Raw genomic sequence first — 59,197 nt, 5'->3', positions numbered from 1 at the left:
TAATGTTCTAGAAGACAAGATCTTACGAGATCACTTTCCTACTTGGAAACATATTCTTATTTAGGAAGATATTCTTGAATAGGACTCCTCTTGAATAAAGAATCTTTTTCGTATTCAAACTCTTACAACTAAATATGAATCTCTTTCCTATTCCAAATCAAAAAGGTATTCAACATGCTCACTATATAAAGGATATATGGTATTGCTTATAATAAAATCACATTTAATCTGCAGATACTCCCTTAATCACAATACTAACTTAAGAATTAAAGAGTCAATAGGACCACCACCGTCTGATTGACCATCCGTTGAGAAGGGAGACTCTACCATTTTCCAGGTTCTATCTTTAAATTCTTTTTATAATTTATACACAGTTTTAATAACAAATACAATTCTAACGAAAAATAAATCTAAACATTTAATAAAAATTTCAATTTATCTATTTTTTTAATTGCATTATTTATAATCAATTTTAGTTTATTTTAATTAAAGCCTATTGAAATAAAATAAATTTAAATATTTGTATAAATTTAGTTACGATTAAAATAAAATAAATTAAAATTGAGTTTAATTGATAAAATTAAAAAAGTTACACATAATAGAGATTCTCTTTAAACAAATAGTCACTATATCATTTTTTAAATAAAACAAATCAGCTTAAAGTTGAAAATTTAATTGGTATTTCGATTTGTAAAAATATGAAAGTTTATATCTGATATTATCCAAAATAAAAATTCATATTAGTAATATACAAAATATGTTAAAGTTGGTGATTTTCTGCGTAATTAAGCCTAAAACAAATGAACCAAATTAATATGATTTTATCTACATTTAACTTTAAATTTTAATATTTTATATATAAAAGTACTTTATAATTTAATAAAAATTAAAATTAAAATTTAATTGAATTTTGATAGTACTTGATATTAGGTTGGTTTCTGTCAATTTTGATAATTTTACTCATTTTGATAATTGTACTTCAAAACCGGGAAAATATGAAAAAAATTATTATACGCAAACGTTGCGTCATGTCATTCATATAATAAACCAATTGTGCTTCAGTTATGTGAAATAAATAATAATTAAAAAATTAAAAAAAATTCTTATCCCAAATATTCGTTGATTTATTTAAATATAATATGTCACAACTAATATATGGGATAAACGGTCCAAAATAGTCGTGAGTAAAAATCGAACCAAACCAAAATTTATTGTTTGGTGCAGTTTTTCGGTCAAAATGGTTTGAATCGGTGTTATATATGAGAAAGTATGGAGTTTGGTGTTTGGTTTGGTTTGTAACTTTCATAAATCAAATCGGCTAAAAAACCGAACCAACCGAAAATAATTTATTTGTAGTTTAAATTTATAGGCTCTACTTTAACTTTGTATTAAAATCTATGGGTTTATTTTAATTTTTTGTTAAAAAATATGGGCTTTACTTTAACTTTTTTATATAATTTTAAAAATTCAAACCAATAAAATTATGGAGACCGAACCGACTGAAATTTTTCCGTTAAAAAAAAATTAGTGTTTGGTTAAATAAAAAACGGTTTAGAATGAGATTTTTTCAAATTGAAAATCAAAAAAACCAAAAAAAAATTAACCGAAGCGACCGATTCGAACCCGTAGACATAGGGAAGAGGTGAATAGTTGAAGGCAGAAGGTCATATTATAGAATTCTGGACCATTTTGAATAGAGTCACTGACATTATCAATAAAAATCCTATTTAAAATTAATAAAGCTGATTATTACTATTAAATATGGAATCACAAATATTTATGTTTCCTCACCAAACAGTATCTTTGACTGATGATGACCACTCTCTTTATTTAATTTTATTTTCTTCTAATCACATTAATTAATCGTCAAACACTCTGCGAGGAGTTGTACTAATAACAATTAAATGATCATTTTTGTCAACTTTTAAATTGATGGCAAAGTTAGAGGCGTGATTATCGCATGTAATTTATGGCTAACTCTCAAGAATTTTTTTATCCTACTGAGATTTTAATAATATCCTTGGCAGGATTTTAAATTCGTTATAATAATGAAATTATTGAGAGAAAAGATACAAAAATAACCCAAAAGCTATCATTGAAGAGTAAAAATGACCAAAATGATTTTTAGCCGTAAAAATAATTTTAACGTCTTGAAAATTGAGATTTATACTTTTTTATTAGACAACGTTAAATTCCATCCTGACACATAGGTCATTTTGGTGCCTTTAAATTGTTAGGATTAATATTGCGCTTCAATTGCAATATTAGGATCATTTCTTACTCTTATTGTTATTTTTTTGAACTCCTATTGTTATTTTTTGACACGCATTAATTAAAAATACAAAAAGAATCCTAATATTGTCACTTAAACGCAAAATGACCCTATTAATTCCGAAGGCACAAAAACAACCTTATGTGTAATGGCAAAATTTAATATTGTCTGATTTAATTTCAAATTTTTAGGATGTTATGGTCATTTTTGCGCTTAGAAAATCTTTAGGATTATTTTTGTAATTTTTTTCAATTATAAATCATAGAAATTTACCAACGAGCTCCATAATTCTTTCCACAAATGCTTCCCTCCATAATTTGTAGCATAAGCGCTGAATAATTAAATATCGAGATCGTGAGTTCCACAAGTGCTCCCCTCCGTAATTACCAACAAAAATAAATCATAAAAATTTGACTAAGGAGTGAGTAGATAGTATAGTTTTGTTTCTATTTTATTAATATTTATTAATTTAATAAAATTAAGAAATAGTGTCCATTCAACGGTTGATGATGAAGGTGGAAGTAAAATGAAGAGAAAAAAGAAGAATAAAATCCAAGTAGAAGATTCAAACATAAGTCAATATTTGAGGAAAATCTGAACCACTTCAATGAACAAGTCAGAATATTTTACTACTAACTTCTCTGTCACTCTGTATGACAAACGTATGATTATGGTTTGAAAGGACATTACATGTACTTCCAATTTTCTGTCTTTTTTTTTTGAGTTCGTAAATTCAAGATTCTTCTTTTTTTCATTTTAAATTATAATCTTGCAATTCAAAATTGCATGATTTCTCCACTTGCACATGAACTTGGAGATTGGATAATAATCCCCTTTTAAACTTTTAATTATTTCAGCTAACATCCGACGAAAAAAATGATCATTGGTATTGAACATGTAATTTTTAATCTGTTACTCGCTCTTTAAATAATATTTTAAATGATTACTTTTAAAAGAAAAACTTAAAAATAGTTTATATATTGTAAATAATTAGAGAAGATGAAAGCAATTGTAGAATTGAATAATAATGATTCTATATTTTTGATTTGTTGTTTACATATGTATATATATACAGTCTAAAATAGTCCTAATCAAAATAGGATGTCTAATCATAATCAAATTTGGAAGTCTAATCATAATCAGATTGGGATTCTGACTATCCTGTTACTTGCGCATCCAATACTCCCCCTCAAGTTGGAGCATGAGGATCAATCATGCCCAATTTGGATAATAACGTAGTAAACTGAACCCTTCCAAGAGCCTTCGTGAAGAGATCAGCTGGTTGGTCAGCGGAAGCAATATGACGGGTAAGAACATTGCCAGCCTGTACTTGATCGCGAACCAAATGACAATCGATCTCGATATGCTTAGTGCGCTCATGAAATACAGGATTGGCAGCGATATGTAAAGCGGCCTGATTGTCGCAGAAAAGATGCATTGGCTGGGAATGCGCAACTCCAAGAGAAAGAAGCATAGACTTTAGCCAGATGAGCTCACAGCATGTAGAGGCCATAGAACGATACTCAGCCTCAGCAGACGACCGAGAAATAGTTACCTGCTTTTTAGTCTTCCAAGAAATAGGTGATACACCCAACTGAATGAAGAAACCGGTGATAGACCGTCGAGTAGTAGGACAGGCAGCCCAGTCGGAATCACAAAAAGCACGCAACTGTAAAGAGCTTGAAGCAAAAAGGAGTAGGCCCTTGCCCGGACTCCCCTTTATATAGTGTAATAAACGAAGAGCAGCTTGCCAATGATCACGAGTAGGTGTTTGCATAAATTGTGCTAGCATATGCACAGAGTAGGAGATCTCGGGTCGAGTAATAGTAAGATATATGAACCGGCCAATAAGACGCCGATATTGATCCGGTTTATCGAGCAACTCAGCGGTAGAAGACGCAAGATGATGATTTTGATCCATGGGAAAAGCGGTCGGCTTAGCTCCCAAAAGACCGGACTCGGAAAGAATATCCAACGCATACTTTCGCTGAGAAAGAAAAAAGACCCTTGTCGCTTCGAGCTATCTCAATACCTAAAAAATACTTCAAAGCCCCCAAATCCTTCATATGGAAGCAAGAACTTAAGTAAATCTTAAAACGAGCTATAGTAGCAGAGTCATTACCGGCAATGATGAGATCATCAACATAGACTAGAACATGAATACATGTCTGATGTCGAAAATAAGAGAACAATGAGTAATCAGCATAGCTCTATTTGAAGCCATAATGGCGCAAAGCAGAGGCCAATTTTGCAAACCAATTACGCGGAGCTTGCCGTAGTCCATAGAGAGACTTGCGAAGACGACAAACATGACCAGGAGGGACACCGAGAAGACCCAAAGGTGGATTCATATACACCTCCTCATCTAAGTCGCCATGAAGGAAAGCGTTATGGACGTCCATTTGATGAAGCTCCCACTGCCGAACGGATGCGACGGATAGAAACACACGTACTGAGGCCATGCGAGCAACAGGGGCAAACGTCTCATTAAAATCAACGCCCTCCACTTGGCGATTACCGAGCACAACAAGTCGCGCCTTATATCGTTCAATAGTCCCGTTTGAGTTGTACTTAATACGATAGACCCATTTGGATCCAATTGGATGTTTCCCGGGTGGTAAAGGAGTAAGTGTCCATGTGTGATTAGCGGAAAGAGCATTGAGTTCTGCACTCATTGCATCCCGCCAATGTTGATGATTAATGGCCTGCCTGAAATGAGCCGGTTCATCCCCGGCGGTAACAGCTGCAAGAAAACCACTATGGGAAGCAGAAAATTTTGCACAAGAAACAAAATTTTCGATAGGAAACCGAGTACCTGAGGTATGTGAAGAGGACATGGGTATTGATGAAGTGCCGACGGAGTCTATATGGCGAGTAGTGCGACAAACATAGTCGTTTAGATGAGACGGTGGCCGGCGAATACGATCGCTGCGCGAAATAGAAGTTGGCGCAATTTCTGTTTGCGGAGAAACTTGCGGAGCAATGGGTGGTAGGATCACCTCTGCTGGAGGTATAGCAGCGATTTCTGAACTCCCCCTGTCGGGTTGTTCATCTGACGGTGAAGTGTCATCAAAGACAGCCGGAGATCGGTCTTGCAGTTGACCTGACGCCGAGGTATTTCCAAGAGAGAAAGGAAAATGTGATTCGTAGAATACTACATCTCGGCTTGCAAATATAACCTGAGTCTCTAGATCATATAATAACCACCCTTTCTTACCCTGCGGATAGCCGACAAATATACACTTCCGACTTCGACTGCTAAACTTGTCACCATGTTTCGGAACTTGCGCAGCAAAGCAAAGAGACCCGAAGACACGTAGAGAATCATAGGAGGGAGCACGGCCATAAAGTAATTCATATGGCGTTCGGCCCTCAATAGCAGAAGAAGGAGTGCGATTGATAAGGAACGCAGCTGTAGAGACGCACTCACCCCAGTAATATATACAAAACAGTAATATATAATAAAAAACGAAAATTTAAAAGAGGTGTGAGGTGATTTTGGTTAAAAATAACCAAAATCACCTCCCTAAAATAGTAAGATATGTGCGGAGATCAAGGATCAATTTTGCTCTGATACCATGTAAATAATTAGAGAAGATGAAAGCAATTGTAGAATTGAATAATAATGATTCTATATTTTTGATTTGTTGTTTACATATGTATATATATACAGTCTAAAATAGTCCTAATCAAAATAGGATGTCTAATCATAATCAAATTTGGAAGTCTAATCATAATCAGATTGGGATTCTGACTATCCTGTTACTTGCGCATCCAATATATATCAATTAAAATAGAAGAGATTCGGGCGTATGAGTGTCATTGGTGGTCGTGTTTGTATCATGTCGATCCACTTCATTGACATGATTATATCAATATAAACACGATCCATTTAACTAATCATGTAAACATTCTCAACCCTCGACGATACAAATTTAAAAGGAATAACACAACACTACACAATGAACAAATTAAGACAAACAAATAATACAATTAACACAATACGACATGACTAACCTAATCAATTGAATCTATAAAATATTTAAAACATATAAAATATGATTTTATTATCAAATTGTCGACTCATATAATAAATTTTTGATATAATTAATTTATTTATATATTATACAATTAAATTTATTTCTCAATATATTACTCGTACAATTTTTCTTTCATTTACACAATTAAAAAAGCATGTTAGAAAAGTTTACTCATAGCTTTTAGTATTTTACTCATACAATTTTTCTTTCAAATTTAAACTCTAAAATAAAATGTCGATTTAGGATAAGTGTAAAAATAATGGCAGAATCAAAAACTAAGAAAAGCCAAAAAAACATCATTTACACTATCAAAAAATGCATGTTAGTAAATATTGAAAGATAATTTAAGCTAATCGGTGATTAATGATAAGAAAGAATATCGCTCGCTTTCTCCCCCGTTTCCACCCGTGCAAAGGATGATCACTTATGATAAAAAAATGGGGAACAAATTTCCATTTCACATTCACAACAAACACTTCATTCATTATAAATGAAAACGTTTAAAACACTACGAAATAATTTCTAACATTTTCTCTTTAAGCCAAATGTTTAAAACGTTATGAAACAAATTTTAACGCTGAGTAACCATTCCAAACAGATAAAGATCTGTAATCAAATACTACTATAAAGTTAGCTAATAAAGAAGTGAAAAAATTATAAAGTAATGGGTGAATTAAATAGTAGCATCAATGAAAAAATTGAACAACATAAAAAGAAAAATACAGTCAAATGCAGAAAAACAAGCAGTCAAAGAGGAAAATTCCATAACAAAAAGGCCTTTAGTTACTGATGTGATAATTAAAGGGAAGAAAGATCAGAGGCTATAAATAAACAGTGCTATAATTAAAAATTCCATTATTACTTTAGATTAGCTTAATTGATAAAGAGATAATGACAACAATTAATTGCCCAAAAGTGAACAGTTTACTATACAGAGCAAAGTTCCATCATTTCTCTACCCTTCAAAAGCCTGCTCTTTCAATTATTCCCCATAATTTTACCCTTTTGTCTTTATTAGAATTTTACAAGTTTTGGAAATTTCCAAGACCATGTTACTCTTTTGTGTTAGTTACAAAAACACCCTTCCAAAACATTAAGTTTTTGCATCAGTTCGGTCACTAAACTAAATCGAAATAAATTAACTAACATTGATATTTATTTTGTTTCTTATTGAATCATAACTAAAATTAAAATTGAAATAATATACTTTGTTAGATCGATTATTCAATTAATCAAATAACTAAATTTTATTAATATAAATTATTAAAAAAGTTAAATTTACATTAGTTTCTCATTACATATAAATTTAGATAATAATCAACCACGACACCTTATTTTAGGACCTCCTATCACAAAATTTGTTAAAAACAAATGTCACTAAATCCCTTAAATTATACTGATTGGGCCAGTAAACTCCTTATACCCCAAAAATGACTAAAATAGCCCTAAAATTATTACTTAAGTTTAAAAAAAACAGACTCAATCAAACCCATTCAAATTAACTCAATCAAATACACCCACCCAGCCCCCTAACCGGTACCCCACCCACCGCCGCCGTAAACTTTCTCTCCCGTCAGAAACATATGCCGCCGCCAGAAAACAGACCCAGACGGGTTTGTTTATCGACAAATAGACTCGTCGATAAACAGACCAATCGGGACCTATTCATCGTCGATGAACATATTATGGGTTTGTTCATCGTTAGGCAGGGGGTATTCAGGCGAACCCAGAGGGGTTCGCCTGAAAACGAACCTCGCCCGAGAAGACGAAAGGCTCATCTCATTCGTCTTCTCATATAAAAAAAATATTTTTTTATTTCAATTACTTATTTAATTCTTGGTTGGAATTTCTTTTTTGGCCGGAGATTGCAGAAGTGGTTCCCGACGAGTGGGTCTGTCTCGATTTTAGGTTTGATTTTGTTGGATTGGATTGGATTAGAATTTATTATTATTATTGCTACATATTTTAGGGGCATTTTAGTCATTTTTTAGGCAAAAAGAATTTGCTAATCCAATTAGTATAACTTAAGGGGTTTAGTGGCATTTTTTTTTCTTAGAGAATTTTGTGATAGGAGGCCTAAAATAAGGTGACATGGCTGATTATTAGCTTATAAAGTTAGAAGACAAACTTGTATTAAAATCACCGACTTAAACGTTTTTGAATAAAAATAAAAAAAATATTATGTGTATATAATTTACTTTGGTCGGCTTCATTAATTTATAAATTTCAAACTAAAAATGAAAACGAATCGATTTAACCATAGTTTTTTTCCAATTTTTAACAATGTCAATCAAAAAATAACCAAAATTTTACCCCATCTGGTCTAGGCTTAATACATAGTTTGACCCCTGAACTTGTACCCTTTTACCCATCTAACCTCCAAACTTAACGTCTCACCTATTGAACCCTTGAACTTGTTAAATAACCCGATTTGACCCCCGAACTTGATAAATACGTAAACATTGAACCCCTCCGTACACAATTTCTTCTAGAACGTTTCAAGTGACAGGTGGACATAAAGGGTTCAATATTTGCATATTTATCAAGTTCAGGGGTCAAATCGGATTATTTAATAAGTTCATAGGTTCAATAGGTGAGGCGTTAAGTTTAGGGGTTAGATGGGTAAAAGGGTACAAGTTCAGAGGTCAAACTATATATTAAGCCATCTGGTCTATCTGTCGCTTTAAACTATTTCACATACATTAAAAAAATAAATATATTTAATTTATATACACTTTTACTAAATCATCTATACTAGTATTACTATTTTTGTGTTTGATTAGTCTTTTTAGTCTCACTAAATTATCTATTAATAGAGATAAAAATAGTAATAAATATTCTCTTGATATTTTAAAATAATAAACATTATGATTTTTTTTTTCAATATAACAAAAATTATGGATAAAAAATATTAATTTCATTTTATTAAATTAAATTTGAAACACTTATATTTAAAAAAAATTCAAAAATTAAACCCGACAATCTAAAATGGAAACGATTATTTGCACTAATATGCGTTGGATCGAAAAGACTAATTTGATTTAGTTGGTTAATTTGGTCATCCCAAATACATCACCCTCATATACTCATAAGGTACATTTAATTCGCACTTTAACAAAGCTGATTACGCCGTACCCCCCGATTACTTCCATACTCAATTATTACTCACCAATAATTGTAAAATAGGGACTAAAAACACAAATACACAAACAATAAGCACCAAACCGTATATTATGCGAAAGTCAAAATATCGGAAACTAATCGGTAGTCAAAGTATTATTCTCCAAAAAAATCGCCGACCACCATGAAATTGTGGACCCAGAAGGTGACGTGGCTAGATCAGAGTGGGGTAATCAGTGAATAGAAAGAAAAAAATAAAATGAAAAGCTTATTATAAAAATAAAATCTCTCTCTTATAAATTTATAAACAGTATACAGACACAGAAGCACAGTTGAGTTTTTTGCTCACACCTGTGAGTCGTGACCTGTCCTTACAGAGTAGCTTCCTTTCATTACAGAAACTAAACTGTTTATTTAAGTGAAACAAACAGAAAAAAAGATTAGAAAAGGAAATTTTTAAGATCTGTCTAGTGATTATGGAGTATGAAAGAATACATAAAGTGCAGGTAAATGATTATATTTTTGTATTTTTAAACTCTTTTTAAAGTACCCAGTTTATATTTTTGATTGTTCTTGATGTTTTGGTAAGCTTCAGAGTAATGGGTACTCTGTTTTTTTGAAATTTTTTGAGTTTTTTTTGGTGCTCAAATTGCTAATTTGGTGTTCAAAGTTGATTTTTTCTTTTTATATTTTTCAAAGTATGATGTATGATTTGAAGTTGGAGACTTTTGTGGGGTTTGTTTGATGTCATTGTGTTGAAATGTCTAAATTTTTAGAGCTACTTTTATGAGACTTTTTGGGTGTAATTGGTTTCTAATTCTTGGATTTAAAAATTGCAGAGTGGCATAATATCTCCCACAAAGCTGAGGATGAAGCTGATGGGAGCTCATTATGGTAGGAAGAAGGATGGATCAAACAGTAATTCTTCAAGAACATCTCCTTCTAAGCTTGAAGATTCTGAGTTTTTTAAAAATAGCTTATTAGCCTCCAATGATGAGGAAGGTTTGTATTTATCATTAGTTTTTGCCTTTAATTTAAATGCTATTTTTTTTACATTGTGCATTTGGTTCAGATGAATTTCATAGAATTTTATGAAATTTATTTGTAAATATAGTTGTGTTTGGTTTAATTTAATTTTTGTTTTGTTTTTACCTATTGTTTAGAATTTATAGAATTGATCGTGTTTATGTAAAATGATAATCACTAAAAAAAACAATATTTCTGACTTTTTACATGTATGCCCCGACCTTTTAAAATGTCAATTTTGACCGATACATTTCAATTATAGCTTGCTTACTAAAAATTTTTCAAGAAATGCCAATTTTTTTTACTTTTTTTTAATATATGATCAAAACTTTTTAATTTTTGTCAATTGTAGCCTAATTTTGATAGGTATTTTTCGATTGGAAAAGGTTAAATTTGGTCATAAATGAAAAAAATCAAAAGGTTTGGTATTTTGGAGTGATTAAGCCTAGAGTCGAACCAAACAAGGGGTAAGTGTTTCGGTAGGTTTAGAACTTCCGGTGACTTAGATGATGCATTCTGTTGCATGAACTTCTGAGTATTAACATTGAATTTATGTTCTTTAAGTGTTTGGAAGTTGGGGTGCCTTAAATTATGCACACTGTTGCATGAATTTTGAGATTTTACGTCGAATTTTGTATACAGTTGGAGCTCCCAGCTTAGAACTTCCACCCATGGGTGATGCTTTGGTTGACTCCAGTCAAATTGAACCGACGTCTTCCCAGCTGAAGGAGACCTTCCCAAAGGAAAACGGCAACATTGGTCGTTTTAAGCTGCAGCAATTACATAAGGCTGAAAGTGCTAATTCAAGTGCAGTTCACCCTATGAGGTCACTAGAAGATGAGAACCTTGATTATGATAGTAATGCAAGTTCGTCGAGTTTTGAGTTTCATAAGGAGCGATCTGCACATAATCAATTTACGAGATCATTTTCTAGGCCTATGTCGTCTAAGTGGAACGATGCGGAAAAATGGATTATAAATAAACAGAATGTGCATCCTAATTTTTCTAAGAAGAATGGTTTTCAGAACCAAGGTAATCGGATTCAAGGATTGAGTTTGGCAAGGGTTGCTCCGGAATCAGCGAATCATGATCTTAAGCTATCACTTAGTAGAATGGTAGACACTAAACGCGTCGATTCCTGTCAGCCTGCTTCACAAATGGCATTGGAGAAGTTTTCTTTTAATCCCCCTGAAGATGTTCTCACCAATCAATGCACTCACAGTAAGGATTTGACTGAAGTGGACGGAAAAGAACTAGCTATAAGAAATTCGGCAGAAGATGCAACAGGTATAAATTTGTGTTTTGTCGTATTTCAGTTTACGTGTAAGCTGAGAATGCAATGCTTTACTTTTGTAGCTTATGTAGGAAGGATTCAGTTCGAACAACACTTGTTTTATTGACCGAAGGATCGCAAAGTTCTTTTGTAAATTTACCGTCTTCTAGGAGATATCCATTTCTTCGCTAATAACTCGGAAAGCACTCAGATTCTGTGACTTGTCATGACATTTATGTTGTTTTGTCAGCCATTTAATCCCATTTATCCAAATACTGAAGAAAGAAAACTCGGTCCTGTTCTATGCGAACACAATATTGTTTATTTGAGCGCTTTCACATTTAATCATCAGATATTTATGCAGCTCCAAATGAAACATTTCGGAGTCTAGGCGGCTTACCCATGGAACTCATATGATTAGCTTAGTCACTGAAAATGCTAGTTGTCGGTCGGGGTTTTGGGGGAGCTAATTTAGTCTTTTAGATTACGATCTGAAGTATTTGCTATGATTCACATTGTTGCTACCTGCCTAATGGCATGAATTATGACATGGCTTTTTCAGATCATCCAGTGATAAGATCTGTGTGCATGAGAGACATGGGCACGGAAATGACCCCTATTCCGAGTCAAGAGCCTTCCAGGACGGCTACACCCGTCGGTGCAACAACTCCGCTCCGGAGCCCAAATTCTTCAATTCCATCAACTCCCCGTGGAGGGGCGCCGACGTCAACACCCATGGAGTTTGGCACGGATGATGACACGCAAAATAATTATCGCGAAAATGGCAAAAAGGAGTTGACGGAGGAAGACATGAAACTAAAGACAAGAAGAGAGATTGTAGCCCTTGGAGTCCGGCTTGGCAAGATGAATATTGCTGCTTGGGCGAGTAAAGAAGATCAGGACAAGAATACATCATCAGATGAAAAGACTAACGCAGAGGAGCTCGATCGTATTGAATTTGAGAAGCGTGCAGCTGCATGGGAAGAAGCGGAAAAATCTAAACACGCAGCAAGGTTCCTTCCCTGACCCTAACACTGTTTTACTATTGAGCTAAGTTTGAATCAATATATTTTGTTTAGTGTTGCTTATTGACATTTGAAACTTGCAGATATAAACGTGAAGAAATCAAAATTCAAGCATGGGAAAGTCAGCAGAAAGCTAAACTAGAAGCAGAGATGAGGAGAATAGAGGTAACCAGTTATTCTTTCATGTTAAAGCGCTCTGCGGCTAACATTTTTAGTTCCATCTCCATTTTCATTTAATCGAATAAGCGAACAGAAACTGAAACGAGAAACACCGAAACTGATAACTATATGTTACAATCATACAATTTTAGTGTTTCAAAAGCGTTTTTGAAAACGTAAATGAAACAATGAAATATAGGACTCGATAAGTTTCCGAACAATATAGATAAGCGGTAAGGTATTATGAACATTTGTCAATACTGTTATGTAGAGAGCAAATTTTAACAGCTATATGCAAATTCTATCTTTTCAGTCGCGAGTAGAACAAATGCGAGCCCAAGCTAAAGCAGCGATGGTAAAGAAGATTGCTATGGCTAGGCAAGGATCGGACGAAAAAAGAGCAGCAGCAGAATGCAGGAAAAATAGAGATGCAGAAAGAACGGCAGCTGAAGCAGAATATATTCGACAAACAGGACGAATGCCATCGTCGAATTACATGTGTTGCGGTTGGTTGTGATCATAATGAAAAAACAGAAAATATTGAAGTAGAAGGAAGTTGTTCATCTTCTCATCGAAGCATTCTTGTAGGTTGTTTTCGAGTTTCGTAATCCGAGTGTTTGTTCCCTTGTAACTGATAGAATGATCTAAAATTGCAAATCAAATTTGTGAGAGAAGCTGGCTGATAAGAGAATATAATCCGATGAATTAGTGAATAAAACTAAGCTTGATATGTAATGAACCTCAAGATTTCAGCTCAAGACCAGTCTAACAGTTAAATCTAACAGTTAAAGCAATGGCGGATCCAAAAATTGTTTATAAGATGGGTAATATTCTACTGAAAGTTTGTAAGATAGGAAAAATTTACAAAATATAAATTTTAAGGTGGCCAATGTTTATTATTTTAAGGTAAAAGAACTATAGTATTAGATTATATATTCATATTTTTTTAAAGATAAAAAATATTAAGGTGGTCAATTGCCCACCATAAGGTCTTCCTAGGCCCACCCGTGAGATAAAGCAGTGTTTTAAAAACCGAAGGAGGCCGAACCGGTGAGGCCACCGGTTTCCGGTTTAACCGGTTCAATAACTGGTTTAACCGGTTTAATAAATTTAAAAAAATTCAAGTTCACCGGGTTTTACCGGTCCACTCCGGTTTAACACCCGATTTTTTACTGGTTCAATCCGGTTCAACACACGGTTTTTTACCGGTTCAGTCCGGTTCGATCCGGTCCAACCTGGTCTAACCAAAAGATCCGGTTTTTTACCTTTTCAGACCGGACTATTGACCAGTTCACGGTTCAACCGGTCCGACCGGCCGGTCCGGTCCGGTTTTTAAAACACTGAGATAAAGTATAATTAATGAAGTTAGCTTGAAATGGAAGCAATGCAAGATAAGCTTATTAAATAGTTAATAATTTACTTTTATTTTCATAAGTAAGATATGTATATCAGGCAGCATGTTGTCTTTTTATATCAGGTCATCAGATTTAATTTTTTAAATTATCACGAATTTTTTACAAATATAATTGTTTCATATTCAATTTGATGAGATTTTGATGAATTTTTTTTTAAAAAAGCTAAGAGATAATTTGTGTGTAGGCAGGCCTAATGGGAGGCATCAGCATCATCATAGTCTCTTGGGCTTTTTTTTAATATTCATATTTTATGAAAAAATTCTCAAAAATACTGCTTAACTTTATAATTTACAAAACTTAGACTAAAAACTTGAGAAAAAATTATTTTTGTTAAAATTATCTATATCTATATTCTATATCTATATATTATATAATTGAGAGGACCAACGGAGACTTCTCATTGATTCTCACCAAATAGAGCATTTTCATAGTCTCCAATTTTTTCAAACTACTTTAATTTTCATTATTAGATAATTAGTATTAATTTTTGATTTAAAAGATAATATATCTAATAAATTAGAGAACATGTAATTCTATTGCTATAAAAACTCTTTCAGACTTCTACTTCTATATGTAGGTATTTGAGGTTTAGGTATTCATGTGTCCAATGGGTTCCTTCTCATAATAATTAGTGTGAAATAAATAATGCATTCAGTTTCCAATTTGGATTGTTTAGTTCCTCATTTGACATTGTTTAATGGTGGATTGTGTTCTCATCGTTTGAAACAACTTCAAAAAGGTGATAGGCGTGGTAATCTGTTTAGTTAACATTTAAATGTTTTTAATTTTTATTTTTACTTTGTTCTAGGTTTTTACTTTTGTTTTCTATGTTTCTATTTGAGAGGATCCGCATAGGTAAAGGTTGTTTATTGGATGATTTTGGTGGGGTTTAATTCAGATTGAAATACAAGGTTTGTGTTGTTATTTATGTTGATGTATTGGATTATAACATTTTTCTGTATGTGTAATATTTAGTATATTGTTGTGATTGAGAATATGTATTGCTAACAAAAACTAGAAAAAGATGGTTTGTTCCTTTTTTATGTTTAATTACAATAAATCAACTTTATTGATTAATTTTGGTTACATGATATGATTAATTAATACTTGATAAAATTTATTACATTTTGATTTTTAATTACATGATTAAAAAGAATAATATTACCGCCATGTAAAACGATGAGAAAGATGCGTTGATTAGAAGAATATGCAAATATATATATAACTAACTTTTAAATTGTTAGCTTTTATTTCACTTTACTCCTTAATAAATATTTTACATTTAAAAATATTTTTTATTTTTTTATTTATTTAAGTGGTCTTTTGTTGAAGAATTAAAAAAATTGATCTAGCCTAATTTATTTGGATAATAGTTCTGGATATAACTATACCATTGTGAAGATAATGGAGAACCTACCAAACAACATGGTGATATATTTATATAAATATTTTTACTTTTTATTCCATTAAATTTATAATGAGAGAAATTTTTACCTAGACTCAATCGAAAGCCCTACCATATTTTATGGAAATAGAAAAAAAGGTATTGATGAGATAAAGATAAAAAAACCGACATAAGAAACTTATAAAAATATAAAATAGAAAAACGTATTGTAGAGATTCAATACTTTAAAACAATTAGTTATTTGTATAGATTTTTTTATTCTATTAGTTCATAAATTATGAAATATTAAATTGTAATTATTTACATGAATTTCTTATTAAAATAATTAGATACCGCGCAAATGCGCGGATATACGACTAGTATCTATATATTATATAATTGAGAGGACCAACGGAGCCCTCTCATTGATTCTCACCAAATAAAGCATTGTGATAGTCTCCAATTTATTTAAACTACTTATTTTACTATAATTGATTTAATTGATTTTTAATCTAAACAGACTTCTTATTCAATACAAATTGTCTATTTATTAGTTTCAACATGAATTTTACTCGCCTCCAGTTATTTACAATTCTATCAAACACTCTAACCTCACATTATTCTGTTGTATAACAATTGAATATCAAAATAAAGAGAATAAAAGCTCATCAGTAGGTTATATAAATAAAAATAAATAAGATAATCAGTTTAATTAACTGAGAATATACAAAGCCTATAAATTAACAAATTAAACATGAAACCCATTCATATAGAAGTAGAATTAAATAAGTGTAAATAACCTTTTATAGTGAATATATAAGAGAAGAAATGGAAAAGTTACCTAAAAAAAAGAGAAAGCTATGGATATATATAGTGGTGATTTAGGGATAATCAATCTTTTAATATTAATACATATGAAATTGATTTAATACACATTAATAGCATAAATTCTATTTAATTATTATTTGAAAAATTTAAACTTTGAACTTCTTTATAAATTCACATGTAATATTAAAAAAAATTATAATGATATGCAACTAATATATGAGAGCCAAAAAAAAAATTGTTCTATTTATTATTGAAATTTATATTTTTAGAATTCGTACAAAGACTTCAGTTATAAAGGATAAATAGGTATGCAGTCTTTTCCTATGCGATTATCGAAGATAAAAATAAACATTTATTTTGTGAAAAATTGTAAAATATCAAATCATGCAAGCAGCTTTGACGAATATCATAAAATAGTTGAAATCATGGTACCCCATTAACAATTTACTATAAGAATCAATAATATTATCAGATTTTGACAAAAAAAAATACATTGATTTTGTTAACATTGTTTTATTAATAAAATTATTAATAAAATGAAATATTAATTTAATTCCGCGCAAATGTGCGGGTTACGACTAGTATATATTATATAATTGAGAGGACCAACGGAGCTCTCTCACTGATTCTCACCAAATAGAGCATTCTCACGAGTTCCCATCTTTTAAAAAATACTAAATTTATTTTTATTTTTAATTAAAATTTAACTCAAACAATTACAATCTATTTGGACTTCTAAAGTAGATGAAATACCAATTCTATTCTACTTAGATCTATTTAATTTACTTTTATTTTTTTATTAAAATTTAATTAAAAAAATTACAATCTAATTGGACTTCTAAACTATGTGAAATACGAATTGTATTCTACTATCAATTTATCGAAAATTGAAAAACTCAAAATCAATCAAGGCGATGAAATTAATTTGAGAAAAAGAAAAAAAATTACAGCAAAATTTATGCACACCAAGTGATCTAAATTAAATTGTTTTATTCATGTAAAATTGTTCTCTTCATACCGTGACAGTCACATTGAAAAACCAGGTACTTACCACTGATATTGTGATTTGTTAGCTACTTGATATGGAAGATTAGTTTATTACCTCTCATATAAATTATAATATTCAGTTTTTTCTTTGATTTTCTCTTACTGTCAGAGTATCAAACAAAGAAAAAGTAAAGAATATTGTTTTTGGATTTCTTTTTTATTTTTTATTTGTATATGAAAACATGAATCTTTTTCATACGGGTTTTTGATTTTAGAGATGGATTTTGAATATTAGTATAAAAAAGTATTATCTTTTTTTTTTCAAAGTGATTAATTGGGGCCGAGTTACCTGTTAAAGGGATATGCGAGCAATGGTAATCATCAAACAGTCAAATATGTAATTAGAAAATCAAATATTGAAGAGATGTAAATAAATATTCAGTCAATGATACAATATGTGTATTTTTAATTTTCTGGTTTTTTTAATGTTTGTTTACCATTGTTTTTTGGAATAATGGTATGCGTGCTGGCTCCTGCAAACGTACTTAAATAACTCCAGCGGAATTTTTTGATTCTAATGAAATTGTTCTATTATATTATCAGAAACATGTCAATTTATATTAAGAAAAGTTTTATTTCTAATAAGTTAATATATTAAACCATGTATGTTTTCTGCAATGCTTGCATAATATGGAAATTATGCGTGTATTTTCTATAGCCATGATAGTTATCCTACCCTACTTTTTCTTGCCGATCAATTAGTTTATGTAGTATTTTCACATAACGTTTTATTTGCTTTGTAGTTAATATATTATTAGTTGAAATCTAATTTATAAATAAACTGATATACATTAAATTTGTATTTTATAAGTATGTTTGTAAAATTTTAGTTGCGCTATGTCCTTTTTTTGTATTTATATAATTGAAAGAATCAACAGAATCCTTTTTTTATTTTTATCAAATAGAGTATTCTCATAAATTTTATTTTATTTAAATTTTATATTTTAATTATTTTTTTATTTAAATATTTAAATATACTAAACAATCTATTTTTAATGAGATTCAAATGGATTTGAGGATAATTTATAAAAGCAATATCTCAATCTTTACTTTATAATTATCTAAAACAAAGTTTGAGAATTGAGATAATAACCAAAGAGTTGCAGAAAGCAAAAAAAATTATAACTATTATACAACTGTATATTAACTGTTAATCTTTACAAACCATTTATTTTATTGAAAATAATTTTTAAAAAATAAAACTAAGTTAAATTTTTGGCAAGCTCATATTTTGTACTATAAAATATTTATTTAATTTTTATCACATTAATATTATAGTTTATTTGCTTTTTACCCAATGTAAAAGTTATTATTGAAAAGAGAGTTTTAAATAATTTATTACTAAAATTAAAGTAGATTATTATTTTATTAGTTATATGAATTTTTTTTCATATTTTTATGTATTTTTTAATAAATATTTATTTGATTCCGCGTAAATACGCGGGACTTACGACTAGTCTATATATTATATAATTGAGAGGACCAACGGAGCTCTCTCATTGATTCTCACCAAATAGAGCATTCTCATAGTTTCCAACCTTATTAAACTACTTCAATTATATTTAATTTTTAAATTAGAAACTGAAACTAATTGATAAGTCACATTAGTTTCCACTTTTTTTAAAATACTTATTTGAATTAAATTTATTGTGACTTTTAACATCCTAATCAATGTAAACCACATGATTTATCAATATAAATACAACATATATTCATTTTCTTTTCCCGGGTGTGATTTCTAGCAACTAGGGTTTTATTTTTGCTCAAAATTAAAAGTTTAGCATCGAGTTGGAGGGTTTTATTTTTGCTCAAAATTAAAAGTTTAGCATCGAGTTGGACTATGATTATATAAGTTTTTGGAGTGTCGATTGTTGAAGAAGACGGTCATATAGAGAGTAAAGAAATAAAAGACAAGAAACAAAACTATTGATTAAGAGAAAAAGAAAATATGTGAGCTTTAAATTGAAACAGAGATACAAATGTATGGCGGAGTTTATTATTTTTTTTTGCTGGTTATTTGAATTGGGTATTCTGTAGTATGTATAGTAATACATAGTACTGTTTCTTGGTGGAAGATTATTGAAAATTGTACATATTATTTTGTATATGAACTATAATTTGAATGAGGAGTTAGGTTTTTATTATTTTTAATGGACTTTTAATAGACATGCTTATTTTTATTGTTAATGGTTCATCCTAAACTATGTTTGTAGTACTTAATTTTCATAAGCTACGTCTCTTTTATACATTTAGTGTTATTATTTATTTTAATTTTATTATTTAAAGAATTTACACTGAGTCGAAATCAAATGATCATAACTCAGCACATCCATACCTGAATTCCCCCTAGAATAACAGCTTATATTATCACTTCTTGAGTTGCAACTTGGTATATGCAACTGGCTTACACAATTATTTGATTAACTTCTTTACTAAATACTAACGCATAGAAATTTCTAATCTCATTTATTTTTTCCTTCTATTTTGTTTCTCTTTTTCTATTGTTTTTTACTTGGCACTAATTTAGAAAATTGTCTAATTTCTTAAGTATATTTTGTATTTTTGATATTTGAAAATTTATTTGCAGGGATAGCTTTATAATTTTGGTATATTGTTTTTTGGTTGATGTGTCTTTAAATCACTTGGTGAGCTTCATCAATCTTTATGTCCCGAAAAAAATAAAATATAGTAGGAATTAAAGTCTGCGACAAGTAATAAGTAACTTCAATTTTCTTCACCCTTAAAATTTTATTGCGTTATTATTTATTTTATTTTATTTAAAAATATTATATTTATATCAATTTTATCATATTATCTATAAACATTCAGAAATATTGTATTCGACCATTTTAATAATGTTATCATTGAATGGTGATTGTGTAATACATTAACATTTGTAAGAGTTGTAGGAACTGTTATACTCTAATTTTATATACATCAACAACTATAATGAGCAAAGTTATTGAGAAAAACTTAAACTCTGTAGGTCAACAACAGTAGTTATCTTAACACATTAATTATACAAAAAAAAATTAAAAAGTTACTAAAAATGTAGCACTGTTGAGGAAAAAAATGATGAATGCTTAGAGAAAGGGCTAATGTCATAAAAATTCACCAACACTAATGGAGCTGTGACATCTCAGCACCGTGCATGAATATGAGAAAAAGTGGTAGTTCGTGTATGAAAATGAGAAAATTTAAACTGCGTGATTAAAATGAGAAAACACATAAAATTCGTGATTTCTATTGTTTATATTAACATTACATTAAGAAAATTTATATTGTTTTACACACAATTTAAGAAGATATAAATTCATTTTTAGTTCCTCTTTTATGTTTTATAATGGTTTTATAATTCTATTTAAGTATTAATTATTCTATAAATTGTATTTAACCTTTAAGATAAAAAAAAATAGACAAATTTAAAAAAATTTAGTTGAACTTTATAAATAGAATAAAGAGAATTATTCTTGAAAGTCTTTGGAGCTAAGCATGAAATATTTACAAAATTATGAGCTAATGTAAATATAAATTAAATAAATTTTATAATATTAAAAAGTTAAAATAAAAAATTATGAATATTTGATATTTTAAAATAATTAATTATTATAATTAATATAAAAAAATTAGTTTACTTAGTTTTATTAGTTTATAGACTACTCATTGATTCTCAAGATTTGATTGAGAGGACCAACGGAGCCCTCTCATTGATTCTCACCAAATAAAGCATTCTGATAGTCTCCAATTTATTTGAACTACTTATTTTTACTTTAATTGATTTAATTAGTTTTTAATCCCATTTTTTTAAAAACTCTTGTATTTAATTAATTTTATAGATCACTTTCACTTTACATTAACATTCTAACGCGAGTAAACTTCTATTACCAACATACGGCAAATTCTCTGCCTCATTCAATGTTCATCTTCAAGCAAAACGAACGAACAATTCTATGTGACGTCATTCCACCATAAAGCAAAAAAAACATCAAACACATTCTAGACCAAGAAGACTAAATTATGGAGCTGTTTGTATCATTGTATAATGCATTGGGGATAAGTGTGCAAGAAGATTAAAGGCAAGAAAACTAATTTTATTTTGGATTCAGGTGTTTGTTACTTTATTAGTTAATCATTGTGTTCTCACCTTATTTTTTTTTATCGTTGTGTTTTTAATATTTTTTTTAGTTAAATTTGATTAAAATAGTAATTAACCCATATAACTATGAATTTCTTCATGAAAGCTGAACGGAAAGTAAGTAGGGCATCAAAAAAAATTGTTTGATTGCTGGAGAGTATGAGAATAAACAAAGAAAAGAAATACTGAAATATGGCCGCTAAGATCAAGGGTAGAAGTTTATGCTTTCCCAAAAAATTAAATACCAAGTTTACTAATCACTGAACGTTGTAATGACAAATCATTTATGCATAAATTAATTATAAACCATAGACTATAGACTATAGACATGATTTTTGTAAACCAAAATACCAGTAGTTTTAAAAACATGAGAGGTATATAATTTCAAGTTCTGTTTGAGCTAGAGAAATGAGTTGCTGCAAAGCAAATTAAACAAATGAGATATAGTGTATCTGTCTGCCTGTGCCTGCTTCACTGACATGATTTTTCCTTGCATATTAATGCTATTTTTCTGTCCTCTTTTACAATCTAGAGGATTGTGGCCAATATTCGAACAAATATTGCAAAAAGAGAGCAATTTTCTGGAATTAGGGTGTCACGACCCAATTTCATGAATCGTGACCGGCGCTAGGGTGTGGGTATGGTTGTACCAAAACCCGTAGCAAGCCTCGCGGAAATCAAATAAATATTTAAACCTGCAGAAATTGCTCGGGGGCAACCGAGACTCCAACCTAGGTCTAGCAATTTATATTACAGTTCTAATATAAATAACTTAAATATCTTAAATGTTCTACAGCATGCCTTATATATAATAATATCGTAATCCAGAGTAATCATGCCAAATATAAATAATCGAATATATCGACAATCCCAAGGTATAATATCAAATGTAATAAATAAACTAATTCTACTGCGGTCTAAGAGTTTGAAAACAGAAACTAGTTTAATAACATAAAAACCTCCGAAGAATCAAAAGAATCGGAGTGGACCAGCTTTCAAATTATAAACCTGGAAAATTTGGGAAAACAACGGGGTCAGATATACTGAGATGAGTTCGCAATACTATTTACATTTATTAAGTTTAAAACCCTTAAATCAAAACAGTTTATACTAATATAGTATGATTACGGAATAACAGTATTGAAATGATCCCAGCGTAAGTATGACATAGCATACTGAAAAATAAACCCAGAGTGGACGGGAACAAATCCTCGTCAAATTACCAGCGTAAGCAAGACCATAGTCTGCCGATCCCAGAGTATATACTGGTGCACACAGTCTCGATACAAGCCTATCGAGTAGCTCGTTTCAATCCAGATCCATAATCGCTTAAAACAGTTCAAAAACATTTATAATACTAAAATAAAATGCGGTACTTAATAAAGCGGTAAATAGCACTACAAACTCACTGCTTGCTTATCCACGTGATCTTGGCAAACAGCTAACCTTGCGTAGACTCCGAAGCACGAGCAGTCGACGGGTCTAAAATAATAAATAGGTTAATATCCGTACGACCCCTAACTCTAAGATCACTAGACACCACGTAGGACTAGCACAATTAAATAACCAGATAAATCACAGAGAAACACAATTCTCAAATAAAATGTAATGCCGGAATTAATTCAAGACTATTGAGTTCGCCTTAAATCCAATCCGAAAATATTATTAAAATAATATTTAATTGATAAATAAAATCAATTCCTCAAATAGTGGGTTAGCCGAGTTTTTCAAAATTACCAAGCTAAACCCACATGTCGGTGACCCAAGTCCAAACCGACCCAACTAATATTCCAGAGTTTATAAACCACAGTTTATAATTAATATTAAATAAAATATTAATTAATATCAAAATAGAACTCAATAGCTTGAAACTCAAGTAATTAAATATTACCGGCAATTATCTCAATTAATTAAATAACAACCAAAGCTAAAATATAAATTTAATTCCAAAGACATTCTAAGCCAAAAATATCAATTTAATAATTAATAATAATTATTAGTTTAATTTTTAAATATTCAAATATTATTTTTATGCCTTAGGAATAGTATAATTAATTTGACAAACTTTCGAATTAAATAAAATCCCCAAAAATAACTTTGATACAATAAATATATTTATATTCAATTATAAATCATAGTTTATAATTATAGAAACAACTTTGATAAAATAATAATCAACATTTAAAACGGAACTCATTAGTTCTAACTTCAAGTAACTCAAGTTACTCCAAAATACTTAACTAAAATAAGTTAAAAAAAAGGACGTTTTAAAAGTTAAAACGTAACTTTAGCCAAAATGGCGCAACAAGCCATAATTCTCGAAAACGATAATTACCTAAGTAAGTATCCGATGTAAAAGATTAATTAAATGACATCTTAATAAATAATAATCAATTAAAATCGAATCAATAAACTTATTTTATTTAAAATAATACTAACTAATTACTAAATTAGAAATCAAAACGACATTCAAAAGTTTAGTTTTAATCGTTAATTAAAATTAATCAAAAAGAATCAACCAATCAAAATATACCAAACCAATTATAAAGAATAAATCAATTTAAGGGACCTTAAAGGGATTTAACCCAACACAATCATTAAACATGAATTGAATAAATTACACCCACTTTTACCTGCTAGTGAAAAACCCATATCATTAACGAGACCAAAGCCCAAACAATTTGAACATAATTACCCGCCCAAAGCATCATCTTCCTAACTTGAATTTGATAAGAAAATAACACAGCAACTTCAATATCATAATAACAAATTTCAAGATTCTTTATCAAACAAACCGTGGTAACCAAAACAAGACTAACCAAGATTATAAATAATATATTAATAACTAGAACAAGAACATAGAACCAAAACAATAACAGCCATAATATTGACAACCAAAACTTAATAAACACATGAAAAATAACTAAAAATAAAAAATGTAAACAGCCCCTTATCTTAATGATTCAATAGCGGATAATCGAGCAAAAACGATACAATAAGAGTCGAACACAAAGATCCAACGCAACACCATAACAATCAAATTAATGACCACAATAATCGGTATAAAACAGCAGCTCATAATCATCAATGGCAATCAGAATATAATGAATAAATTTGGCAGCCACAGATCGATCAAGAACATCGAATCGTTACAACGTTAAACAGAAGATATATGAACGTACCAAACGAAGAAAAACGGATCACAATACCCCGCAGCCCCGGAAGGAAGCAGAATGATGAAGAACACAACCTCACTAAGACGCGTGATTCGAAAGCGATGGAAGAGATGAAGAAAAGAATGTTCAGAGTGTAAAATATGTCCAGAGGTCGGCTAGGGTTAATGTGAAAATAAAAAGGGAACAAATGGGTACGCAACAGACATATTTATAGGCCAGAAAAAGAAGTAGAGTAACGTTGTACGTTACTGCCCAAAAATAGCAAAAGCAAGAACGTGGTTCAGCCACTTTGGTTGAACCACAACCCAAAAAGACCCACAACCAAATCCAATCTCGAACCGAACCACGAATCGAACCACAATCCAACCAAAAATTATTCAAACCATGAATCGTCTCACGAATCCATAAGCGATCCGAATTTAATATCGGACACTCATAAAAATAAATTTAAATTTTTTACGGGGCATTACATTCTCCCCAACTTATTAAAAATTCGTCCTCGAATTTATCACCACCAAAATAATATAAAAATCAATTATAGCACGTATAAAATCACACATAACTCAAAATACGGAGCAACGTATACTCAACGAAACGAAAGAAAACAATTACGCATCAAAATTTTGATTCCCAAAATTACTCACGACCGAGTAACAACTCAACGAAAACAAAATAAAAACCGCAATCTCAAAAGATTCGAACAAAACTCTCACCAAAAGATAATTCTATCATAATGAAAACTGAGAAGAGTCAAAGCGAAAAGAAACATAATTTAGATGAAACCACGTTGAAAGATATATGGGGTGTTACATCTCCCCAACTTAAAGATACACGACCTCAAATTTAAAACTAATTTAAAAGAAATCGAAAGATCACCACACGCATACGTGAATTTTTTTTAACAATCTGGTACCTCAAACGACTCTCTAAACACCACGCGTGAACGAATTAAAAATTTATTTTTCATTCGGGAATAATGAATACACTATACGAGGAAAAATTTCAAAAAAACAAGCTCAAGTCTCAAAGACTACCAAAGCAATACCACAAGTGTAAGAACAATCCCAAATTCAAATCGTAATCTAACTAAACCAAACTCCAATGCTACAAACCGAAAATCTACAGACACTCTCAACTGAAGACAATCTTACATTCATTAACACCTACGCACTGTATCACCTATAGTGGTCACAACACCAAATACCTCATATGAAAAACTTAAAACGCCCGCTAGCCAAAACGCAAGCAAATCAAAATGTCGTTCTGGTTATATATGCCCTCACAATCTAACGGCTGAAAACTAAACACCGCTAAAATCGTTTCGGTTCCACCAACTAAGATCAGTTCGACAATACCATCAATTTTTTCTTTGAACCAAGACGTAAGAGAACATAGCAAATTCTAAAAACTATAAAACTTAAACCTCTCACAACAATTTTTTTTCAATCATTATAACCTCGAATCGTGCAGAAGATCAATTAGATCAGATCGCAATCAATCGGTTTATTGGTTCTGCTCATAACAAAAATTTTATAGAAAAATGCTTTTCACAACCACAAAATATATAATAATACAATCCGTCTTTAATTTGAAATTACTAATATTATCAGTTTAATTTTATTTTCAACTAAAAATAATTAACTCGTTGAAAATTCTTCTAGTAAACGCATCCACAAAATAAAACAGTCTCATTTCAAAATCATAACAAAACTTTACTTTCACTATAAAATTCACGATTTTATAAAAGCGTTCACTTAGAAATTTCTTTTTTTTTTTTGAGAAATTTTTTAGAAAAAAAAAAAAAAAAAAAAAATTTAAATCCACTTTTAGTCAAACTTGACAAAATTTCACCTCTTTCTCAAACTAATTTTTTTTTTTTTTTTTGCAAATAAAAATCCCTTCGTTTACGAAATATTCCGATACTAGTACCAAAACTTTTTAAATAGAAATCGAATTTGTAAAAGTAAAATTTCTTTTTAATCTTTCAGTGTAAATGAACATGTAGAGCATAACCAATTTTCTTAAAACTAAAATCCTCAAATTAAATACTCTAAGCTGACACAATTCTTTACTTCAAACTTACTATTGATATTTTTCCACACTTACCACAACTAAACCTCGAGTATAACCTTATAACCATGGCTCTCCCTAAAAAAAATGGATACTCCAACAATATAAAATAAATCCTTATATTACAATTCCTCTTAAATTACCACCGTCATCATAGAGTATTTGTCTAGTTTCCAACCAAATAAAAATTTCAAAATCGTTTGAAATTTAATAACTTTTTTTTAAACACTATTTTCACAATATAACTCGCGAGTTTTTTTTTTTCAAAACATTTTTTTTCTTGAAAAGTTTTACTGATAAAATTTATTTTACATAATTGTGCGCCAGGGTGATGACAGCTCTCATCTCCAAGGAGTTGCATTCAACCCTAATCATCTAATGCCGTGATGAATGTACTAAATGCATGTATTATTTATCTCTCTTTTAATTAGTGATCATATTTAATGCTCAATGCAGTATCCTATTCGTGGCATTCCAAATGCATGTTCATGACATGTCTGGGCACAATTACGTGATAAAAATATTTCAATTACTTTAACAAGTTAACATTTGAAATCAATTTTCCTTTGAAACATTCTCTAGACATTACACTCTATGAGAGGTGCACTCGTCCATCTTGACATATTTGTCCATCTCTATTATTTTAGTCCACCAATTTGCATCGTCATTAACGAAATAACCCAAAATCAACAACAAAACTAAAATTTTCCTAACAATGAATACCCCCTCAAATCGAATTGAAAATTTTCCAAAGGCATTAAAGCAACACGGCCGCCTTCACAGCTCCATTATGAGGTTTGGTATTTCACTGATCCCTCTAAAGAAAACACCAGTGTATTACTACACTGATCAACCCCGATTCACAATATGCCATATCTAATATTAGAATGCTAACAGCCGAAACTTCGACAATACAATTTATCATAAATGAGCCTAACATAAAACGCATAACGCTCGAAAAATCACGCACGAGGAAAATACTCACGAGAAAAATTATTCCACCGGGGCTGAGTTATATAACTCAACCTGCCTTCCTCTGACCAGGACAATTTCGGAATTCGAATCTGTAAACAGCTCTTGAGAATCGCTCCTCAAATTTCTTGATGACAAAATTAATAACTTCGATTTCCAGAGTCCAAACATTCAATCCAGCTAAACCAATTAGAACATCTAAACTAATCGCAGGGTCAAAACAAAGGTTCGAAATGCACATCGATACCAATGTCAAGTTAAGCCAAAGAAAAACTAGCGAGAAGTGTCCTCACGTGATACTTCACACAATGAGACGAACGAGCACAAAACTACCATGGCATAACTTAACGAGAACAAAAAAATAACGACATAATAATATAGGTCAAGAATTGTTCACACATCCGAAAAACATTTAAGCATTTTGCAGTAAAACAATTACTCATTAAGATATATAACCAATATAAATTTCAAAGGATTGAGCATAGAACATCTTATGTGATCAACGAATTCCCACTGACATGGCAGTAACTTAAATAGCCCAACAATGATTAAATCATGTAATAACATTTTCAAAACGTCAATTCAGAATAAAACGAATTGTGATATTGATCAAAAGTACGCATTAAAACCAATTTCCAAAGATAGTATTTACAAAACAGGTTTCAAGTTTATGTCGAGGCCCACAGTATTAAAATTCATTTTCTGGAAAACCTCTTTTATAAAACATCAGATATAATTGTTCCCAAACGCCTCAAATTAAAATCGTCGAGTTAGCCGAGTGATTACCACTTCCAAACTCAACTCCCAATTTGGGTGACCCAAGTCAAACCCCTAATAACCAATTGTAAAAGTATACAAATATTCTCAAGTCCGGAAAACGCATTTCAAAACAAATCTTAGTATTTTCAAAATAAGAAGCTCAACGTCACCCAATAACAACATCAGACTCATCGCCCAAGTGAAAACAATTATATATTTTTTTTAACAACCTTATCAAAAACACAAGTTTTAGTCAAAACTGGTAAATCGAGCATAAGGCCAACAACACCAAAGTGTTGACAACCAAATATGGTAAAAATTACAAAAGTAATATAAAATTACCAAAACTGTAACACCTTTCAAAATTTTTTTTTTTTCAAAACAATCATTTTGAAAACACCAAGTTAGACGTAACATTTTAATTTTAAGACTTCGAGAATTTCATTTTATTTCAAAGAACAAACCCCTTTTCCATCCTTAGTCAAATATAATTTTTTTTTTGCAAGATACTGAAAATAATATTTTAGGGTGTCGTGTCCAGACTACCCATTTGACTTTTTACGTCAAAACACTAGTTATGAAAAGGTAGTTTAAAATCAAACGTGGCCAACAACGAAATTCACAAAAAAAAAAAATTCGGTCAAAAATCATTTAAACTCAAAACAGTGTCAAATCCTGACAAATATCGTTTTTTTTTTTTTTAAATAAAGGCTCTCGTCCAAAACCAGAAGTACTCACAAAATAATTTAATCGTCCACAACATCCTTAAAGCATAACAGCCAACATATATCACCCAAGTGAAGAGAAACATCATTACGATAAGGCAATTAACATCATACCCAAGTATGACATAAAGAATATTACCGTTGCAAGATTTCCCGAGAAATCAAAAGCAGTTTAAAATCATCCAAGTGAAAATAACATCAATAAAATAAAGGGTTAATTCCTAAAAAAATCACGAACTTTACACGAAATTTCATTTTAATCATGAACTTTAAAAGTTGTCATTTAAAGGCACGAACTTTCATTTTGTTTCAAATCTATCGCCAAAGTAAAATCCGATGTATTTTATCGAATCAAAAATTCCTAATCCTATATACTCTAACTAAAAGATAATAAGATTTAATGTCGATTTATAATTTAGGTCTTTCATTAATGGTTTATTGAAGAATTTAGTCAAAAAAAAAACACTGAAATGATAGATTTGAAACAAAATGAAAGTTCGTGCCTTTAAATGGCAACTTTTAAAGATTATGATTAAAATGAAACTTCGAGTAAAGTTCGTGATTTTTTTAGGAATTAACCCTAAAATAAAATAAAAGCATCAAATCAAAGCATAAATGCCGACTGACACGACGCAATCCTATCGGTGTAGGCAGAAAGTTTTAAAATCAAAAGATGACGTTTCAAAGACAAGACATGAACCTAATTCCGCAGTAGTCCCTATGACTCAATAATAACTTAACATAGTAAACACATAGCATGAAAATGGCCTTGGTTTGAAACCAAAGCTCTGATACCAACTTTGTCACGACCCAATTTCATGAATCGTGACCGGCGCTAGGGTGTGGGTATGGTTGTACCAAAACCCGTAGCAAGCCTCGCGGAAATCAAATAAATATTTAAACCTGCAGAAATTGCTCGGGGGCAACCGAGACTCCAACCTAGGTCTAGCAATTTATATTACAGTTCTAATATAAATAACTTAAATATCTTAAATGTTCTACAGCATGCCTTATATATAATAATATCGTAATCCAGAGTAATCATGCCAAATATAAATAATCGAATATATCGACAATCCCAAGGTATAATATCAAATGTAATAAATAAACTAATTCTACTGCGGTCTAAGAGTTTGAAAACAGAAACTAGTTTAATAACATAAAAACCTCCGAAGAATCAAAAGAATCGGAGTGGACCAGCTTTCAAATTATAAACCTGGAAAATTTGGGAAAACAACGGGGTCAGATATACTGAGATGAGTTCGCAATACTATTTACATTTATTAAGTTTAAAACCCTTAAATCAAAACAGTTTATACTAATATAGTATGATTACGGAATAACAGTATTGAAATGATCCCAGCGTAAGTATGACATAGCATACTGAAAAATAAACCCAGAGTGGACGGGAACAAATCCTCGTCAAATTACCAGCGTAAGCAAGACCATAGTCTGCCGATCCCAGAGTATATACTGGTGCACACAGTCTCGATACAAGCCTATCGAGTAGCTCGTTTCAATCCAGATCCATAATCGCTTAAAACAGTTCAAAAACATTTATAATACTAAAATAAAATGCGGTACTTAATAAAGCGGTAAATAGCACTACAAACTCACTGCTTGCTTATCCACGTGATCTTGGCAAACAGCTAACCTTGCGTAGACTCCGAAGCACGAGCAGTCGACGGGTCTAAAATAATAAATAGGTTAATATCCGTACGACCCCTAACTCTAAGATCACTAGACACCACGTAGGACTAGCACAATTAAATAACCAGATAAATCACAGAGAAACACAATTCTCAAATAAAATGTAATGCCGGAATTAATTCAAGACTATTGAGTTCGCCTTAAATCCAATCCGAAAATATTATTAAAATAATATTTAATTGATAAATAAAATCAATTCCTCAAATAGTGGGTTAGCCGAGTTTTTCAAAATTACCAAGCTAAACCCACATGTCGGTGACCCAAGTCCAAACCGACCCAACTAATATTCCAGAGTTTATAAACCACAGTTTATAATTAATATTAAATAAAATATTAATTAATATCAAAATAGAACTCAATAGCTTGAAACTCAAGTAATTAAATATTACCGGCAATTATCTCAATTAATTAAATAACAACCAAAGCTAAAATATAAATTTAATTCCAAAGACATTCTAAGCCAAAAATATCAATTTAATAATTAATAATAATTATTAATTTAATTTTTAAATATTCAAATATTATTTTTATGCCTTAGGAATAGTATAATTAATTTGACAAACTTTCGAATTAAATAAAATCCCCAAAAATAACTTTGATACAATAAATATATTTATATTCAATTATAAATCATAGTTTATAATTATAGAAACAACTTTGATAAAATAATAATCAACATTTAAAACGGAACTCATTAGTTCTAACTTCAAGTAACTCAAGTTACTCCAAAATACTTAACTAAAATAAGTTAAAAAAAAGGACGTTTTAAAAGTTAAAACGTAACTTTAGCCAAAATGGCGCAACAAGCCATAATTCTCGAAAACGATAATTACCTAAGTAAGTATCCGATGTAAAAGATTAATTAAATGACATCTTAATAAATAATAATCAATTAAAATCGAATCAATAAACTTATTTTATTTAAAATAATACTAACTAATTACTAAATTAGAAATCAAAACGACATTCGAAAGTTTAGTTTTAATCGTTAATTAAAATTAATCAAAAAGAATCAACCAATCAAAATATACCAAACCAATTATAAAGAATAAATCAATTTAAGGGACCTTAAAGGGATTTAACCCAACACAATCATTAAACATGAATTGAATAAATTACACCCACTTTTACCTGCTAGTGAAAAACCCATATCATTAACGAGACCAAAGCCCAAACAATTTGAACATAATTACCCGCCCAAAGCATCATCTTCCTAACTTGAATTTGATAAGAAAATAACACAGCAACTTCAATATCATAATAACAAATTTCAAGATTCTTTATCAAACAAACCGTGGTAACCAAAACAAGACTAACCAAGATTATAAATAATATATTAATAACTAGAACAAGAACATAGAACCAAAACAATAACAGCCATAATATTGACAACCAAAACTTAATAAACACATGAAAAATAACTAAAAATAAAAAATGTAAACAGCCCCTTATCTTAATGATTCAATAGCGGATAATCGAGCAAAAACGATACAATAAGAGTCGAACACAAAGATCCAACGCAACACCATAACAATCAAATTAATGACCACAATAATCGGTATAAAACAGCAGCTCATAATCATCAATGGCAATCAGAATATAATGAATAAATTTGGCAGCCACAGATCGATCAAGAACATCGAATCGTTACAACGTTAAACAGAAGATATATGAACGTACCAAACGAAGAAAAACGGATCACAATACCCCGCAGCCCCGGAAGGAAGCAGAATGATGAAGAACACAACCTCACTAAGACGCGTGATTCGAAAGCGATGGAAGAGATGAAGAAAAGAATGTTCAGAGTGTAAAATATGTCCAGAGGTCGGCTAGGGTTAATGTGAAAATAAAAAGGGAACAAATGGGTACGCAACAGACATATTTATAGGCCAGAAAAAGAAGTAGAGTAACGTTGTACGTTACTGCCCAAAAATAGCAAAAGCAAGAACGTGGTTCAGCCACTTTGGTTGAACCACAACCCAAAAAGACCCACAACCAAATCCAATCTCGAACCGAACCACGAATCGAACCACAATCCAACCAAAAATTATTCAAACCATGAATCGTCTCACGAATCCATAAGCGATCCGAATTTAATATCGGACACTCATAAAAATAAATTTAAATTTTTTACGGGGCATTACATAGGGAGTGACTAGACTGAATTTTTTGATATTTGTTGGTTAATTTTGTTGCTTGGTATGTTTCAGCAGAAGTAATAGAGCATGCATATCATAATGACTAGCGAAAGCAAATTGGATTGTTAATTTTATGTTTCAAACCCTTTCACTTTCAAGTTCACATTAAAATGTAAAATGGTTAAATCATAAACGTGCGTATTATGACATTAAATTATCATATCATATTGGTAGTTCGAAGTTGTACCGCTATATTGTGAACAATTAACTGAAATTAGAAAACACAGTTGAGATTCCCATATTTTTTTCTAGGTATGATTGGTTCCCTAATATGTGGTGAGTGTTTCATCTTCTGGGTTTGTTTATTACTACATATATATATTTGTTATTTATCATTTAGTTGATGTTTGTAATTAGGGAAAACCAAGTTGGTGTTTATAACTGCTAATATTTGTTTCATTTTCTATTCTTGCATAGAACGGAATAGTTAAGACCATATTGTTACCGTACATATTTTGTTACTTGGTACAATTATCGTGATTGTTTTGCTGCTGGACTCTACTCTATTGAGCCATGTTCATGTCAAGATTGTTTTAACAAACCTGCTCATTTAGACACTATTTTGGATATTCAGAAACATATTGAATCTCACAATCTTCTTGCATTTTCTCCAAAGTGTTGATTATGTCTCACAAAATTATAAAGAAGATATTATTTTAATTAGTTGTAATTTAATTTTTATTAGTTGTAACTTCACTCACAATTAATTTGATAAAATCATATTTGGAAGTAGCTTTTTTTAGTTGTACTTTATAATTCTAATTCAATGTCACCTAATACTTTGATTTCCAGGTACCAATCTAAACGTTTAAATGTTTCATTTTTTGGGGATTCGATCATTTACAGCCATCTTATACTTTAATCTTTACGTAACTAATTTGATATTTTAAGCGTTTTATTTTCTGAGTTTTAGTTTTTCTATGAAATTTTATTATGTTTACATCTAAACATTCTCTGGCATTTTGTAAATTTCCAGGTACCTGATCTAAACGTTTGAGCATTTCATAATATGTGGATTCGAATCATTTACGAACACCTTATACTTTATTTGTTAGGTAACTAATTTGATCTTATAAGTGTTTCATCTTTTGAGTTTGATTTCTTCATGCACAAATAGTGGGAGTTCCATTTTCTACTTTCCACCTTATATTATAATTATCAGGTAACTAATCTGATCTTTAAAGTTTTAAGCTTTTCTAATTCTTTTTATGTTACATCTACAACATTCTCGATCACTTTTGTACCAATCTGGTCTATTCTTTTAATATGGCATCAATAAAAAAAATTATAGCAATAATCATAATGCATATAGATGAGAATTAATTAATTTTAATTATACAATTTATAACATAATACATAAGTGAATTCTTAGTAATTATACAATTTATGACGCCTTTAAAGTATTGAATTGCTTCATTACAGCGACAAGGTTATGTTGAACCAATAAAACAAATAAAAATAAAACTTATTACGTATGTGATAATTTGGTGGGAGCAGTATTAATAGTATGTATAAACCATAGAAAGCTAATAAGCAAATAATGAAATTAGCCAAAAAAAATATTAAGCCAATGGCATTTGAATTTTTATTTTGGAAATCAGCTTTAAAAGGATTCATATATCGTCTCATTAACTTTTAAGATTGCAGATATTTATAATTTGTCGATTTCATTTTTTATGTTGATTTTTATATGTGCAATTGTTTGTAGATAAAGAACTTGCAAGAAAAGCAAGAACGGATTGGGAAAAAATTTGATAAGAAAACAAGGTGCATTGCGAATAAATATTACATATAACTTATTGAACTATATTTTTATTTAAAATTTATATGTAATTATATGTTATAAAATTTATTTTATGAATTATTTATCTTACTTTTTGAATTTAATTATATTTTAAATTATATTTAAATTTGATTCCGCGCAAATGCGCGGGCTTACGACTAGTACTTATATAATTGAGAGGACCAACTGAGGCCTTTCATTGATTCCTATAAAATAGAGCACTCTCATTAATTCTCACCAAATAGAGCATTCTCATAAGTTCCCAATTTTTTAAATCACTTATTTTAATTATATTTATTTTAATGAGTGTTCTAATCTATATTAACTTCTAATCTATACACTATTTAGTATTCTAATCTATATTAACTTCTAATTTTTGCAAATCATTTCGTTATTAAAAATTAATCATTAAAAAATAAAATTAATAGTCACCAATTTTAATTTTACAAAAGAAAATTATAATTATTTTGAGAAGTTAAACTTCTTAATTTAAATTCACTTCCTCCATCGAAAAAAAAAAAAGACAAACCAGGAAAAACTATAATAGCAATCGTATTATTTACAAAAAGACTTATGTGAGGGTAAAACCATGTCTTTTGGCTTTTTTCTGGGCAAGACCATGTCTTCAAAATGAACTTCGTATTAGAAAAATTAATCAGTATTAAAGATCTCATCGAAAATTTACAGCAGTTTGCCAAACAAAAGCTAATAGAAAAAAAAGTAGAGGAATTATTGGCATAACATCTACGATTGGATCCAAAAAGGCGTAAGCTTTGGGCAATTTTGTGAAGAAAAAATTGCTTGAAAAAAGGGCAAAATTAAGACAGATACAAATTAAACTTAGAATTCCTGCCGTCGGTTAGAGCGGCTAGACCGCTGGGGGAAGGAAAGATTCAAACCAGGACCGGAAAAGGTCAAACTCTGGGCGGCCCGGTGAATCTTTCCTAAACAAGCACCTGGTGCTCACATTTTTATTCAATTATTGAATTATAATTCTCTTTTAGTTGAATGTAATTATGATTTGTTAATTAAACTATATCTGTTATAATCTCAAGCCACATAATACAAATTATTGATTAATAGGTATATTAATTTTATTTAAATTCAATTACAAGTCAGATTATAATTTCAATCATAAAACAATTTCAATAATTATATTTTGAAAGAACTTTATTTTTTTTTAAATACCTAATAAAAATAAAAATATATAAAATTATAGTAGACAGTTTATATGGACAACACAATCGAATATAATCAGAATATTATTTAAAATATGCTTGAAATTTAATATATAAAATTTATCTTCTTTTTTTTGTAATTTTGTTAACGGCTATATGATTAAAAACTGCAAAATCAAAACCGTTGTACACGATTCATACATTTAATGGTTAATCGTTTGAAATTTTAGATTTAGTTTTTAAATTTTAAAATTCATACTACTATTGACAGATTATAAATTATCCTTATGAACTGGTTCATGCTCACCTCTAATAATATCGTATGACTGTTTATTTTTTGAGTTAAAAGAACAAGATACCTTTGACTTGATGTTGTTGAAAAATTAATATTAATGCTGAATATAACTAATATCTCAATGAAAATCGAGATAACTAAAATCGGAATTGCAAGAATAAAAAGAGACTTAATCAAACTGGAACCGGCCGAGTTCGAACCGGCCAAGAACCATCATTTAGACGGGTCTGAGCCGGTTTCATTTTTTCTTGAACCGTGATTTGGCGATTTCGAACCGGAACCGGCCGGTTATGGACCGTGGCCAACTCTAAATGTGCGTAGAATTTCAATTTGGGTGGGTATTATTCTTAATCTAAGTGCTATGGTGTAATATCCCGTATTTTTCTTTTTATTACTATTAAAATATTTTTAATTTTTAATTGTAATTTTTGCATGTTCGTCGATCTTTAGGTAATTTATTATTATTAAATATTTTTATTTAATTTTATTTAATTCGGTCGTGGTTCCTTTCGGGCTTGATTTGTATTATTAAATTTAAATACAGCCCATGCATGCCATGCATTTTCATTAATTGATTTCCACATATATGTGGCCCATATATACTTAGCCCATTCATACAAAAGAAAATTTGTTTTTTTTTAATTTGTTAGCAGTAGCATTGCTGCGACAATTTTCTTATCAATTCTTTATAATTAGGTTCTTTAAAACAATTTTTAATTTACTGCTATCACTTTCATTAAACCCTAGCCGTCCTCAAGCCCCAATTATATACTAAAATTATTCATCTTTCATTCCTCTCCATTGCTGAAATTGGTAAGTCTTCTCACGTGTTCATATTCATGGTTTTAGTTCTATAAACGTCCTTATCAATTCTTGATCCGTTCTCATTCGTTTTAGCATCAAATCGAGATCCGTTTGTTTGATGTCGTAGCTAACTCAATCCTCTTCGATTCTACGCTCGAAACTCGTTATCGGTATGTTAAATTTTCCCTATTTGGCGCCGCTGCGATTCATCGTTTTAATATTTGTTAACTGCGTTGCTATGTTGTTGCTGCCGGTTTCTTTGCACATTTATTGATGTGATTATTATGTATATTACTAAGGTCTTATTCATGTGAGAGGTTATTGTGAATTGAATTTCAAAAATATTGAGATCCATTCCTTTATTCATGTTTGTGTGTTCGGATTCATTGCTTAATTTTGTTGGACAGTTACTTTTTTTATTGTTCATGCCATGATTCTTGATTCATCATCACAAGTTGATGGGAATTGATGAGTCTGCTATATGAATGTTAGGTTGATTATTGAGTTGCTATACATGTGTATTTTAATTGTTCATTGTTGACGCATACTGTTAGTTATGGGTATTCATGATTAAAATTGCCCATTTTCTTTAAGATAGTTGATTATTCAAAGGGATTTTAATATGTCAAATCTGAGATTTCTTTTTTAGTTAATGCGAATTTTAAAACTGAATCTTCCATAATTGTTTGATTTCTAAATTTTGTTAAATTGAAGAAGATGAAGAATGTGCATGATTGGTCCCAAAATAACTTGCTTTAAACCAATTGATTCTCAAGTAAAATTTTATCTATCTTATAATTGATTTAGATTTTAATCAACGGATTTAACTTCGACTTATAGTTTAACGATTTAATAATATTATTATTTATGATTTTAAATTACTTGGACATCATTGTTTTAAATCTATAAACAATATTAATTTTATTATAATTTAAATGATTATAATTTAAATTATTTATTTTGATTATTATAAATGGAAATTTGACATTTATTATTAATCCTATAATTTATAAATTCTCGGTTAATATTTTTATTTTTGGCTTAGTGTGCCAATTTGGTTAAATTTATAATTTAGCCTTTTATTTATTTACTGATTTATTTAATGAGATATTTTGCCGGTAAACTTGGGTTTCAAGCTATTGAGTTCTATTTTAATGTCGATTAATATTTTAGTAAATATTAAATTATAAACTGTGGTTTATAACTCTGGTTTTATGGTTGGGTCGGGTTAGACTTGGGTCGCCCGACATGTGGGATTAGCTTGGTAGTTTTAAGAAACTCGGCTACCCACTATTTGAGGAAAGGATTTTATTTATTAATTAAATATTATTTAATTAATATTTTCGGGTGATTTTTAAATGTGAACTCAACAGGCTTGATTTATTTACGGCAATATAATTTAATCGTGATTATGTTTCTTTGTGACTTATCTGGCTTATTATATGTGTTAGTCCTACGTGACGTCTAGTATTCTTAGAGTTAGGGGTTGGAGCAATTTTAACGTATGATTTATTTTTAGACTCTTCGACTACTCGCGCTCCGGAGTCGAACCAGGGTTAGCTGTTTGCCAAGATCACGTGGATAAGCAAGCAGTGAGTTTGTAGTGCTATTTACCGCTTTATTAAGTACCGCAATTTATTTTAAAATTATAAATGCTTTTGAATTGTTTTAAGCGATTATGGATCTGGATTGAAACGAGCTACTCGATAGGCTTGTATCGAGACTGTGTGCACCGGTAAGTACTCTGGGAATCGGCAGACTAATGTCTTGCTCACGCTGGTATATATATATATATATATATATGACGAGGATTTGTTCCCGTCCACTCTGGGTTTATCAGTATGCTATGTCATACTTACGCTGGGATCATTTCAATACTGTATTCCATAATCATATTATATTAGTATAAAATGTTTTGATTTAAGGGTTTTAAACTTAATAAATGTAAATAGTATTGCGAACTCATCTCAGTATATCTGACCCCGTTGTTTTCCCAAATTTTCCAGGTTTATGATTTGAAAGCTGGTCCACTCCGATTCTTTTGATTCTTCGGAGGTTTTTATGTTATTTAACTAGTTACTGTTTTCGAACTCTTAGACCGCAGTAGAACTAGTTATTATATATTACAATTGATATTACACTTTGGGATTATCGATTTGTTCGATTATTTATTATTGGCATGATTACCATGGATTATATTATTGTTAAATAAGGCTAGCTGTTGAGCATTCCAGATATTTAAGTTATTTATATTAGAACTGTAATATAAATTGCTAGACTTAGGTTGAAGTCTCGGTTGCCCCCGAGCAGTTTTCTGCAAGTTTAAATGTTTAATTGTTTTCCGCAAGGCTTGCTACGGGTTTTGGTGCAACCATACCCATACCCTAGCGCCGGTCGCGATCCATGAAATTGGGTCGTGACATATGGATATCCTTTAAACCATATGTTGCATGTTTAAAAAACTACCTTTGACATTAATAGAATAATTACTAATAATACTAAAACTAAAAATGATAAATTTCATTTTTTCAATTTAATTTCTAAAATAACATAGTAAATAGTAGCTTTAGCTATTTTTGTGCAATGTGAGTAGAATTTCAATTTGGGTGGGTATAATCCTTAATCTAAGTGATATGATATCCTTTAAACCATATGTTGCATGTTTAAAAAAATTACATTTGATATTAATAGAACAATTACTAATAATACTAAAATTAAAATTGATAACTTTTATTTTTCAATTTAATTTCTAAAAAAACATAGTAGCGTTATCTATTTTTGTACAATGTTTATGTGGGTAGAATTTCAATTTGAGTGGGTATTGTCCTTAATCTAAGTGTTATGGATATCCTTTAAACCATATGTTTCATGTTTAAAAAATTACGTTTGATATTAATAGAATACTTACTAATAATATTAACTAAAAATGATAAATTTCATTTTTTCAATTTAATTTCTAAAAGAACATAGTATATAGTAGCATTTTCTATTTTTGTGCAACGTGGGTAGAATTTCAATTTGGGTGGGTATAATCCTTAATCTAAATATGTGGGTATCCTTTAAACCATATGTTGCATGTTTAAAAAATTACGTTTGATATTAATAGAACAATTAATTACTAATTGATGGATATCGAATTCTACTATAAGTAGTATGGAGCCGAGTCGCAGGAGATCTACTCTTAGACGATATAGAATTGTCGTCCAAAGGGTTAAACCAGACAAAACCGGTGACTGAATCCATGAGATCCGCCTCGACTATAATACAATCTCTATCCGCAAGGATAAATACCGAATCCCTGGGGACTCGAATAAAGCGCGTCGACCATAGGATTCAGACAGATTGCCAGATCTACTGAATATTCTCGAGTATCTTACCTATTTGGACACAAACTTCAACTTAGGAAGATAACTCTAACTTAGGAAGACGAGACTATTTAGGAAGACGTTACTAAATGGGACAAATGTCTGAATAAGGAATATCACTCCTAATCAGGGTCAATACCTAAAAAGTAGGATTCACCTTCCTATTACAACTCTACAAAGTATACAATCGTCTACCATAAAAGGAGTTTGAGATATGTCTAAACACATAACATACAATAAATAAAAATATTCTCTTTTAAACTTAAACTGACTTAAGCATCAGAGAGCTAATCGGACAAATCATCTGATTAGCCATCTACACTGTTTTGCAGGATTAAAGCCGCCGAGATGCCGAAATCCATCACTAATAATACTAAAACTAAAAATGATAAATTTCATTTTTCAATTTTAATTTCAAAAAGAACATAATAGCGTTATCTATTTTTGTGCAATGTGGGTAGAACTGGCTATCGGCCGGGTCAGCCCGTGAACCGGCCTAGAATCGGCCCTGTCAAACCCGGACCGAAATCGGTCAAACCCGAAACCGGATTAAAATCGGCTCGGAACCATCGAAAGACCGGTTCCGGGCAGGTTCCAAATATTTTGAACCGTGAACCGGCGGTTCTGGGTCGGAATTGGCGGTTCAAGGGATGAACTCGTCGATAAAAATTATTTAATTTTAATATATTTGTATATCATATTATATTATATTATATTTTATATTTTTATAGTTATATTATATTATATTATAAATTTTATTTTATTTTTAAAATTATACTTGTTAGCTTTTGGTAATTAAGTTTTAATTTTACTTTCAATTTTTTTCTGAACCGCCCAGAACTCGGAACCGGAACTGGCCAGATCCGAACCGGCCCGGAACCGTCACTTAGACGGGCTTGGGCCGGTTCCATTTTCTTTTGAACCGGAACCGGCGGGTTATGAACCGTGGCCGGCTCTAAATGTGGGTAGAATTTCAATTTGGGTGGGTATTATCCTTAATCTAAGTGCTATGAGTATCATTTAAACCATACGTTGCATGTTTAAAAATTACGTTTGATATTAATAGAATAATTACTAATAATACTAAAACTAAAAATGATAAATTTTATTTTTTCAATTTAATTTCTAAAATAACATAGTAAATAGTAGCGATATCTATTTTTGTGTAATATGTGGGTAGAATTTCAATTTGGGTAGGTATAATCCTTAATCTAAGTGATATGGGGTATCCTTTAACCTATATGTTGCATGTTTAAAAAATTACGTTTGATATTAATAGAATAATTACTAATAATACTAAAACTAAAAATGATAAATTTTATTTTTCAATTTAATTGCTAAAAGAACATAGTAGTGTTATCTATTTTTATGGAATGTTGGTAGAATTTCAATTTGGGTGGGTATAATCCTTAATCTAAATGATATGGGTATTCTTTAAACCATATATTGCATGTTTAAAAAATTACGTTTATTGATAGAACAATTACTAATAATACTAAAACTAAAAATGATAAATTTCATTTTTCAATTTAATTTCTAAAAGAACATAGTAACATTATCTATTTTTGTGCAATGTGGGTAGAGCTGGTCATGGGCGGGTTAGCCCGTGAACCAGCCTGGTCAAACCCGGCCCGGAACCGGTCAAATCCGAAACCGGATTAAAACCGGTCCGGAACCGTCGAAAGACCTGTTTCGGGCCGATTCTAAATTTTTTGACTAGTGAAGCGGCGGTTCCGGGTCGGAAGCAGCGTTCAAAGGTCGAACTCGTCGATAAAAATTATTTAATTTTGATATATTTGTATATTATATTATATTTTATATTTTTATTGTTATAATATATTATATATTTTATTTTATTTTAAAATTATACTTGTTAGCTTTTGGTAATTAATTTTTAATTTTACTTTCAATTTTTTTCCGAACCGCCCCGAACTCGGAACTGGAATCGGCCGGGTTCGAACCGGCCCGGAACCATCACTTAGACAGGTCTGGACCAGTTTTATTTTTTCTTGAACCGCGACCTGGCAGTCCGAACCAAAACCGGCGGATTACAAACCGTGGCCAGCTCTAAATGTGGGTAGAATTAATTTGGGTGGGTGTTATCCTTAATATAAGTGTTATGGATATACTTTAAAACATATGTTGCATGTTTAAAAATTATGTTTGATATTAATAGAATAATTACTAATAATACTAAAACTAAAAATGATAAATTTCATTTTTTTCAATTTAATTTCTAAATAACATAGTAACTAATAGCGTTATCTCTTTTTATGCAATGTGGGTAGAATTTCAATTTGGATGGGTATAATTCTTCATATAAATGATATAGGTATATTTTAAACTAATTGTTGTATGTTTAAAAAATTATGTTTGATATTAATAAAACAATTACTAATAATATTAAAACTAAAAATGATAAATTTCAATTTAATTTCTAAAAGAACATGGTAGTGTTATCTATTTTTGTGCAATGTTTATGTGGATAGAATTTCAATTTGGGTAGGTATTATCTTTAATCTAAATGCTATGGATATACTTTAAACCATATGTTGCATGTTTAAAAAATTACGTTTGATATTAATAGAATAATTACTAATAATACTAAAACTAAAAATGATAAATTTCATTTATTTCAATTTAATTTCTAAAAGAATATAGTAAATAGTAGCGTTATCTATTTTTATGCAATGTGGGTAGAATTTTAATATGGGTGGGTATAATCCTTAATCTAAGTGATATAGGTATCCTTTAAACCATATGTTGCATGTTTAAAAAATTATGTTTGATATTAATAGAACAATTACTAATAATACTAAACTTAAAAATGATTAATTTAATTTTTTAATTTAATTTTTAAAAGAACATAGTAGCGTTATCTATTTTTGCAATGTGGGTAGAGCTAGCCATGGGCGGGTCAGCCCGTGAACCGGCCCGGGACCGGTCAATCCCGGAACCGGACTAAAATCGGCCCGGAACCGTCGAAAGACCGGTTTCGAGCCGGTTCCAATTTTTTTGAACTGTGAACCGGCGGTTCAAGGATCGAACCCGTCGATAAAAATTATTTCACTTTATTAAATTTGTATATTATATTTTATTATAATTCATTGTATTTTTATATTTTTATTGTTATATTATATTATATATTTCATTTATTTTAAAATTATACTTGTTAGCTTTTGGTAATTAAATTTTAATTTTACTTTCAATTTTTTCCGAACCGCCCCGAACTCGGAACTGGAACTGGCCTAGTCCGAACCGGCCCGGAACCGTCATTTAGACGGATCTGTGCCGGTTCTATTTTTTCTTGAACCATGACAGGGCGGTTCAGAACCGGAACCGGCGGATTATGAACCGTGGCAAGCTTTAGTCCCCATTCAGTGGGGATCCCCATCCTCGTCCACATGAGGATCTGAAGTGTGTGTGTGTGTGTGTGTGTGTGTATGTGTGTATCATCACTAATTTTTATATATAATTTATATACTTTTATTCAATTTAATTTTTATTAACATAAATTTTAGTAATAAAATTTAATATCACATATATTTATATATTGAGTGACAAATAAACAAATAATAACATAGGCCTATTAGTTTAGCGTTTAGTTGTAACTTTTTTAAATTTAAAAATCAAAATGTCTTTTCATGCTTTAAAATAAAAATTAATACTAGTATTTTCACAATTAAAAATGTATATTCTTTTCAAATTGTTAGGATAATTTTTAATAACATTGATATTATTATAACACTTAATCTTCAATCTAAAAACAAAAAAAAATGTTATTTTAAAAAATTAAACAGAGATGAGAATATCCATAGATATGGAAACCCCGTGAAAACAGAGATGGAAATAGATTTATTTCCATTAACTAAACGGGAATAAAGACGGAAATTTCCATGAAAGCGGGAATGGAGATGGGATTCCCAGAGAAGCGGGAATGGGGATCGCTTCCCCTTTCCGACCCCGCCCGATTGCAATTCCTATATGCCTATCTGAATAATTTATCCATGATAAGAGATAAAGTTGATTTATATGATTCTTTAACTAATAAATAGTCAAAATGTTTGAATGTTGCGTGTTGGAAATACGTTTCCATAGTGGTGGTTTCAAATCAAACTAGTTGCCGTTGTCATTTCAAAAAATCATATCAAGTAAAGAAGCAAAAGTATATATGAATCAGATTCAGCCACATTTCTACAATTGCAGACATAAAATTAGCACATGTAGGGGAACAAACAGCCGAGCGCTTTAAAACCGAACCGAATATAATCAAAATAAATTAATTTAATCATTTCGTTCAACAACTAAACGAACCGAATCAATAATTTTTACCAACATAAGTATAACTAAAATTTTGAAAATACAAAACGTACGATACGAATCGGTTGATTAATTCAACAAATTTGATTAAATCGATGCAAATATAAAAAGTAATAATAAAAACTATTTAATTACATTCGGTTTCCAGTCGCATGTTGGTATAGTCAATAATTTACAAATTGAATAAAAAGTTGAAAATATGATGCAATGAAAAAGGTCCTTTTAGAAGGGGTTGTTGGGTAGGCAGCCCTACATTTTATTGGCACTAATGTTATAATGGTGGAGGTGATAATGCTATATATTGTCACCATTCCATAAGTGCCCTACAACATGCCCTTTCAATTCCTTTTCTTCATGAAAAACAGTGACACCTGAACCTTCAATCTTTCTCTTTCACTCCTTCAATTCCATCCTTGCAAACTATATATAGAAACTGATAAGATTTCACTACAAGATTATCAACACAACAAGGATGCACGTGCTTCTCACGTTCCATCTACCGACATTTTTTTGTCCCACTGCCCTTAAGTTTAAGGGCATATTTTGACATCATATAATAATTCAACATGTGTAGGTTTTTTCCCTTTTCAATAATGCATTTATGTTAGAAAAAATTACCCTCTATACCTTACTTTTTGGAACTTCTACAAAAACTACTCTTTTTACCTCTAATCTACCAATAAATTACCACTAATCTACTAATAAACTACCAAAAAAGAGTTTTTGCAAAAATTTCAAAAGGTAAGGTATTTATAAAAAGAACCTTTTATGTTATTATTCATATTTTAACTAAAAAATGCCATTCCGTGACGATTCCTATATTAATTTGAAAATGAAGGTTGTTTTCGCCCCCTCTAACTTGGCATGAAAAATCAAAAATCAAAAAGAATTTAAGTTTGTAATTCCAACAAATAATTCACATATTATCAATTTTGAATCGATATCCGACGCAAGAGTTAATGGTAAAATATGTTGATTGACGGAAAAGCGACAAGTTATGAGTTTTTATCCAAAAACAAAAAACTTAAGATTTTTGATATTTTGTGCCAAGTTGGCACGGAGAAATAAACCTATTGTGCACTCTCACATTCTATATTGCATAAAAATGAAAAAACATTGAAACAGGAAAAGACGCTTCTACCTAGTGTATTCTAACACGTAATATATTGCATGAAAACATAAATGCTGAAACGAGAAAGGAAAACAATATTTTTCACAAGGATAGGTTAAAAATGTAAAGTTTCGGTGTTCCCGAAAGTTCTCGTTACTGCAACGTAAGACTTGAAAAGTTTTCATATAACACATCTCACAGAAAAGATAGAAACAGACTACTATGCGAACATTTTGCTACCGACTTAGCCTCAGGTTCAGACAATACTCTACCCCACAGGAGGACCAAGCTCAATCATTTGAAGAATAATGGCACCACCCCAAAAAAATACCCAGGGTAAAACCACCAAGCAAGTAAAGTCATTTTCCTAATAATTCAACCCCTGGATAGCTGTCTGTTTTCAAAACTTAGCTATTATAGAACCACACCATCACATGGCAACAAAAATCTACAACTTGCTATAAAAGGTCAAAAGAAGACACACAGGGCCATCATGTTCATACTACAATGGACTTCACGTTGTGATAAATCGACTACTAGGTAACCCTGAAAAAGAAAGACATCTTGTCCTAGTGATTATGCACTGTATGTATTCAATAACATAGAAACATGGAGCATCATCCTTCTAATTACAGTAATAAACTTATATATAACTTAAAGAAGCTAGGATTACGCAGTACTTGCTAGGGTCTGAAAGATATAAGCTAACATTACAAAAGTGGAAACAGCATCTTAACTGGTTAAATTGTTCAGTAATCCAAAGACCCGACAGAAGTAATACCGGTGCTCAAATTTCTCGAGTCTTGCCGACTTCCATAGTCATCGCAATTACCATTGGACAGCCTCTGAATAGGAACTGAGTTCAGAAGCTCTAACCCGCGTTTGCCCATTTGCTGCACTTCTTGTGGTGAAAGTATCTTAATACACCACACGCTGTTTACAAATTCCCTGGATGACAAGAATGATATGCGTCAGAAGCATAGATTTTCCACATTAAAGATTTTAGTCTTCTGAAATATTATTACCACAAATAATGATGCCTAAAAAGCAAATAACTGCAAGAATGAATTCGGGAAGTTGTAACTTACGGCCAAGGGTCATCACCAAGGAGAAGAACGTCATTCTCCCGGTCAACAAATACAAGCTGCCAGCCTGATCTCACAGGGTCCTCCAACTGGCCTTCAAGGCCAAACATGCGAGCAAGTTCGCTCCGCAATTCATTGTAGCTGCTGAATTTGGCAAGATCTAGCGACCTACCAAAACACCCTGACTTGTAGACCTGTGAATAATAAAAATATCAGCACCAAATGACAATGAACTGAATTTACGTGAACTTTAGATAAGAAAGACAGCAGAGATATTTGAAAACGACGGTTTCAAAAGAACACCGGTTCAAAGTCTGAAAAGGCAACTTACCTTAACAAAGGTTCTACTTTGTGGGTTCACTTGACCCACATTTTCTGGGGACTGCAGGAAACCTGATTCATCGATGCAACTAGGTGTCATTGTAGGATTAAGTGAAAAATCAGTGCCTGAAGTACTCATGTAATTTGAAGAAGAGAACGGTATAGTTGTAGAATCACTATCACTGCCAACTCCCCTGAGACTTGACATTCCATTCTGCAGTAGCAGAGACGACGGATCTATATTGACACCAAACAGAAGATGGCTTTGTGGATCTGCAACACCTTCTTGGTCGATCGAACATTCCCTGCCTGGGAAGGGTGGCAATGACATAGAATTTGGAGATATATTTGCCTGAGGGGGTCCTAACTGTTCTATTTGGGACAAAACACAATGTGGAGACATAAGAGGTTCAACAGCAGCTCGCTTTGATGGCCAGCCAGAAGAGGTCATCAACGGATTGGTTCTAGACAAACTGATCATGTGAGATGACTCATCCTGGGAGAAAGAACCCATGAGACTATGCATAGGGGAAACAACAGAGCTTGTCACAGGGTTCCCATTTGAGTCCGAAAAACTTTGCTGCTGACACATGGAAGAGATGGCTTGTAGCGGAGGTGACTGGGACTGAGAGGCTGAAGCAAATTGAGATATGGCCGAGGCAACATTTTGAGTCTGTTGCTGCTCAACCAGATGATGTTGTGGCATCGAATGCTGCTGCTGCTGCTGCTGTTGCTGCTGTTGTTGTTGACTATTAAGTGAGTGCTGGCGCTGCAATTGTTGCTGGATAAGGTGTGACTGTGTTTGAGCTTGAGCTTGAGCCTGAGCTTGAGCCTGAGCATGCGCTTGAGCCTGAGCCTGAGCCTGAGCATGCGCTTGAGCCTGAGCCTGAGCCTGAGCCTGAGCCTGAGCTTGAGCCTGAGCGTGAGCCTGAGCTTGAGCTTGTGCCTGAGCATGCGCATGAGCCTGATGCTGGTTCTCCTGAACACCTTGCTGAAGAAAAGCTTGCTGGGGCTGGGAATGCTGTAACATCTGTGGCTGCATTAAAGCAGCGCTCCTGCTTTGGAGATTCCCATGTTGCTGGAATTGCAGAAGAGATGTAGTTGGAGATTTGGAAGGATCTATAGCTCTCATCTCCTGAAGAGCAGCAGCAGCCATAGCTTGATACATATCAGTTTGCAAACCAAGCATAGAAGCATCAACCCTTGGCTGCATCCATGGTGTCATTCCCAATCCCTGAAAGTTCATAGATTGAATTCCACGATCTCCACCTCCTTGCATCCACATAAGGGGAGAATTCATTCCCAAATCATCCTCCTTGATTCCTGCAGTTAAAAATTTGTGAACAAGAGAGAAGGAACAGCAACAAAGAAATAAATTGTCCTTTATAACATTACCGTTACTGCCAAATTGCATATGGGAGAGATTACAAAATGAACAGGGCAGACCCTAAATCAAAACTCACAGATGTACCAGCGCATCTAAAACCCAAGCTTACCATTGAATGGAGGTAGCCCAGGTGGCCAAGGTCGTTTAAGCCTCAGAGGAAAAGGAGACGGATACATGGGGAATGTTGTCAGTGGTTCAATTTCCCATAGAGAAACTCTTGGTTGCCTCTCTCCAGCTGTGGATTCATCCCAGCCAACCTGCATTCATCAAATCAAACATTCGAAGATAGAAAATTACATTCTACCAAGCAACAAGTTATTCAACAATAAACAACACCATCTATTTCAACATACCTTAACTGAGCGCCAATGTGAGTTTGACCATTTAACAGGATCTAAGTCACTAATTCCAGTTATTGTACCCATGTAGCTGAATAACAAACAACTGTCAGATATTTACATCAAAACCACACGTACTTAGCTCTGGAACAAATTCATGACATAGAGATAAATAGTATAAAGAGGACAAAAGATTTCATTAGATGAGACAAGGATGGACTAAATCTAAGCAGAGAAGCAGCCAATAGTATAGTGCACTGGATATATAGAGACAGCGGCCGTCACGCAAACATATTTACTTGCATATGCCAACGGAGTAATCCAACAATCCCGTTTAGCCAACTTCAACAGCATTAGGTCTAAAAATCTAAGGTTTGCTTGTATATGATGAAAATACCGTAATTGCAGACAATGTGGAACCTCCGTTTAACAGTCTTGAGAGAGAGAACAGACTTAACAAATTGCAATAAAGTATATACTCAAGCCAGTTTTTCAAGAAAGTACAATTATAAGAAGAAAGAAAAAGAAAAACTAAAGGCTGGCAACATACCGGCGGACACTCGATTCTTCTGTTTCAAAAAGCATCCTAAAGCGCATGCCCACAGAAACCCTAGTATGATACACAGCTTTAACATACTTTGCCAGTGGTATGACGAATTCTGAAGGACTAGCCCTGAATAAGAGAAAATGAAATTGAAGGGTCTGCTCATAACTACAAAATTCCAAATTGTACAAACAAACACAATTAAGAAAAGAACCTTGGGTTAAAAAATATGGTGAAGCGACTATTTGTTGCAGCTGCATGAGCTGCAGCAGCGAGAAGTCCTAGGTGCATGCTGTCACTTGACAAGACCGACGAAGGCATCACAGTTTGAGGTCGATTGGCACGCCTTATGCCAAGCAATAACTGATTCTTTTCATTCCTGATGATCACATGCATACAGAGACATTAAACTCATGATAGAAACTAGGAAGACAATATTTTGCAGCTAGGTAAGATTTTTATTATGTGAAAGTACAAGTTACTCAGCGACTCAGCCCAGGACACCAAGTCTAGATGAGTTTCAGACCCAATAGTTCAATCAAAAAGTACATGCAGTTAAAAAGTAGATATGCTGACAATAATCAACTGGGAGATAACTAACAACTTACCAGATAAAAAGAACTGAATCCCCAGCAACAAGTCTTTTAGAGCTTACAAACACACTCCACCCTGTTGTCAGGAGATGCCTTTTAGGCTGACCTGAAAGCAGAATATACTACAACTGTCAGCATAATTAGGAATTCATATTGTTCTTAAGGCGGGAAATCTCTGGAGAAACCACAGTAATATCCACTATTAATTATATGTAAATAGCCACAACCCTAAATAAGCTGTAAAATAACCAACCATAAAAGATTATGATGTAGACTAATTAGAGTTAATTAAATCACTAACTTTGGACTTACTAGAGTTATTAGACTCAATAAAATGTTGAATTCTTTTAACTCAAGCAACCATAGAAAGTTGATACTTTATTGGCAAAGAATCAATGCAGCCAACTTTCAGATATGGTTGCTTGATTGAAAACAATATTAAAATTACAGGGAAAAAAAACACTCACCGCGAAAGATATGCCTGAATTTCCATTCATTATCATGCAGATCCCTAGCAATCAACTCTTGAGCTGGAGGTTGCTGGGAAAAATCCTGCGAGTGAGGATTCAATGTAAGATAGTTTCCAAATTTTTAGCCGTAAGTAAACTTTAAAACTGGTGGGAATATCCAACATTTAAATAGAAACTTTACCAAGGGAGGGAACACTTTCTCAGCTGCCCGTCGAGGGACTGAAAAGCCTCCATGAGTACTAGTGTCACTGGCTGTCAGAGTTTTGCAAAAGTAATTTGTTGGTTGCTTGCTGGGAGTACCCAATTCGGCAGGAAGGTAAGCATCTTTCTGCTCTTGCTGTACAAGATATCTCATTTAATTAGTAACACTGTTCATCTATATCAAAACACCAAAAACTAAAGACAATATGGCATACAGGACTTAAAGGTTGCAAGGTCATCTGGGCATACACTTCATCCGTCTCAACATCCGCCTGAAATAGACAAACTTGCTTAGCCATGAAAAATGAGCAAATGAAAATATAAAGAACAAGGGACTAGTAAACCAAACACATCTTATTCTTACATGCATTGTCACATTGTGTAGTTGGCAGATAAGTTGAGGAGGTAAGCTTGGATAATTAGGGATATGAGCATCGACCTCCTTGTTGGTTGATGCAGCAACCTACATAAAAACAACGATGATCTTGATTAGAAAGAGTTACCAACAATGTAACAAAATGTGATATAAATGGATCCTTTAACTAATTATAGAAATAAGGATGATACAAGTAAGACAAAACAGATTGACATTTTTCAATTGAATTTTTAACATGTTAATAAGCAACAGTTCAGATGAGGAGCTTGCAGATTAGCAGCCTGAGCTATACAATCCTCACAGATTGACTGATACTCTTATTTAATTGTAAGCTATAGCTTTAGACATGAGTAATTAAAGGTTGCTACATGTAAGCGAGCTCTATGATGACAGAACCAGGCTTTAATTGATACTTACTTGCTCGCTGTGACCCTGAGGGAAATAAACAACTCGGCTTCCAACAGCGGGAAGAGAAACAAGAGGACCAGCACATGCATGCCAAAGTTCAGAATTCAAAACCCTCTTCTCCCCTACAAAATGCAAAATCCATTCCTCTAGTTAAGTCAAGAAAAATTACAAAGCAAAAGGAGAAGAAGGAACATGGGGAACATATTTTAGCAGGATTCAACATATTAAACCTCTAACTGATCACTAGCAAACAATGCTGAAAAAGAAAAGGAAAAAAACAAAAATTTAAACATCTAAATCAAATGAGCTCTCTAGAGATGAAATTTACCAAAATTACAAAAAGAAAACACATATTAAAGAGCTTGAACTAAACAAAGAATTATATCTGCCAGCTATGCTTTTCTGCATCTTAATTTCTATATTCTATGCTTAAACAACAAATTATCCCCACAAACATGACAAGGAAAATATAAACAAAAATACATAGAAGATGACAAAAAGAAGAAGAAAAATAAGAAATTAAGCAAGCAAAAAACACAAACCTTCCTGAGTTTGAGGATTAAAACCACCAGAAGATAGCCTCATTATACCAAAAATTTACCTCCACCTTCAAATTCAAGTTCACAACCACAGCCAAAAGATCCAAAAAACCACCACTAACCAAACCAATGAAACCCCAGATTAAACCAACCACCAAACCCCTCAACAATCACCCTCTCCACCTCCTTCTCCCCACCCAATAATACCATACCTTCAACCCTTCTCTTCACCCCTCCCCCCAATTCAAAGCTTCAAACTTTAATGCTCAATACAAACCATCAAACAAACCCAAAACTCAAATAATCTTCTCCAATGCTAAACTCCATTCTTTTTCACAACCCAGCTTCTTAAATCATCAACCAAATCCAGAATTGCTCCAAATCACCCACATAAGTAGCTACACAAAACCCCAAAAGTTCACTAATTTAACGAAAAAAAAACTCCTCTTCTACAAACTTCAACACTACAGAACAGCAATAGATCTATTCGAACAAACCCAGATCTTATTTTGCAACAAGAACAAAGCCCAAAACAGTAGAGCTACAACAAAGTTCAAAACTTGAAGAGCACAAGCATTTATCAGACAGAACTAAGTTGAAGCCAAACTGAACATGCAATAATAGTATTATTAAGATCTTATATTAAGGTTTTGGGCAGTTGTTTGTAGTAATGGAAACAGTTGAACTGATGTGTGCTAAACTTGCTGCTCAGACTGCTGCTTTAACCCTTTTTTCTCTGTTTTTTTTTAATGGCTCAATCAATGAATAAACCCAACCGCCATTATTTTCCACTCTCTTTTTTATATGAAAGACAGAGACCCCATTTTGCAAAGAGAGAGTGTATTTGTGTTTGTGTTTGTGTGTGGCTGTGTCAGATTTTTATTACAAAATGAAAGAGAGAGTCTTTTTCTTTTCTTACATTTTATTTGGTCTAAATTTTCTTACTTTTTACTACGACTTTTCGTGTTCATTTCAGACATTTTTGTCAATTTTCTGTTTTACCCTCGGAATTTTCGGGATTTACTCTGATATCCTGAACTAGACGTCGCAATTGGGTCGGGTTGGGAGTTTGGGTCATTATTGAGTTCGGATCATTTCATTTTAACAGAGGTGGAACTATCCTAAATCAGTTGTTAACGGGAGTAGCCGACATTAATTAGTACTAAATTCTTTTTTTAACCAGACAAATCACGATCTGGAAAACAGTCGGGGTTGGAACTCCCGACCTCACGCACTATAAAGGCCTAGCCATTAGACCAAGTCTTCATGTGCTTCGGATAATTTTATGATATCTCGTAATAGACATTTTATTTAAATCCTATATTTATCAAATAATAAAACTAATTCAGGTAAATTGTTCGTAGTGCTGTAGACAAACCGAGCTGTTTGCGAGCAGTTCGGTGTTCGGCTCGATAAAAGCTCAGTTCGTGTTCTTTCGCATTCTAACTCGGACTTTATTTTATGTTCGTTAATATAAACGAACTGAACATGAACATAGTGGTGTTCGGTTCGTTTACGTTCATGAATAGCTCGATTAATAGTTTGTGAATGAGCTCGAATAAGAGTTCGTGAATAAGTTCGTGAACGAGCTGGTATATAGTTTGCAAATAAGCTCGTTTAACTATTCGATTAGATGTTCGCGAACTAACACGTATTTAAATTACTTTATAAAATTATCTTAAATAATCCTAAAAATTAAATAGAGTAAACAAAACTACGTAGTTGCAATATATTTTAGTATATATTTGGAAAAATCATTTTTAGATATTGTTTTTATAATTTTTTCATGTCATAATTGTGCTTGTCCGTTTAATTAACGGTTACGCAAGCTGAGCTCATGTTCGTTCGTTTAGCCGCTAAACAAACAGTCTTGCGAACGAGCTCGTTTAGTACTTATCGACGAGTTCGTTCGCGAACTAGTTCGTGAACTAGCTCGTTTAGCACTTATTGAACTCGTTCGCGAGCTTGTTCGTTTAGCGGCTAAACGAACGGACACGAGCTGAACATGAACACTATACAAATATAAATGAATCAAATATGAACACTTCGTTTAAAAGCTCGACTAAACATGAATCGAACATGAACACCTTGTTCGCTGAACGAGTCAAACATGAATACTTCAAAATTCGGCTCGGCTCGGCTCGGTTCGTTTACGCCCCTACTTGTTCGATAGGATTAACCTATCTTCTGGTCCTTGACTTTTTAGCTGGTCTTATTTTTTTTTAAAATTTTATATTTTTTTGTTTGTTTGATCCTTAATTTTTTATTTGATCTTAATCCATGAACGAACTTTAGTTTTTTACTTCCTCAAATTATCAAACGCATGGAAGTTCATAGACCAAAAAATGTAAAGGTTTCGGACCATATAATGTAAAATTCAAACACCAAATAAAGATCAAATGAAGATAGATATACTGAATAATGTAAACTTTGGGGATCAAATTAGATCAAATAGAAAATTAGGATCAAATAAATCAAAAATATAAAATTAAAAGACCTTAAAATGAATTATTCTTATGATGTATGTTATGTTAAATTAGCTTAAATTGGCTGCGCTGAAACTCGAAATCCAAATCTCAATTTTAACCATTTGAACTAGGCCTTACTGGCCCTGGCATATATTAAATATGCATCAAATTTAAAAATAAAAATAACATTCATTAATGATTAATATATATTTTATCTATATGTATTCGAAAGTATAATTTTAAAAATTAAACTCATACTAACTATCTATAATCTCTTATTGAATAACTCATTTATTTACCATTTCAATATAATTTTTTTAATTGTGATTCAAAACGATCTTAAAATGTAGTATCTAATAGTATCAGATATTGTTATTAGAGTTATAATCAATTTAATTAATTAAAATTAGTTTAATAAATGATATTTTTGGAATTAAATTTATAATTTGGAACACCTACAATGAAAATAAATCTATTAATTATGAACGGAAGAAGTACCAAACATTAAATAAAATCATATTATTTAACTACATTAATATATACATATATGTGTGCGCGCGCGCGCGTGTGTTTGCGTGTGTATTATTTACTTATGAAGTTAAAAATATGCATATAAAATTTATATTAATTGGGGACACCCAAAATATAATGAATCTATCAATTATAAAAAGATAAAATAGTAAATTATGAACATTTAATAAATATTCATTATTTACTTGTGAATTTTTGAATACACATATAAAATCTACATCAATTTTGAATTTAAAAAATGTTCTCTCAAATTTATTGTTTGATTATTTTTATTTAAAATTACATAAAAAAAATATGATTAGTATTTTGAATTTAAATTTAATATATTAGTAGTTTGAATTAAATTAAAATATGTGTTGTAAATATTAAAAAACTACAATTAACTCAATCGCTCATTATTTGAAACTTTTAGTTAATATAATTATGTCTTATTTGTACTCAAAAAATTAGGTTATTTGAATTAAATATTTTTAAAATTAATTTAATTTATAAACAGAGTTGAATGAATAATTTTTATTTAAACAGGAAAGAAGATAAATTTTAAAAATATTTGCATGGAATGATTGAGTTGTGTACATGAGAGTATGGTTGCAAGTTGATTGTCATTACTTTGATATGGGCCAACATAAGTCCCACAACTAGTACAATTATAAGCAAACCCTACTTCTATTAATACTTACATGCATGAATGTTTTCTTTCTTTTACTTTTTCTTATTTCTCTATTTATTTTTAGCTTACATTTTTATTCTTTTATGAAAAAGGATAACATATAATATTTCAGTGACTTTTTATTAAAATTTAATTGAGGGAATTTATCAGTAAAATTCTTGTAAATAATCTCAAAATTTTGAGTAAAATAACTGAGAAATGTGAATGATATAAAAAGGAATTATAGGTGACCATATATTAATACTCATTGATTGATTAATTAATTAAAAGTTAAAATTTAAGATCTACTAAGTGTGTGTTTTTTATTTTATCATTTTATATAATAGATAAAATAGTTAGGGCTGTGTAATATCAAACCAAGATTGTTTGATCAATTTGAACAAATAAATTTAGTTCCATTTAGGTTGAAATTACAGAATGTGTTGATTCGAATCGATTTGATTTGATTTAATTTGATTTTAATAATTATCATTTTTAATTTAATTTTAGAGCAAACTGATTAAAAATTAAATCAAATGGAAAAATCAAACTAAATTAATTGGTTAGATTTTATTCAATTTAAATTGGAATGAACCCTATACCACGTAGTGGAATTTTTTAAAAAAAGTTATTGTAATTATAATATTGTAAATTATTGTAAATTATTAAATATATATATATATATATATATATAATATAAATTTTCAGTATTTTATAGATATTATCAATTAATATATATATATAAGAATTAACATCGACCTAACATAATTGTAGATGCACCGCACCTACTAATGAATTTACTGGCAAAAATTTAAACCAAAAAGAATAGCATTATTCTCTATTTTTGACTTAAAGCATTAAAATGAGTATACGTGAAGAAGTAATAGACCAGTTATAGTATAATTCTGGATAACACATAATTCTTGCAGTATTGATTCGAGCTTGCAATTTATTATAATTCTTATTAAGAGAAATAAACAAAAATAATAATTATGAGAGCTAATCTTTGCAAAACTGACCAAGCTTTCCCTTTCTTAATTTTCATTTTTTATTAATAATTCTTAAGACATGATCTCTAGTGATGATGTTGTTAGTTTTAATGATGATTGTGTATTAATAAACAGCTCCAAATCATTATTATAGCATCAATTTGGATTTTGTTTCTTTGTCAAGGTACATGACGGATTTTTGGACTGGTCTGAACTATAAAATAATATTTTAAATTTTTTTATATCCAGACCAATTTTCATTCGAGCTGGATGGATCCTTAACATGAAGTAGAATTTGAATTTTAAATTTTAAACACTAAATATATAAGTACAATTTCAATTCATGGGAATGTGCCTAACCAATTCATTTGCACTTTGGATATTTATACTTTCTAATTTCTATCTTGAATAATCTCATTTTGTATCTCAAGATTCCATCGCCTCAATGCTAAGCATCTTTATTGTATTATTCAATTTGCTTCACTTAACTAATACTAACTCACTTGGTTGGGGATAAATTTACTAAAGAAGTGTAACTTTCCGGAAAATAACATATTTTTCACTTGATTCACTTTTACCAATCTACTTCCTAAAAAGTTAAAGGGTTAACTTCTCTTTAACTAGGGAAATGACTTCTAGTAAAATTTAAATTAGTTCATCTTCCCTAGTTAAATTAATTAAAATACTATTATATCTTTACATTTAATAAGCCAATTTAGTTATTAAGAATAATATTATCTTTAAATTTTAATTAATTAAAAATAAAATGTAATTTCCCTGAAAGTTATTAAGTAAACCAAGCAATGAAAATATTAATTTCCTCCACATTAACTTCCTCAGTAATTAACTTCCCGGGGAAGTATACTTCCCAGGAATTGTATATTTTTGAACCAAGTGAGGCCTAAAATTATTCATAGTTTATAAGAACAATTGATCATAATTTTGTGAAGTTACACATCGGAATTTAACACAAAATAATGACAATAATTAGTAGATAATCAAACGAATATAAAATATGTGCAGTTGGTGAGTTGAGAACTGTCCATAAGTGAAGGAATGAGTCTAACCGGAATTCCATTTTCGATTTCTTGTAGGTCGGTCATGTGCTCCATCTAGAGTTCGATCTCCTATTCGGTTTTTGTGGTTTTCAATTTCTTTGTTCAAAACTGGATCACTATAAATAGTTTATTCAATTCCAACAATAAAAATAATTCAAATAATATTAATTACTGATAAATCACCAAAACAGGATCCGATCTGCTCAACATGCACAAACCGCAAACAGAGGTCATATGGAACTTCCGATGGGGGTCACCGGACGTTCGCTCTGACGCTCTTATATGTTTCAGTAGAGAAAGAAGAAGAAGAGAAAGAAAGCAGATGACTTAGTGAGAGAGAAAAAAAAGAATTACTTAGAGTTTGCACCTTAAACCTCCTTTTATAGTTAGAGTTTTGGTGTAAACCTTGCCTCGCTGGCAGGCTCTCCTTCTTGTGGTCCCAGTATTCTGTTATGTCCATGTGGCAAAAATCCCCCGCATTGGCCGCAGTTTGTTAGGTGTGTCAGGTGTAGGGAACATTTCTCACGCACCTGTCATAGGATCTTCAGTGGTCCCAGTATCAGTTACAAGTGAGTATGGATCATTGTCAAGTCTCGGAGCTCGTCTTTCCGATCTGGCTTGGCCGAGCTTCTATATTTCTGGTTGCGAAATTCGGATAGAGTCTCAGACCGATGTTGTCTAGTGTATACATCCGAGATGATACTTCGACTTCTTTGATCTGGTAACCCCCCGGGTCACGCGGTCTATGAATCTAGAGTGGTCGGGTTCGACCTATGAAGGTCGTCCACGTTATGTCTTTCTGAGTTCCCGTGTCTGGTCGGAGTGTTCTTTACTTGTTATAGCTCGGCGTCTATCTTTGGTACCGGGTCAGTAAAAATACTTGACTTAGCGATATTCGTTCTTGGCGAGGTTGCTTCGCCCCTATTAACTATACTACTACGTTATCAGTTACAATTATTATTCTTTATATATGTTCAAAACTCTAAAAGCATATAGCAATATGTATTTATAGAAAATGATAGAAAAAAGTGTCCAACTAAAGAAAACATC

General features: G+C 31.3%; 2 protein-coding genes and 3 long non-coding RNA genes across 8 annotated transcripts; 2 read left to right on the top strand and 3 right to left on the bottom strand.

Annotated features, from left to right (window-relative positions):
- The first annotated feature begins 9,734 nt into the window (after positions 1 to 9,734).
- Positions 9,735 to 13,673, top strand: LOC126682744 (uncharacterized). The gene is made up of 6 exons (XM_050378496.2): positions 9,735 to 9,938; positions 10,272 to 10,434; positions 11,101 to 11,745; positions 12,294 to 12,744; positions 12,840 to 12,921; positions 13,229 to 13,673. Exons 1-6 carry the CDS (start codon positions 9,909 to 9,911, stop codon positions 13,430 to 13,432), a joined length of 1,575 nt encoding a protein of 524 aa, XP_050234453.1. The 5' UTR covers positions 9,735 to 9,908; the 3' UTR covers positions 13,433 to 13,673.
- Positions 13,674 to 22,567: 8,894 nt separating this feature from the next.
- LOC126680527 (uncharacterized) lies at positions 22,568 to 25,169 on the bottom strand. 2 transcript variants are annotated; one of them, XR_007641205.2, is made up of 3 exons: positions 24,907 to 25,166; positions 23,134 to 23,206; positions 22,568 to 22,732 (listed from the first exon to the last, which is right to left on the bottom strand). It is a non-coding gene; the product is annotated as an uncharacterized LOC126680527 (long non-coding RNA). The 2 variants fall into 2 exon arrangements; XR_008790816.1 differs by lacking the exon at positions 22,568 to 22,732 and having other exon boundaries at positions 22,829 to 23,206; positions 24,907 to 25,169.
- A 5,308-nt stretch (positions 25,170 to 30,477) lies between these two features.
- Positions 30,478 to 33,079, bottom strand: LOC126680528 (uncharacterized). 2 transcript variants are annotated; one of them, XR_007641206.2, is made up of 3 exons: positions 32,817 to 33,076; positions 31,044 to 31,116; positions 30,478 to 30,642 (listed from the first exon to the last, which is right to left on the bottom strand). It is a non-coding gene; the product is annotated as an uncharacterized LOC126680528 (long non-coding RNA). The 2 variants fall into 2 exon arrangements; XR_008790815.1 differs by lacking the exon at positions 30,478 to 30,642 and having other exon boundaries at positions 30,739 to 31,116; positions 32,817 to 33,079.
- A 4,186-nt stretch (positions 33,080 to 37,265) lies between these two features.
- On the top strand, positions 37,266 to 39,590 carry LOC126683079 (uncharacterized). Of its 2 annotated transcripts, XR_007641597.1 has the most exons (4): positions 37,266 to 37,403; positions 37,488 to 37,564; positions 38,914 to 38,986; positions 39,401 to 39,590. It is a non-coding gene; the product is annotated as an uncharacterized LOC126683079 (long non-coding RNA). The 2 variants fall into 2 exon arrangements; XR_007641596.1 differs by lacking the exon at positions 37,266 to 37,403 and having other exon boundaries at positions 37,414 to 37,564.
- A 7,035-nt stretch (positions 39,591 to 46,625) lies between these two features.
- LOC126679921 (auxin response factor 6) lies at positions 46,626 to 53,340 on the bottom strand. The gene is made up of 14 exons (XM_050374945.2): positions 52,456 to 53,340; positions 51,923 to 52,035; positions 51,494 to 51,592; positions 51,345 to 51,401; positions 51,110 to 51,265; positions 50,926 to 51,010; positions 50,474 to 50,564; positions 50,080 to 50,244; positions 49,872 to 49,994; positions 49,337 to 49,412; positions 49,093 to 49,240; positions 47,607 to 48,919; positions 47,279 to 47,469; positions 46,626 to 47,138 (listed from the first exon to the last, which is right to left on the bottom strand). The coding sequence occupies exons 1-14, from the start codon at positions 52,496 to 52,498 to the stop codon at positions 46,940 to 46,942; spliced, it is 2,859 nt and encodes a 952-aa protein (XP_050230902.1). The 5' UTR covers positions 52,499 to 53,340; the 3' UTR covers positions 46,626 to 46,939.
- Positions 53,341 to 59,197: the final 5,857 nt, after the last annotated feature.

Source organism: Mercurialis annua, linkage group LG5 (assembly GCF_937616625.2).
Source record: "Mercurialis annua linkage group LG5, ddMerAnnu1.2, whole genome shotgun sequence".
In the NCBI taxonomy this organism is placed as follows: domain Eukaryota; kingdom Viridiplantae; phylum Streptophyta; class Magnoliopsida; order Malpighiales; family Euphorbiaceae; genus Mercurialis; species Mercurialis annua.
This window is presented reverse-complemented; position numbering and strand designations above follow the sequence as displayed.

Bases quoted from the DNA above. Each gene is read 5' to 3' on its own strand.
- LOC126682744 (XM_050378496.2), top strand. From the start codon at position 9,909: ATGGAGTATGAAAGAATACATAAAGTGCAG. The intron at 10,435-11,100 runs GTTTGTATTTAT...TTTTGTATACAG, and splicing joins AGCCTCCAATGATGAGGAAG to TTGGAGCTCCCAGCTTAGAA. The intron at 11,746-12,293 runs GTATAAATTTGT...TGGCTTTTTCAG, and splicing joins TTCGGCAGAAGATGCAACAG to ATCATCCAGTGATAAGATCT.
- LOC126679921 (XM_050374945.2), bottom strand. From the start codon at position 52,498: ATGAGGCTATCTTCTGGTGGTTTTAATCCTCAAACTCAGGAAG. The intron at 49,995-50,079 runs GTTCTTTTCTTA...TCTCTTATTCAG, and splicing joins ACCATATTTTTTAACCCAAG to GGCTAGTCCTTCAGAATTCG. The intron at 47,139-47,278 runs GTAAGTTACAAC...CTTGTCATCCAG, and splicing joins CTTGGTGATGACCCTTGGCC to GGAATTTGTAAACAGCGTGT.